At 40.7% G+C, this 72089-nt stretch overlaps 1 protein-coding gene across 1 annotated transcript; it reads right to left on the bottom strand.

The window, feature by feature from the left end:
* Window positions 1–17443: 17443 nt before the first annotated feature.
* Window positions 17444–54171, bottom strand: LOC120539537. The gene is made up of 5 exons (XM_039769691.1): window positions 54079–54171; window positions 46856–46906; window positions 42818–43249; window positions 22799–23236; window positions 17444–21947 (listed from the first exon to the last, which is right to left on the bottom strand). Exons 2-5 carry the CDS (start codon window positions 46872–46874, stop codon window positions 21505–21507), a joined length of 1332 nt encoding a protein of 443 aa, XP_039625625.1. The 5' UTR covers window positions 46875–46906; window positions 54079–54171; the 3' UTR covers window positions 17444–21504.
* Window positions 54172–72089: the final 17918 nt, after the last annotated feature.

Genomic DNA, 72089 nt, shown 5'->3' on the forward strand with positions numbered 1-72089 from the left:
TGATTGGTTTGTTGTTTTACACCCAAATGACTTATTGAAATAAAAGTCTATTTTATCATACTTTTGTTCTTCTTATATCTTTTAGGGTTAGCTAGTATCCTTGAAATTACCGTGTATGTGACAACTGTCCAGTCTTGTTGTTTACAGGGCATGTAATGATTTCTTAGTTACTGTATCTCCTAGTACATTTTGGGTATTACAGCAACCTACTTCTGGAATATCCTTGTCCTTTGTTGTTCACTTGACCTTTATCTGGTTTTCTGATATCCTTGAATGGGTTCCTGACATTTATTAACCCTTTATACTTCTAAGATAAATGCTATATTTTGATATGGAAAGCATAACAGAACACTTTATGAGCAGTAAGTATATAAGACCCCTAAATCACTATGTGACCCCTAAGTCCAATTTTTCTTCTGCAGGTGCCATTTATCTAAAGCAAAACTTGAATGCAAGTCTTCTTCATTTAGATAATGAGACATGTCTTAATGAGAATGTTCTGGGTCAACTAGAAAGCATTAGGCATAGAGGCCTTATTTGCAATTGTGTTATAGATCCCCCAATTCAGATGGTTGGGCTAGCTTAATAAGGAGTGTAGCGCAAGAAAAGGAGTTTATGAAAGTAATCAGTAAGTGTTTCCTCAATAGTGTGGTGAAGGGGCCTTTCTATATTTAGTACTACCTGCATACAATTCTGTGCTCAGGTTTCCTCCAACAGTCCAAAGACATGCAGGTTAGGTGCATTGGCAACTCTTAATTGCCCCTAGTGTGTGCTCGGTGTGTGTGTGTGTGTGTGTGTGTGTGTGTGTGTGTGTGTGTGTGTGTGCGCCCTGCCCAGGGTTTGTTTCCTGCCTTGCGCCCAGTGTTGGCTGGGATTGGCTCCAGCAGACCCCCGTGACCCTGTAGTTAGGATATCGCGGGTTGGATAATGGATGGATGGATGGATGCATGCAATTCTTAAGACAACGGGCTTCTATTATTGCGCCATTGGTTAATCCAATGTATCAGAAGTACTATGTAACTAAGTAAGTACTTTTATCTGTAGTTTTTGTTTTTTTTTTAACCAAGGGCTAATATTATTAGGTCAGTGGACCTACTTACTCTTGAAAATGCTGCATGCAATTGCCCATGAGTGAAATATTCCTTGCTTTTCTTAGTGACCAACCTTGGCTTTTGTTCACGGTAGTTGCAAAACACCATTTTACAGAAAAATGAATTGTCTTGAATTGAAATGGGTAATCAGGATTCAGGAATAGTGGTAATTTGGGTATAAATATGATTTCTCTGGTAGCACAACTTGTAAAAATGGTAGCTTCAATCAGATTTTAATGCATCCATTTGTATTTACAAAATGTATTTTGGGATTGGGTTCATTGGTGCAACTGGCAGAGTGGAGGTGTTGAGCGTTGGACACAGAATTGCAAATGGGTTCAAGTTAGCTGGTCATTTAATAACAGTCTTTATGTTTCATTGTTTTTTGTATGCGGGATAATTCATGTTTCTGAATCTTTAAAGAGAGTCACTTAAATTGAACAAAAAAGCTGTTGGTTCTATTAGCAGCATTACTGGGGTACTAATTCAGAAAGTGGCAGCAAAAAAAATATGCAGCTGCTATGGCCCATCAGGATCTGATTTTGGCTGTAGCAGATATTCTGGTGTGAATATTGTAGTCCTCAAGGACTGTTTGAAACAACATAGTTAACTGATCATATGTTGGCTTTGTTTGCATGTCTTTGGTATTTGTCTGCCAGGAGTGCGGAAGGAAAACTGAAGCACACAGACACAGGGGGAATGTGCAGAGTTCATAAAGACAATGAATATGCACAGGATTTGAACCCAGGAAGGGGAGGTTTTAACTAAAATTTATGCCATCATGTTACACTCCCATTGTTTTTATGCATGACAATGTATTATACATTAGGTATTATTGTGTGTCGTGGGGTGTCCAGGTGTTTTTAATTTTTTTGTATGTTTATCACTTTGCGTTATTGAAAAATGTGTACATAATTATTTTAAAAAAGATTTTGATTTTAAAAATTGGTGGAACAGCATAATTTTTGCTGAACATATTAAATACTAGCTAACCCCGTGACTCCTTCTGCGTAGTAGTGAAACAGGACAAACTTTAAAAATCAAAAAAATCAAAAAAAAGTAATAATTTGTATTGACAAGAATTTATATTGATAGCTTTTATATCCGAGAGTCTCTTGACGTACAATATTTTTGGTTTTGCTATCATGGGCGAGAAGGTAGCTGTGATTTCTTTGCCAAAAATGTAAAAAGTTGGTAAGGTATCTCTAGCCAAGTGAAAGGTAGGTATGCTCCAACATCAGACATTGCCATTGTACAGTATCTGATCATGTTCAGCTGTGATGGGAGAGCTTCCCCCGCATGAGGACAAGAGCATGTGGCCGTGATATCTCTGCCAATGAGCAGGTACTGTCTAAAAGACACGTAGCTGTGATCTTTCTTTCAAAAACGTCATATGTTACTCTTTAACAATCTCTAGATGATAATGCCTGCTAAGCAAGCAGGTATTGCTAGCTAAGCGGAGTTAAGGTATGCTCCAACATGTGGTGAGAGGTAGAATGACTTGAACAGAGGCTGGCGTGTGAGTGAGGATGGCCCCGCCCTGCTCCCTACTCCTGAGAGCCTGCCTCCCCGTTCCCTTGGCCCACAGTCTGTCTCTGGGATTTGCACAAATAAATCTGTGCCAAAACCAAACTTTAATACTTGGTGCAATGACAGAAGTTGCAAAATCAACTGGAATGTTCAAGCAAATTATAGAAATAAATCTGATCTAAATCCGTCAAGTACTTCCCTGGTGAAAAGCAGATACATATACAGACCGACAGACAGACGGATTTTATATATTGTGGTGGATGCCTGGTGCAACGACCTGGCCGAGACACCTTGAAGGACTGGAAGAAGGCGTACACACACCACAGACTACGTGGGGGTGACCACTATGGTTGCTATGGGGACCATGGGTACAGAGCTTTGAAGCTCAACCCTGTAGGGGCCCTTGGTCACCGCCAGAGGTTGCCCCAGTGCCTTGAAGACCCTAGACCTCAGCACTTCCGCCACAAAGGGGAGTGTCGCTGGAATAGTGTCGGGAAGCTATAAGATATAAGGGGCTGCTTCCCTCCATTTGATGGCTGGAGTCGGGTGGAAGAAGGATGAAGTCTTGGAGGAGAGGAGAGGAGTGGAAGCGGACCAGAGAGAAAGGCATTGGACTGTGAGGCCTGGACTAAAGGGGTGATTATTGCTGCGGCACTGGGTTTTGTGCACTCTATTGTATATGAATAGTGAAAATAAACATGTGTGTGGTGAATCCAGCATGTCTACCTGTCTGTGTCCGGGCTGTACCCCACAATATATATAGAGATATATTCAGAATGAGTAACTCATCAGCAATTCATCAGATATGCAATGTATTGCACGGAGGATCATGGAGTCTTTTAAAGTGAAGTATTAAAGTAGTAATCAGTGTGTAATCATGGCTGAGGAAGCTGACCTCTGCATGGCAGTAGTCACTAATTTATGACATAGAGATATGCAGTATATTTTAGACAAGTTCAGGTTTGCTAAAAAACTTCCATTCCCATCCTAAAGTCATACATTTACTTATTGTGTCAGAATTAAAAACTTGTTACCAGGGGCGCTTTACAGTAGCTGACACTGTGCTCTGACCCCCAATGATCATGCGAAAAGATATGTAATTGATAAAATATATCAAAATCAAAATCTGTATAGAGACAGGTATTACTTCAACCCAGTCACAGGAGATGCACAAACCAGTGTGTTTCATTGTGCCAGTCCCAAGCCCAGAAAAATGGGGAGGGTTACACCAGGAAGGGCATCCGGTGTAAAATTTTGCAGACAACAGATTTCCTTACCGGATCTGTTGAGACCTGGGTTAACAATGGCTGCCACCAGTACTGTTTGCCAACAGGGTGCTGGTGGAAATTGGGCTACTGTGTGTGTGGAAGATGTGCCTGGGGGCAGGAGGAGAGGAGGAAGGTAAAGAGAGTGGAACTCAGGGTAAGAACTTTGAATGCTGGCAGTATGACTGGTAAGGAGACAAAGTTAGCTGATGTGATGGAAAGATGGAGGGTTGATGTATTGTGTGTGCAAGAGACTAAATTGAGGGGGGGTAAGGCCAGGTGTATTGGAGGTTAGATTCAAATTGTGCTATCATGGTGTGGATTGGAGGAGAAATGGGGCAGGGATTATTCTGAAGGAACACTATGTCAAGAGTGATTTAGAGGTTAAAAGAGTGTCAGACAGAAGATGTGATGATGAATGTTTTTAGTGCATATGTCCCGCAAATTGGGTGTTTGATGAATGAGGAAGAAGATTTCTGAAGTGAGCTGGATGAAGTGATGGACAGTGTACCTAAGGAACAGAGAGTGATGATTGGAGTGGATTTCAATGGACATGTTGGTGAAGGGAACAGTAGAAATGAGGAGGTGATGGGTACGTATGGAGAGATGTCAGTGGAGTTATAAACTAGATTGCTCAATGAATCTTGGAAAGTGAGGGGATGCCTGAGGTGTGGAGAAGTGTACTTGTACCGATTTTTAAGAATAAGGGAAATGTGCAGAGCAGTAGTAACTACAGGGGGATAAAATTGATGAGTCACAGCATGAAGTTATGGGAAAGGTTAGTGGAGGCTAGGTTAAGAAGAAAGGTGATGATTAGTGAGCAGCATGCCAGGAAAGAGCATCACAGATGTGATGTTTGCTCTGAGGGTGTTGATGGAGAAGTATAGAGAAGACCAGAAGGAGTTGCATTGCGTCTTTGTGAGAACAGCTGGAGAAAGCATATGACTCCAAGAGGAGTTGTGGTATTGTATGAGCAAGTGCGGAGGAGCAGAGAACTATGTCAGAGTTGTACAAGTTTGACTGTGGTGAGGTCTGTGGTAGGAGTGGCAGATGCATTCAACATAAAGGTGGGATTAAATCAAGGATCTGCTTTGATCCTTGATTTGCAATGGTAATGGACAGGTTGACAGACGAGATTAAACAGGAGTCCCCGTGGACTATGATGCTTGCTGATGTCATTGTGATCTGTAGCAAAAGTAGGGAGGAGGTGGAGATATGCTCTAGAGAGGAGAGGAATGAAGGTCAGTAGGAACAAGACAGAATACATGTGTGTAAATGATGGGGAGGTCAGTGGAATGGTGAGGATGCAGGGAGTAGAGTTTGAAAAGGTGGGTAAATTTAAATACTTGGGATCAACAGTATAGAGTAACGGGAACTGTGGAAGAGAGGTGAAAAAGAGAGTGCAGGCAGGGTGGAATGGGTAGAGAAGAGTGTCAGGAATAATTTTGTGACAGATGGGTATCAGCAAGTGAAAGGAAAAAGGTCTACAGGACGGTAGTGAGCCCAGCTATGCCATACAGGTTGGAGATGGTAGCACTAACCAAAAAACAGGAGACAGAGCTGGAGGTGGCAGAGTTAAAGATGCTAAGATTTGCATTGGGTGTGACAAGGATGGATAGGATTAGAAATGAGTGCATTAGAGGATCAGCTCAAGTTGGACAGTTGGGAGACAAAGTCAGAGAGGCGAGATTGTGTTGGTTTCGATATGTGCAGAGAAGAGATACTGAGTATATTGAGAGGGGGGTGTTAAGGATGGAGCTGCATTGCAACAGGAAAAGAGGAAGTCCTAAAAGGTTTATGAATGTGGTGGGAGAGGACATACAGTATAGGTGATGGGTGTAATGGAGCAAGATGTAGAGTACAGGAAGACGTGGAAAAAGATGGTCCGCTGTGGTGACCCATAACGGGAGCAGCTGAAAGGAGAATCAGTCATGAAATGTATGCATAAATAAATAAATATGTGAATAAATGTGAGCATAAATAAATGCATCACAAAATATGCTTTTCTTGCTTATTTATTTAATTTTGTATGCCAAATTCCACCAAATGCATTATGAAATACAGTGTCACACACGTGTGACTAGGAGCGAGCTGAATGGACCAAGTGGAGGTGATTACCCACCAGGCCAGGGAGTGCCTGACCAGACGTCACTTGCTATTCCGGCACCCAGACTGACGTCACTTCCTGTTCCGGCACCCAGACTGATGTCACTTCCAGTTCTGGCACCCATACTGATGTCACTTCCGGGTTACAGACTATAAAATCCTCCATCTTGCCTAACTAAATCAGTTCATTCTGGGAACTCAAACAAGCAACATCGTTGTGTTGAATTTAATCTTTTGCAGCTAGGAACAATATATGGATGGCTGCCCCAAACCTTTTTCAGTGTGTTGAGACTCGTTCTTTTACAGTGGCGTAGTCGGCAGGATGGCCTCCTGGTGGAATTGGAAGCTAAACCAACATTTTGTCTCAACACACCATCATGAAGGATCACTAAAGACCTATCAGGTAGGAGAGTACTGTTCTTGTGTTGCCGAGCTGGGGTCTGATGGTGTGTGTCGGGGGGATCTGGAGTATGTTCCGATTAAGTTCTCCTTAAAGAGAACTTGGGAGTGTAGGCAGAAGACCTACAGACGAGGGCCAGGTTCTGAAAGGAACACAGTGGAGACCTATTATGGGCTCCCAAGGATGGGGACCGACCCAGAGAAGCCCACAAAGAAAATCTTCTTTGAGAAAGGTGGGGGTGCCCTGGGTCGGCAGGTGAGGGAGATAATGAATTGGAAATATAACCCAGAGGAATCCCTCCGAGAACAGGCAATGAAACTATGGCAAAAAGTCAGGTGTTGGCTACGGCCATATAATAAAAATGCCCAAAACATTGTAGAAAAGGTGGCCTGAGCAATAATAATAAATGGCCTACCAACTAAACTCGCCCAGCTGACCTGGGGACATTCATATAATGACTTGATTACCCTCGTGGAGATCATTAACACCTTGTGGGAGGAAACCTACTTGGGAGAACCAGAACAGAATCCCTGTGAATCCAGAGGAAGTTTTGCCACTAATTTAGAGTCTTACTTTTACATTGCGGAACATGCTTTGGAAAACTCTGATGCGCGGCAGAGAGGGTCTGCGGAAAGACGCAGAACTGGGGGCAGAGTGCTCCTACTTATCCTCTGGCCTTTTGTCATACGGGAGAAGCGCTGGTCAATGGCTTTAAAGTATAATCTTTATTTGACTCTGGCAGTAACATTACCATTGTTGTTCGCCATTTACTGTTGCCGCGACAAAGGTTAAAAATAAAGACCCGTCTAACCTGTATTCACGGGGACGTCCGATCGTATGAGTCTGCCCACTGCTACATCTGCCAAAACAGCGTTTTGAAGAAAATAATAGTGGCGGTGCACAATCCTCCATTCCCCTTGATACTGGGTAGTGATTGGTCAGAGAAAAACTGCAGCATACCACTCGCTATCCCTACAAAAAACACTAGGTCTTGTTATGGACGCTGATTCTACGTCATCAGCTACCTCCACGCCGTGTACGCAGCCGGCTGGGGAGCAGAATGCGGCCTTAGAGAATGGCGTGTAAACAGCCGGACCGTCGCAGAGCGATACTTCATCTCCAAGTGCTGCGCCGGCCAGGCCTGAAACCATGCCCCTTGAGGTCGAATCTGATCCCCTCAGTCGTCTGCAGTTTCAGTTTAGACAGACACTGGCTTCATTTAAAAGGAAGCAATGGAATGATGACTCCCTTAAATTTGCGAAAAATTCAGTAGTCTTAGTAGATGGCCAACGCACCACACATCCCATGCCACAAGGTCCCCACTTTGTATTAAATAATGACCTTTTATATCAGGTGGCAGATCATGAAGGAGGGGTGAGGTCACTGCTCTTAGTTCCAAGGACTTACCTGCGAAAAGTCTGTGAACTAGCTCTTATCCAACTCCTGGGAGCCCATCTGGGTCCCGAGAAAACTTTAGAATGAATCAAGCTCAAAATTTTTTTGGCCTGGGATTAATGAGGAGGTCCACCGTTTTTGCATGCCCTGTCCAGAATGTCAATTACAGCAGATTCCCGTGCTCCTCTAATCCCTTTACCCCTAATTGATGTCCCTTTTGAACGTATTGGGGTTGACCTGGTAGGACCCCTAGAGCCTTCAGCCAGAGGACTTAAATATATAATGGTCATGGTGGATTATGTCACCCAATATCCAGAAAGCTGTTCCATTACGCTCAGCCACTTCCAAAAATATTGCACGGGAGTTGGTAGGAGTATTTGCGCGAGTTGGAATCACTAAAGAAATCCTGATGGATTAAGGGACTCCATTTACCTCGGAGACGTTCAGGGAGACAGCTAAGTTACTGAAAATAAAACATTTAAAGACCTCTGTATATCATCCTCAAACAGATGGTCTAGAGAGGTTTAACCAAACTAGTAGTCAATCAGGACAGATGGAACTGGGATCAGCTCCTCCCTCTCGTCCTTTTTGCATACCGGGATGTCCCACAACCCTCCATGGGGTTCTCACCCTTTGAATTATTGTATGGACGACAACCTCGGGGTTTACTGGATATATTAAAAGAAGGCTGGGAAGAGGAGGTCCTTCCCTCTGTAAATATACTTGAATATATCGCACAATTACACGATAGATTTGCAAAAATTAGACCTATGCTACATTCTCACATGGAGAAGGCGCAAGCAGCCCAGGCTTGTTGTTATAACCGTCTCTTCGGGAGTTCCGCCCGGGGGATCAAGTCATGGTATTGGTTCCTACCTCACACCCCAAATTACTGGCTCATTGGCAAGGCCCATATGAAGTTAAGGAGAGGAAGGGTCTGGTCGATTATTTAATTATCCAACCTAATTGTCGACCTAAAGAGCGGATTTATCATGTCAATTTGCTGAAACCGTGGAAGGAAAGGGATCCCGATCCCTCCTCTGGACAGCCCTGCTCACTCTTTGCTCATAAATTCGCCAACAGCGACAGAAGCTTGAAGCAGTTATCTTGTCTGTCCCAGAGGTAGTGCGCGAAAATCCTGGACGAACCTCCCTGGTTGCGCATGATTTGCGCGAAGAAAAAAAGGCAGAAGTGGAGTTGGAGATCAAACGAATGCTGGATCTAGGTGTGATAGAGGAAAGTTTTAGCCCCTGGTCCAGTCCCATCGTGTTGGTCAAAAAGCCAGACGAAAGTTGGAGGTTTTGCAATGACTTCCGTCGGCTTAACCAAGTCTCCCAATTCGATGCCTATCCGATGCCGCAAGTGGATGACCTTCTCGAGTGGCTAGGACATGTCAAATTTTTGACTACTCTTGACATGACAAAGGGGTACTGGCGGGTTCCCTTAACGGACTCCGCAAAGGAAAAGACTGCGTTTAGAACTCTTAGCGGACATTGGCAGTTATCGTGTACTTCCATTTAGATTACATGGGGCACCTGCTACCTTCCAACGTCTGGTGGACAAAGTACTCCGACCCCATAATTCATAAGTGCTGCCTACCTGGATGACACTATCATCTATTCCAGCACCTGGAAGGAACATCTACTGCAGGTTGATGCTGTATTACGGACACTAGCGAATGCCGGACTTCATATTAATCCAAAGAAATGCTATTTTGGATTGGTCAAAGCTAAATATTTAGGTTACCTAGTGGGCTGGGGTATGGTCAAACCACAATGCTCCAAAATAGATGCCATTGTGAGTTGGCCCCGTCCGATAGCCAAGCGGCAGGTACAAGCATTTCTCGGCTTAGCGGGTTACTATTGCCGGTTTGTACCCCGGTTTTCTGAGACAGCAATGCCCTTCACAAACCTGACAAAGAAGAGGAACCTAACCACGTGGTTTGGGATGATGATATACACGCTGCATTTTGTGACCTTAAGCAGGCCCTTACATCAGCTCCTATTTTGAAAGCACCTGATTTTACTTTGCCTTTCATTCTCCAGACGGATGCTTCGGACACAGGTCTTGGTGCCATGCTGAGCCAAAGTATCGATGGAGTGGTACAGCCTGTTATGTACCTGAGTCGGAAACTGTTGGACCGAGAGACCAGGGGCCTCATGTATAACGCCGTGCGTAGAACTCGCACTATAACATGGCGTAAGCACAAAAGCCGAAATGTGCTTACGCACAGAAAAATCCAGATGCAGGAATCTGTGCGTACTCCAACTTTCACGTTCTTCCGCTACATAAATCCCGATCAGCGTGAAAACTAACGCTCGTGCACGCGCATTTTGTAATGCCCCAAATCCTCCCAGAATTACGCCTATTTGAATATGCAAATCAATATAAATTGCCCTTAAGCGCAGCCTTCTGTGAAAAGACAATGGGAAAAGCACAGATAAAATATAAGAATTTCAGCGAATACCAAGTGGAGGCAAAGGAAAAACATACTATTTGTTCAAATAAGCCGTGGTATAATCAACAAAATGAAGTTGATCGAGTGACATAGCGTGTTGGAGAAACTTGAAAGCTCACATTCACAAAATCGCACAGTGCCGGAAATAAAAAAGAAGTCACATATCAAAGTTGCCGTGAAAAGAAGCCCACTGTCTGAGTGTCATATGAAAGCTTATTAGGGTACAGAGAAAAAAGGCACACGGTGGGGAAAAAGCACGAAATGTCAACTTTAATCTCGAATTTTCCACTTTAATCACATAGTTTATTTTGTCATTTAGTAGAACATTATAAACTTCATCTTAAAATCGTTTCATTAACCAGTTTCTCAAAATTACATCGTAATTAAAGTAGCACGTTAAATGCTTTGTTTTGTATTTGATCTTCTACTCGTATGTGATCTATGTGTGTGAATCACTACTTGCTTCTTAAACTGGCTCTCTTCCTCCAACTGGACACAGAGTCCATTACATTTGTGATATTAAAGCTCTCTGAATAACTAAAATACTGAGATGTATACGTGATGTAATTTTCATGATGATAGGAGCTAAAGCACATTATTAAACATGTGTTTCATGAGCCTCGTGCTCATGACAAGCATTTACCTTTTGTCAAAATTTGTCGCTGCTTTTTAGCTGTGTTGTTATTTTCTCTTTCTGTTTTATATTCAATATATATTGGCGTGGCCGCCCCAAGAGTCCTTGCTTTTCTTTCCCCAAGTAACCGATCGCCACACAATCAGCTCTGTAATAGAAGTTAAGCCATCTGTAAGCTTAGCGCCGATTCTTCAAAACGTTTAAAGAATATTGAAATATCTTCGTAGTACATGTTTAATTATTCTATCCTTCACGACACTCCCAGTGAAGAATATAGATTATTTAAATGAAGTTAAAGTTTTATGTGTATAATTTAACAAACATATTTTGCTGCATTTCACCTTAAAAATGATATCGTCATCATATGTAAATACGCGCTTTATAAAGTGGCCCAGGTTGTGAGATATTATAACTATAGTGCAAGTTTACAGTGGGGTGATTGTACTTATAAGTACAAACCGTTCTACAAGAAGCAATTGATTGAGTGCATTTAAAGTTCTTGGGATTAAACTGTTTCTGAACCGCGAGGTCTGTACAGGAAAGGCTTTAAAACATTTTGCAGTGGCTGAGACAGCGTGTCCTTAAAGCTGTAGCTGCTGTGATTCACACTCAGATACAGTGATATAAATACTCGAGTCGTGCAGTGAGAGCAATATGGAAAAAGATGATCCGCTGTGGCAACTCCTAACGGGAGGAGCTGAAAGAAGAAGAAGAAGAAGAAGAAGAAGAAGAAGAAGAAGAAGAAGAAGAAGAAGAAGTGAGAGTAACAACTCTAAAGCAGTTATGGTATTTGGAATACTATGGCTGTTCCCTGGACCATTATATTGTTACAAGTTAATTACAATCAGATGCATTACACTAATAAACAATATGCGGTTAGTTTCTGTGTATTTATAAAGCCGCGTCATGAAAATAATGAGTAATCACACAAGAACAGTACCATTGCTTTGACGCTGGGTGCCGCCAGTTTGCAAAGCCGAGCGGAGAACTTGCGTACGACAAGGCATGAGGTACCGTGGAAAAGTGCGTGGCTTTACGCCAAGTGTAGGTTTTATACATCGCGATTTGAACGTGGAAAAGTTCTTACGCAACATTTCTGTGCGTACGCACCGTTTATACATGAGGCCCCAGGTATGCAGCAGTGGAGCGGAAGGCTTTAGGGATTAAATGGGCGATTATACAGCTGAGGTACTACCTCCTGGGTTGGGAATTCACCCTGGTGACTGACCATGCACCATTGCAGTGGATGGCGTTACACAGGGATTCGATTCCACAAGTCACGAGGTGGTTTTTGGACCTACAGCCTTATAAGTTTTCAGTCATTTATCGTCGAGGTCTGCTGCAAGCCAATGCTGATGCCCTTTCCCGGTGCCACAACCTCACGAGCAGGTGTGCCCGACCTGATGGGTCTGGGCTTCGTGTCACACACGTGCGACTAGTAGCGAGCTGAATGGACCAAGTGGAGGTGATGAGAAAATCATGTATTGTTGCCTTGCTTTTCCATTCCAGGAATTTTTATATATATAGAGAGATATTTTTAAAGCGTGTTATAGTAATCATTTGTGCTGCCACTTCACTGGTCTAGATTCCTGGGATCAATCTCAGCCTTGCCTTTTTATGAGCAGTTTATGCATTCTTTCTACAATATGTCCACTTGAGTTTTTCTCCATGTACTGACTGTTCTTTATGAGCAAATGCCAAAGATATGTGGACTAGGCTCATTTACATCACCCAACAATGACTGCTGCTTTGCACTCCATGCTGCTGGGAAAACCTATTGCAATCCTATACATGGATTAACTGAGTTCTATGTGGTTAATATCAAATAAATATAAGTCTGCGAACCTGAAGAGCACATTAAATATTTATATACTATAAGTTCATAAATTTATGTCGAACATGTCAAGAGGTTTACTTACCTCGTCATGTCTCTGGTGAGTTTTTCTATGAAGTCAGTAGACGTATTCAAAAAGCATGGGGGGCCATGAGGTCACTGGAAAAGGGGTCACTGTGGCGCTCCCGATATCCATGCAAAAGGACGAAGGTCCAAGTCTTTAGAGTCCTGGGGCCTCATGTATAACGCCGTGCGTAGAACTCGCACTATAACATGGCGTAAGCACAAAAGCCGAAATGTGCTTACGCACAGAAAAATTCAGGTGCAGGAATCTGTGCGTACTCCAACTTCCACGTTCTTCCGCTACATAAATCCCGATCAGCGTGAAAACTAACGCTCGTGCACGCGCTTTATGTAACGCCCCTACTCCTCCCAGAATTAGGCCTCTTTGAATATGCAAATCAATATAAATCGTCCTTAAGCGCAGCCTTCTGTGAAAAGACAATAGGAAAAGCACGGGGGAAAATATAAGAATTTCAGCGAATACCAAGTGGAGGCAAAGGAAAAGCATACTATTTGTTCAAATAAACCGTGGTATAATCAACAAAAGGAAGTTGATCGAGTGACTTAGCGTGTTGGAGAAAGTTGAAAGCTCACATTCACAAAATCGCACAGTGCCGGAAATAAAAAAGAAGTCACATATCAAAGTCACCGTGAAAAGCCGAGTTGTAGCCCACTGTCTGAGTGTCATATGAAAGTTTATTAGGGTACAGATAAAAAAGGCACACAGTGAGGAAAAACCACGAAATGTCAACTTCAATCTCGACATTTCCACTTTAATCACGTAGTTTATTTTGTCATTAAAGTAGAACATCATAAACTTCATCTTAAAATCGTTTAATTAACCAGTTTCTCAAATCACATCGTAATTAAAGTAGCACGTTAAATGCTTTGTTTTGTATTTGATCTTCTATGTGCTCTATGTGTGTGAATAACTACTTGCTTCTTAAACCGGCTCTCTTCCTCCAACTGGACACAGAATCAATTACATTCGTAATATTACAGCTCTCTGAATAACTCAAACACTGAGATGTATACGTGATATCATTTTCATGATGATAGGAGTTAAAGCACGTTATTAAACATGTGTTTCACTTCGATGAAATAATTTATTGCAGCAGTACTCAGGGGCGGCTCTAGGCTTGTGGAGGCACTGGGCAGAGGACGAATCGGTGGCTCCTTCGCCCGCCCGTCAGTAAGGTAGCTTATGCACGGTGGATGGCCATGTCCGTTGCAGACACTGCTTAGCCGCCTCGTGCTCATGACACAAGCATTTAACTTTTGCCGAAATTTGTTGCTGCGTTTTTAGCTCTGTAATAGACGTTAAGCCATCTGTAAGCTTAGCGCCGATTCTTCAAAACGTGTGAAGAACATTGAAATATCTTTGTAGTACATGTTTAATTATTCTATCCTTAACAACACTCCCAGTGAAGAATATAGATTATTTAAATGAAGTTAAAGTTTTATCTGTATAATTTAATAAACATATTTTGCTGCATTTCATCTTAAAAATGATATCGTCATCATATGTAAATACGCGCTTTATAAAGTGGCTCAGGTTGTGCGATATTATAATTAGTGCAAGTTAACAGTGGGGTGATTGTATTTATAAGTACAAACAGTTCCACAAGGTGCAATTGATTGAGTGCATTTAAAGTTCTTGGGATGAGACTGTTTCTGAACCGCGAGGTCCGTACAGGAATTGCTTTAAAACGTTCTGCAGTGGCTGAGACAGCGTGTCCATGAAGCTGTATACCGATAATTCTCTTTCCGATCAGCTGCTGCTGTGATTCACACTCAGATACAGTGATATAAATACTCCGAGTCGTGCAGTGAGAGTAATATGGAAAAAGATGATCAGCTGTGGCAACTCCTAACGGGAGGAGCTGAAAGAAGAAGAAGAAAAATAAGAAGAGGAAGGTGCAGTGAGAGTAACAACGCTAAATCAGTTATGGTATTTGGAATACTATGGCTGTTCCCTGGACCATTATATTGTTAGAAGTTAATTACAATCAGATGCGTTACACTAATAAACAATATGCAGTTAGTTTCGGTGTATTTATAAAGCCGCGTCATGAAAATAAGGAGTAATCACACAGGAACAGTAGCACTGCTTTGACGCTGGGTGCCGCCAGTCTGCAAAACCGAGCGGAGAACTTGCGTACGACAAGGCATGAGGTACCGTGGAAAAGTGCGTGGCTTTACGCCAAGTGTAGGTTTTATACATCGCGATTTGAACGTGGAAAAGTTCTTACGCAACATTTCTGTGCGTACGCACCGTTTATATATGAGGCCCCTGGTGCTTCCTGTCTTGCTATATGGTTGCGAGACATGGACACTAGTGACCTGAGATGAAGGCTGGACTCCTTCGGTACTGTGTCTCTCCAGAGAATCTTTGAGTAGCACTGGTTTGAATTTGTGTTGAATGAGCGGTTGCTCATGGAGTCCCGAATGAGGCACATTACTTACATTGTGGGGCAGCGTCAGTTACGACATTAAGGCCATGTGGCACAATTCCCCGAGGGTGGTCCGGCTTGCAGGATCCTCACTGTTGAGAAACCGAGTGGCTGGACCAGGCCAAGGGGACGCCCACATAACACCTGGCTACGGCAGACAGAGGGTCATTTCTGTAGGGTGGGACTGGACTGCATATCTGCCTGGGGGGTTGCAAACCAGGATCCCGAGCTTTTTTGTCTTGTGATGGGTGCGGCAACACACTGTATCAGTACATGCTCCCCAACCTGACCTGACTTGATAAATTCATAAATATACATAAAAATCATATCTGAAAGCAAATTTTAAAACTACATTTACAAAAAAAGGGTAGAATGATGGTGCAATGTATAGCACTGCAACTAAACTAGACTCTGATTTGGATCAAGCAGTATGAGGATATGATGTTACATGTCCCCAAGGAAAATCTTACTTTTTACAGAAGTTCATTAAATAAAAAAATAAACACATCAGAATGACTGAAAAGACAGAAACCTCTGACAGTTATAGTCACAGTGAGGTATTATGCCGACATATTGCTGATGGCGTAAAGCAGTCCCAGTAGTATTTCTGGAAACATTTCTGCTGGATAATTTGTTGGCTGAAGGTACTCGGTGTTTGTGTGTCAAAGAGAGGATGTGCAACATTGTTCATAATGGCATTCTGTTTTGTTTTAATTCTCTCCTCCATGGTACTACCTCCAGTGGGCCAAGATCACATCCCATAACTTAGCACGTATTTTTAATTAGTTTACATGAACTGTTGGGCCCCTGCTGAAGTGATGTTACCAGCCCAGCACACCACAGTTTATAAAATCTCACTGGTCACCACAGAGTTACAGATGTGAAGATGTGTGTAATTAGACTAGCCCAACCTGTCCCCCAAGTATTTGTAGGAGTGCACCACCTCTACATGTACTCCCTGAATAATGACTGGGTGTAGAAGATCTTAGGTGTGGTGAAAGTCAATAACCAGTTCCTTGGTTTTGCTGTATGTTAAGGTGCAGACCATTCTATTTGCACCAAGAAACAACGTTCTCCACCTGACTCCTATGCTTGATCTTATTCTACTTATCAATATACCTCATTAAGTGCAGAATGATCTGAGAATTTCTGTAAGTGACGTGACCTGGCGTTATATTTATAGTCAAAGGTGTACAGAGTGAAGAGAAAAGATTGTTCCTTATGGGGCTCCAGTATTGCCCTCGTCCATATCAGAAACACAGTCCTTTAGCCTCACAAACCGTGGTCTGCCTGACAGACAGTCCAATATTCAGGACACCATAAGCTCATCTGCCTGCACATCACCCAAGTTTACCCCTTAACAAAGGTTTGCTTGATGGTATTGAAGGCACTGGATAAATTAAAAAACATAATCCTACCAGTGCTACCAGCTTTGTCCAGGTTAAAATGATCTTTGTAGAGCAGAATGATAATTGCATCCTTCCCTCCAATCTTTGTTTGATAGGCAAACTGCAGTGAGTCCAGGTGGTCTACCACAAGAGGACTCATGTAGTCCAGGAATTCTCAAAGGTCTTCATGATGCAAGATGTGCGTGCCACTGGTCTGTAGTCATTTGGTGAAGGATGTGTCAACCTTCTTTCAAACAGGAAAAATGGTGGATGTTTTCCACAGCAGCGACACTTTTTACAGCCTTAATGACAGACTGAACAGTTGACAGATTATACCAAAAAGCAGATCTGCACAGAACTCAAAGACTGACTGCATCTGGGCCAGCAGTTTTCCCGGTGTTTAGCTTCCACATTTGTCTTCTCACTTCTCACATGACGATGGACAGCCCATACTGATGGTCCGAGATGGACTCAGCACTGACGATTCCTGCTGAAGTGGAAGTAGTTGTTAATGGAGCAGAGGTGGTGTGGGGGGGAGACTGGTCACTGGAAGAAGGTGGACGTGGGAGGGAAGATCTATCAAAACATTAGTTTAGAACATTAGCTTTGTCTACCTTCCCTTCTAACACCTGGGCCCTGGATTGCTCAAGTCCAGTAATTATGGCCAGTCGATGTAAATTCTGTATCAGGCATTTAGCACCCACTCTTGAAAAGCTTTTGTCAATGATAATAAAGGATTTTTATTAATCAGAACTAATTAGCATCCTCACTCAGACAACAGAACTCCATTTCACAGCACTCAGTGAAAAAACAGAAGCTTTAACAGTGAAGATTTTAGGCTTTTATTGATGTACAGTATATACTGCATTTCTGGTTACATCTCCTATTTCACAAATAATTTTAGCTGACATTAAACAGTAAACTTAGTTATACTAAATTATATTATGTTATTATACTTTTATTGTAACGTATAGTTTGTACAATATTTATTGAACAGTAATATCACATACTATTTACACATTGTATATGTTATTAAATGATGTTGTTAAATATTAAATTAAAAAACCTTTGCATATCTCAATTGTTGTAAGTTGACTAAGATAAAGGCATCAGCCAGATATTAAGTAATAATAAATGCTACTAACATAAAGTCATGCATTAATCCATTTCCACACTGACACTGTCAGTAGACTCGATGAGGCACCAATTACAGCAGGGGTCATTAAACAGATTTCACCCACAGCCAAATTCTTTCAGAACAAAGTCTTTGAGGTGGACTGAGGACCAGGGTAGAGATCACTAGATGGGGTTGCAGCGGTGCCTCAGATTCCCACAGGGCACACTGGGACTTGGAATTTGCAGTCTTGGCCCTGTTAGGTTCCGTGGGTGCTGCCAGGGGTTGCTGTGTGTACTGAAGAGCCCTATTTTGTTTGGCTTCTGCCTCACCTGGAAGTGCTTCCTAACCATGCTAACAAACCACCGGAAGTACTCCCAGGTGAAAAACAAAAGAAGCCCGTTGCCTTCATTTAGGGAGTGAGAGTTGGAAGGTGGAGGACAATGCTTGCTGTGAGGAGTGGAGGATGCAGAGACAAGAAAAACAGAGCGGGGAAGAGACAAAGAGTTGCTGTGCGCTGGCTGTATCGTGCTTGTGCTACACTGGTGGGAAACATAGAGGAAGCGTTTCCCACAAATAAAAACTCTTTGGTGCTTTCATACCGATGTCTGAGCCTATCTGTGTTGTGCTTGGGGAGCTGGAGCACCCCCTACTGGCCACAATGTATACATATAATATCCATAACTGCTGTGAAATGAAGCTGAATTCTCTTACTAAACATATAATACAGACTCAAAATGAAAATAAAAATCACCAGCAAGCACTGATACAGGAACACTGAGAATCTGCTGAAAATAGTTTAAAATGGCAAAAGCTGGAGTTTTTCATTCTTTCCTGCAGAACTGACATATGGACCAGCGTCAGTGTGAATTGGGAGGCTATGGTCTTATGCTATACTGAATTAATGCAGCGCAAGTGAAATAAGTGAAGGTTTTCAAAAATCTATTTGTTTAAATCTGCCACAGTTCAGCAGAGAGGATGACACTGATATCTGCTCCCATAGGACACTGGGCCTATCAAATCAACCTAATATGCTTGGGATGTGGGGATACAACCACGAGAAAACTACTCAGTTTGTCATTTTATGGACCTGGAATAACAGCATTGGTCTTGTCCAGGCCCTTGCCATTAAAGTGGTATCAGTGCTCCAACTTGTCCAACTAGGTTATCACACTCTACTATATATCTGCCTAAATCCATTTTTAAAAGAAAATTCAAAGAGTATTTGTTATTCACATTAAAAGACAAACATTAAAATTAAACAACTACTTTTTTTTTAAAGTTTAGCATTAAAAGGAGTGTTTGGTTGGTTAATTAAATAAAATAAAATAGTTGTCCAAGTACATACATATGACCACAAGTTTAAGTAAACCAGGGTTAAAGTGTGTCACACACGCATGATTAGGCGGCAGCCAAAAGGATCAATGGTGCGCGAAAACTCACTGGACAGGGATATAAGACAGAATACTAACGCTTCTCTCCTTTTTTAATCACAAAGATCGAAGAACAGATGAATCCAGATATGTGAAGTCTCCACTAAAAAACAAGCACAAGCAAGGAAGACCTTCTGCATTCCAGATGTCCCCATGTGACGACTTCAACCCAGTCGCACTCTGATGACATCATCTCCGTCCCATCCCGTCTATGCCATCTCACCTCTACACCAATTTCCGGTCCATCCACCATAAAAACCAGCTGCCTTTCCAGTATGATTGCCGAATGTATATGCTAATTCTTACACTCTGTACATGAAGAAGCAAATATTCTGGTTCACCTACAGTATATGGGGACAGTTCCCCCAACCCTTAATCTGTCTCTTTGGTCTCTTTTTCACAAGTGTTAGACTGTGTGTGATTCAGAAAGTATATAGCCTTGATTATTAGTAAAGGCAAAAAGCTGCTCTAAAAGAATATTGCATTTAATTAACCCTTGCGACCGGCAGACAGACCATACCAAGGCAGCACAAAATTGGTTGGATACCAACCTAGTAGTCATGTTTAATAAGCAAACTGAGCAAAGAAGGAAAAAAGACTATACTGTGGCACAACAGAAAATTAGCCCATCAAAGTTATCTCTTTCTCAGATCACGTACGGGAACATGCAAGAGCCAAGAGTGAACAAGACACCACCTTTCTGGGCTGCCTGGTTTTGTGCCGCCCTGACTGAAAGGGGCCGGGCCTACTCTGGGTGTCACGGCTGGGCTTGGTTGACCTCACTGGGCATCTTCTAGGGGCTGTGGGTGAAACAGAAGATACTGTTAGCAACAGTGCCCCCTCTTGTCCTAGAGTGGTATCGCTTATGTCAGTCAAACCAGGACGATGACCCCCACCCACCCACTACCCCGGTCACACATCTGTGACACTCTTTAAGGCTATTTTAATAGTCATAGCCATACTCATTCTCAGCATGGTTTAATCCAAGTAATGGTGAACCAATCCTGGCAGGAGCATCAGAGAGCCCAATCAAATTGGGTCAAATTTACAATTACCAGTCAACCTAATGTACACATCATTCAGGATATGGAAGGAAAACCCACATAAAAACAATGAGAAACTGAGTTATTTCAGCAGCAAAACACATGGCTAAAGAGTAGGTGGATGGTTAACACCCAGTGTAATTAAAATAACACAATGTACTTATTTTTCATTATTTTAAAACTGAAAAGGTCAGTAACTTGTCACTACTGACATGGAATATTTTAATCATATTAAACTTCTTCAACTTCATCTTTTCCCACTTCTATGTGGTGTCAATGTAGCTGATCAACCTCCATACAGCTTGATCCTCCACCTCCACAATTAAATCCTTTTTCTTCCAATCTTCTTTTACTTTATTCATCCATCTCTGCTTTGGCCTCCCTCATTTTGTCTTCCGCTGTTCCACTCTTTTTAGAAGCTCTCTCTGCAGGCTAACTTCTGAATCCTGATCATTAAACCTCAAATACTGTCTTCTTCCTATTTACAATATCTTCAAACCTCTATCTTTCAAAGCCCTTATTATATTCGATTAAATCAATTATTATAATCTTATTCAACAATTTAAAGATTCTATATATTGATTTGCTGCAAAAATTGAGAGACTAAGAACAAATAAATCATTTGAGTCAAAAACATTAACCTAGTTTCAAGAAAGGAATTATTTCATATACAGACCTTATGTTTCTCATTTTCACTGGTCATTACAAACCAGATAAATGCCAAAGATCAGACAGCATACTGACCCTGATCATTTTGTACTGTAAAAAAGTAGGTGGTGCCAATTACAGGCAAGATTATTCAACTTGTAATGTAAAGTAACAAAAATTCTGTTTATCAGTAAAAATAATTAAACTACAAAAAGCTGTTTTTCAGGACATACTGTATTTAACCGGAACGACTATAATAAACATTGCCCTAAAATACTGAAGATTGTTCATGTACACAAGTACTTTTATTTAAAATTTAATTTAACACTCAAACAGTTTCATTTTAATGGAAATTTCAAGTTTTTTTGGTATATATTTTTTTACTTTTACTTGTCATAAGAAACATTTGGTATTGATACTCATCAAGCACCTTGTTATGGTGTGCTCCCCTAAAGTGACTATTGAAAGAGCAACTTCTAAAAATGCGAATTATTTGTAGTGATTATAATGGGTTTAGGAATGAATGAGTATTTGATATCTTTTTCACACTTCCTGTGAAATTAATTAAACAATATAGCTCTAATCTTTCTAACATGAGCATTGAAGTAGTTTTATTTTTTCAGGTTTATAAAGAAGCAACAGACTTTTATCATTCTGCATTTAGATATGTACCTTCATTGACGGTGACCTGGCAGAAGATATCTGGAGTATCTTTTGCTGCTTCAATAATTTGTTGTCCATAACGACAAACTCTGCTTAACATTCTTCCATTCTCAGCTCTAAATAAGAGCTTTTCATTCTCAGAGGAGACACTGAATTCACAAAATACATCTGGTTCAGGTTTAGCGGCTTCAATAAAGTCAATATCACCTCTTCGAATTCTGCTGAGGTAAATTCCACGTTTATCTTGCAGAAAGATTGCACCATTTACTCTTGTGACTTTAAACTTGCACCACTCTTCATCGAAGATGTCGACTGCCTGAATCTGACCATCAGGTTTGCTGCACCAGAATAAGCCATTGTCTGTTGTAAAAATGACCCATTTATCTGTGTTGATGTATTCTTCCAAATTAGCAATGGTAGCACGTGGGGCTATAATTTAAACATAGAATTATATTCAGAATATTTTTTTCTGTGCATTACTTTTACAAAATTTTCTTTAATCTGTAACTAAATGCACCTAAGATGACAATTGCATTCTATTGAAATATGATTATTTAATTACTGTAATTACCAAATGAAAATTTCCAAGACTCAGGAAATTGCAAAATATTATTTGGGGGGTAGTGAATACATTAACTAAACACACTATACCTTGTCTGGCCACTAAACCAGCTCAGAGAGTCCAGCTTAAACCATTTATTGAGGTAATTAATCTCATTACTATTACTGTATACAAACCTAAACAAAACATTAAGTAATGCTACCACAAACAGCCTCATTATCTATGATAAGCAAAACTGACCCACTGTTTAAACTGTAGTTGTAAATTTTCCTTTAAAATATTAAACGTTTGTTACATTTGTTATCACTTGCTAGTGGGAAGATCAAGAGGCAGGACAACTCTTTAATCATAAAATTGATATGCATTGCAAACAAGTTTTGTCTGAGAGGTCAGGTCATTGCTATGCTAAATTAAAATTTGATAAACTGTGAACAACAGCTACACACTGAGGATTATTTATATTACCTGTTAATGTTTACACATTCTGATTTAAAAAATAACAAACCCAGGTTTACCTGTCAAAGTAACTGTGATCACTTGCTACAGAAGAGGGAAACCACTGAACCAGTGAGAGTGTATACTTCTACAGTAAAACCAAATAGGATTATTTTCTTAAAAATATAACTGAAATTAGGATCAATTTTGTTCTGAAAATAAGTGAAATTAGCAAAATGTGCATTGGACATTTTTTTAAAATTAGATGTTTTTATTGTTTTACCTTCACTGTTGACTGTTAACTTGCAGAAGATATCTGAAACATCTTTATCCGCTTTTATTGGGTGGCCGCCACAATGGTAAAACAAGCTCAGCATCCTGCTATTTTCAGCTTTGAAGAGTACCCTTTTGCCTTCGTATGAGACTTGAAATTCACAGGATGTGTCAGGTTCACGTTTAGTCGCTTGAATTCTTCCAATGCCATCACTTTGATTGAGGCTAAGGTATACACCCCTTTTGTCCTGAAGTAGTATCTTGCCATTGTCGGCCTTTGAAACCTTGAACTTGCACAATTCTTCATCGTGAGTGTCTACAGCCTGGAGCTTGTAAATGCCACCACTATGAGCCTTGCTGCACCAGAATGTACCTTCAATTGTTCTGAAAGTTACCCACTGGTCACTGTCAATGTATCTTTCCAGAGAAGTTTGACTGTTTGTGGAGTCTGAAAAAGAAGCAAATGCAGAAATTTATACTAAATATTTTAGCAATTTTAGTGGTATGTTTAGCAATTTTTAAAGGCACTGTTGTTCACTAGAACTAGTTATATTACTTATGAATAAGAATTAGCCTTGTGCGCACAAACATTTCAAAATGGTAAAAAGGTTAATTTCTGCCTTTTACCTGATGATACCTGGATAACATCTGGCATCTCACATCCCTGAACTGAACTTAACACATTTGAGAATGTTATGTCAGACTGTATTGGTTTACAAAAGCTTAATATGCCATCTTATTATATCACCTTTACAAACAATGCTGTTTGAGAACTTAACCCTCAGGTGTTCTTAATATTTCTGGACCCACTCACCATAAGCAGACTAAGGGACCACAATAATCTTCAGAGGCTACAATCATTCTTATTATCTTATTATAATCATTCTTATTCTCATTGTCATAATGACCAACTTAGTTTTTGCAAAGAAGTTATTTACGACACAATTCATGAAATTAACATACAAAGCTAGGGTAAATGTAATAAGTTATAAAACCTACTACAATATATTTGTGAAAGAAAAAGAGAGCTACAATAGATAATTATCAAATAGGAGGTCTTGTATTATAATATATTGATGGATTCAGGCCTTATCAGTGACATGTCTTGAATAAATCTTGTAAGTTTCGAGGTGTCAATATAAAGTGTTTATGTCCCTTCTCCCATATCTGTTCCCCTTATGTCATACATGGCTTACTTGCTTGTTGAAGAATATTTGAAACAATACACAAAAGCATGATACATTTGAGTCCTTTAATGTTTGACACGCAATATTCCCCAATTAGAGAAATGATTAAATTGTCTTTTTCTATCTCCTTTTTCCACACCTACAAGTATATCATATAGTATGAGATAATGAGACAATAGATGATCTATGATACCCGCTTAATTACTTTCATGAATTCCTTACCTGTACATTTAATTAAAACGCTATTCTGTTACTTCAAAATATATATTGTTTTAACCTCTAGCAAAGGCTTAGTCAGATCAGCAGATTTTTGCCTCTCTTATCCCAAACAATGGCGTGCGTCATTGCAAACTTTGAGAGAAAGCTAACATTTCCTATTTGACAAATAACATGTTTGAAAACTTGGAAAGAATCAGCTGTATTCAGATAAAACACTGAACTAAAGTCATATAAACAGAGTTAAAATTAATAAAGTAAAATTCATGGAAGATAAATGTTCATGAGCATAATAAAATTCACATATTGCTCAAGACTGTCAAAGATCCCTGACATTATCTTATACTGTATATGCGCTGTTACCTTAATAATGTATATGCAGCTCATTTGCCTTTGGCAGACTTAAGTCATATCAGCTATGGTCAACAGAAATTGTCGGATCTGGGGCACTGTTGTCATCTTGAAAGGAAGTGGAGGAGAGTTATCCTACTTGCATAAATAAGACACTTCAACTATGTGTCCCCGGGTTGGGAAGTATGAAATCTAAGAGAATGTGGAACTTCTGGATATAATTTATCATGGACATCCTTTCAATTACATAACCCTTCCCTTAAAACTATATAGACAGAAAGGAATCAGTCAGCCTTTACATCAAGGCTGTTAATTAAGTACTGTACTTTTATTGTATATTTTATTTATGTTGTATGATGATTTTTTTAAGACTGTATGTTTAACTTTTTCTCTTTTTTATGTATGGTATACTTTTCCTTTTAAATTATATATACAGAAATTAGTAGCCTTACATCTACAGCCTCATTTTAAACATAACAATCAAAATAAAATGTTTCAGTATAGCTTTTGCACGTCACAGTACAGAAACAGTCATAACTGGAAATGCAAAAATTTTGAGGTTTTAAGATTTAAGTACTGATTGTTACAATAACTCCCACATAAGTCTACTATAAAAATTTGACAAATATTTAAAAAAATAGAAAATTTAATGAGGGCACTCCATTCTTATATTCTTAAGTTTTATATGGTGTCCTTCACAGAACACAACTGCTTTATCTCTACAATGAGTGAGATACAGATACAGAGAATATATTATCTTAAATTATATGCAGATAACACTAAGTTGCATGTATTATTCAAACTTAATGACATTTCCCCAAATAAGTCTTAATTGCTCCAAAATGTTAAAAACCTGGATGACTAAAAACTACTTTTAACATTTATCCATCCATTATCCAACCCGCTATATCCTAACTACAGGGTCACGGGGGTCTGCTGGAGCCAATCCCAGCCAACACAAGGCGCAAGGCAGGAAACAAACCCCGGGCAGGGAGCCAGCCCACCGCAGGCCATTTAACATAGAATAACAAAATTAGCAAATGGAAAAAAAATCATTGACAGCAACACTAAACACAGCAATGCATGCTCTTTCTGTGAGGGCCTGAGTATTAGTTTTGGATGATTAAAATGAAAAGGTATCATTTTTGACATTTTTTTGTCCACATGCAGCACACACACACACATATAGCCGTGTTACTCAAAACCTTTTTTTTTTTTACAAAAAATGAAATACAGAAAAACTAAAGTATTGAAACTACTCCTCCCTTCAGGACCATTGCCACTCATGCCAATAGCTGCAGGGGCAGTTTCTGCCTAACAAATTCTTACTTGCATGCCAAGTAGCTGAGAGAGTGACAAGAAAAGAATCAGGGATCAACTAAAAGTTACAAAATTGCAATTTAGTTTCATACCTAATTTTTGATGTCAGGAAATAGCATCTAGCAACTATAAAGAAGATAAAGGCATTCTGAGGTCTGTCATGATAGTGACTAAAGTGACAAGATCGCGTGAATGATTGCTATAAGAGCTGTTGTATGCTGGTAATCTCATATTGATGGGAAAAGTCAAGCAACATTGAAGGGGATGAAACAATAACAGAAAGTGCTCTGTTGTAAGTTGCTTTGGATAAAAGTGTCTGCCAAGCAAATAAATGCAAATGTAAGGTGGTATAAAAGCAAAAGGTCTCAAGGTACAGTACATGCAGAAAAAACCAAGGTGATGGTTGGAGGCAAAGAATAAAAGGGGGTATGGAAGAGTCTGATGACTGAATGATGTGTAGTAAAGGTGTTCGGAGAAACTCCAATGCCTGTTTTGTTGGAAGTCATGGAGTAAAATATATAGTGGTGTGACGAATGATCTACAGGCATCAAGTGTGACCTTTTTTTTGTACATAGGCAATACATGGGGTGTATAATGAAGATGTGTACAGGACTTGTCCTGAATAGGGTGTGCATGTTGAGTAGCAATGGTGCTGCAGGCACAGGAATGACAGAGAGGGTGAGAGGTGTGAGGAAGAAATTTCTGCACCTGTCCCTCATTCTGACTTTTAAAGGAGTCTTACTGGCATTGAAGAGTAAACATTATGAAAAATGTGTGATGAGAATGATCTGATGAATGTGTCAAGAATCATAGAGTGACAGTAAGACAAACGTTAAGTTAAAAAAAACTTGTTTTGAATGGTGAATGGGATTGGTGTTGTGCTGAGGAGAAACAAATAAAGGTGGATTAGAACAAAAGGAAGAATGTGATAGGAGAAGAGGTGCACCAAAATAAAGGTAGAAGGGGATGACATCAAAAAAAGGATGCGGTCAGAGTTGGGTGTCAGATGATATAAAAAGAATGTGTCTCACACCAAACGATTTCCATGACCATAGACAGTGGAGGAAAAAGATTTGAGGCAGAACCAGCTTACCTAGGTAACCCCATAAAATGACTGTTAAACCAATGATGATGATGGTCAGACTTATCATGTAGGTTACTAGAATCTATCATTGGCAAAAGCATGTTAGTAATCTCAACTTCACTGGCATTTTCAGTGAAATGAGCAGAATAAAGACTTTGCAGTTTCGGAAATCATACTCTATCTAAAGACTAGCTGACCTGACGCGCTTCGCTGCACGCTTAACCGGCTAGTTTCGGCAGCGGATCGTGATTTTTCCAATTTAGATGTCCTGTCTTTTTCAGATTCTTTTAACTGCCTGGTTTCGGCAGCCATTCGTCCTTTTCCCAATCTAGAAATCCTGTCTTCTTTAGATTCGTTTAACCGCCTGATTTTGGCAGCGAATCGTTTTTTTTCTAACATAGAAGTCGTTTCTTGTTGAGATTCGTTTAATTGCCTGGTTTTGGCAACCAAGCTCTTTTTTTCCAACCTAGAAGACCTCTCTCGAGATCCGTTTAATGGCCTCATTGATTGCATGTCTTCCAAGGTAGTTTCAATACACATTTCTTGCATGGATTCCTCTCCCCTTTTATGAGTGACTGCGTAAGTACCGCGTGTACAAAACAGTAAATTAGTAAAGGAGAAAGAACTAAACACTAAGGAAAAAGAACGGCAAGATCGCGTCAGCTGCGCCACTCAGCTCGGAGCGAAATGAAGTGAATGAAATGACGTGAATGGGAGGGGAGATGATCACATGACTCCCCCACCCGCCTTAACTCTCAATTCCTCCACAAACACAGTCTCTTGGATCCCAACTCTCCTTTATATATATATATATATATATATATATATATATATATATATATATATATATATATATATAGATTACATTTTCATTAGTGTAACAAAATTCAATTTCAATTTTTCCAACTGACAGCTTAAGCAAAAAGTGACAGCTATTATAACTTTCATTAACCAATGCTGTTCACATATAGCAAGTACCTTTACTTCTGGATTTTTTGTATTTTTATTTAATTTGTTATAATATATATATATAATATATATTTTATAATTATTGTTATTGCAGCAACGCCACTTTCTGTTTGGCTGACACCACTTTGGTGACTATCTTTGCATGGCTATGGCCATATTATTTACAGGATTTTTGTTTACGTAAACCCTACATTAAAAAGTGTGGTCTTGATGCTGACATTCTCAACAGTTTTCAGCCCATCTCTCATATACCTTTTCTCTCTAAAGATTTTGAGCATGTTGGAGCCTCCTAACTCACCAGTTACTTAACTTGTAGTAAACTGATGGAACCCTTTCAGTCTGGTTTCACAGCACATCACAGCTGTGAAACCGCTCTACTTTGAGTAACTAATTATTTGCTTAAGGCAGCAGACTAGGGGCAAACCAGCATTTTAATTCAATTACACCTTAATGCAGAATTTGATACTGTCAAGCATAATATTCTACTGTTCAGACTGGAGGACACTTAGCACTACCCTACAGTGGTTTAAGTCCTATCTAAATGATAGACAAGAATTTGTTAGTTTTGGCAACAGCATGTCCAGGTCAGCACCAAACACACAAAGAGTCTCTCAAGGCAGTGTCCTTGGCCTTTTACTCTTCTGTATCTAAATGCTTTCCCTTGACCATATTATTTGTAGCTTTGGACTGGTTTATCATTTATAGGTGGAAGATACTCAGATTTATTTAGTGTTTAAAGTTAAAGTTCATCAGAGTTTGTTCAGCTCACAACCTGCCTCAGTGAAATGTAATGTAACTCTTTAAAATTAAACTGTAACAATACTGAAATCATGCTAATAAGTTGTTTAAGAAGAGGGTCTTCTTCTCAATCACCCTTGGTGATGATGTCATCAGGCCTTCTTCTTCTGCTAAGAATCTTTTTGCTTCCTTTCTTTCTTATGTTACCGAAAACCATCACACTAAAAACTTTCTTACATCCATCTTCATAACAAATCCTGTGTTAGTTCATTCCTCTTCTTTTTCAATTGTGAGAAAGTTGTTCATGCTCTTATTACATCCTGCATCAACTACTGTACCTCCCAACTGGCAGGTGCCCCTTCTAATCTGTTATTACAGCTCAAGTTGGTTCAGAGATCAAGATCTAAGAGTCTTTATGCAGATCCACAACAGCGAGCACACAGCACCCATCCTGCTCCAAATTAACTGGTTCACTGTGTCTTACAGGAGTATAAATTTCTGTCAATAACCTAAAAAGCTTTACATGGCCTTGCACCAGGCTACATCCACAATCTCCTCCATCATTAAGCTCCTGTCTGTCCACTAAGATCCACTGATTCTGGAAATCTCACTGTGTCCTAAACCAACCCGTATTCTACAGATGACAAAGTCTTCAGCTCCCAGATCTTGGAATAACCTCCCTTATTAATAAAATCAGCTGACTCAATGTATTCTTTTTAAAAACAGCTTCAGTCATTTGTTCAGGAAGGCATTTCACATACACTGACTTTCTGGCCCTTCCTTCAGTTTAACCTCTCTGACCAGACATCCAGGGAGATTTGTGTTTGTACCACAAATAATGTTATTTGTTCAGGTTTTTCTAGTATTACTAGGGGGCTTAGCTTGCCAACCCCTGGGCCTGCACTATGTGGTAGCCTCTTTGCGGTTCTACCGCTCACATATGGGGATGCGGATGTACAATTTAAACATATTGTTATTTTCATGGGAATTGTTACATATGCATAATAGATCTAACTATTGTACATTACAGCAAGTAATTAACCATATTAAAAAATAATAAAATGTAATAATTTGAAACTAAATTATGTTTCATGTTGCATTAAGAGTTATTTGTTGCGTAATACGATTTTGTTCTGTTTGGCTTTGAAATTAACACGTAAATACTTTTTAAACTTACATTTTTACTGTAAAACTTCAGTAAAAACAATTTTTTGAATAAAATTTTCGTCAATATCGCATTGAATTTTGATTCTGTGTTTGGACTTTCATCGTGACAATGTAATGTATTGTATTAACTGTGATTTCATTTCGTTTCTTTCTCTCTATTAAATAAAACTACTTTTTCGAATGTTTGGCTCTGAAATTTGTTAGTTGTCTTTGCAAAAACTATTCTAACAGGAAAATGTTCATGTTTTAATACAAATGGAATATCAAGATCTCCTTTTTTATCTAATGTTATCCCCTGAAGATGTACATCATTACCTTTCTTGGATACATCCTTCTTTCTACAGTAATTTGTGCGGAGGAAGACCGGACGGTGTTAACAGTTGTAGATATTCCTCGGGATATTGTAAGCTGATGTTTATATCTTCCGTACGATCACCACCAACTGTTTCAGCATAGTTTATTGATATAGAATTTGCCTTGTAACCGATCAACATTTTTGATGTTAATCTGTTTGACTTTATCGTTTCTCGGTGCTAGGATTGCCCGTGTACTCATTTTTATTGTTGACTAGCAGAATACCCGTGCTTCGCAGCGGAGAAGTAGTGTGTTAAAGAAGTTATGAAAAAGAAAAGGAAACATTTTAAAAATAATGTAAGATGATTGTTAATGTAATTGTTTTGTCATTGATATGAGTGTTGTCATATCTACAGTATATCTATCTATTATATATATATATCTCAAAATACCTGCGCTTGGCAGCAGAGAAGTAAATAGAAAAGGAAACATTTTAATAATAACGTAACATGATTGACAATGTAATTGTTTTGTTATTGTCATGAGTGTTGCTGGCATATGTATGTGTGTATATATATATATACACACAGACACACACACACATATATATAAACATATATATAAACATATATATAAACATCATATATATATATATATATATATATATATATATATATATATATATATATATATATATATATATATACATACATATACAAATATAGACATATCTATACTAATAAAAGGCAAAACCCTCACTGACTGACTGACTGACTGATCACTAATTCTCCAACTTCCCATGTAGAAGGCTGAAATTTGGCAGGCTCATTCCTTACAGCTTATTTACAAAAGTTGGGCAGGTTTCATTTCGAAATTCTACGTGTAATGGTCATAAATGGAAGCTATTTTTAAGCAACGATTACGTAGAAAACCAGGAAGAGCTCCAAAAGCGCTGAAGAAAACATGCATTATACAATTGAGAAGGCAGCGCAAAAATAAGAAGCGAGCGAGTGACACATACTGTACAAGCATATTCATGCCTGCACCTACTTCAGAAACAAAGCACGGTGTAAAACTAAAGTTTAAATTAAGTTCATAGACAGGCTGCGCTGGCGTTTGTCATGCCCCCGGCTAATCGGGATACAAGTTTAATGAGAGGATGCAGGGTATAAGCGACAGTTTTGATCACTTTCTAAATAAGTTCAAATTGCTGGTCAAAGGCTGTGCTTATGCAAATTCGAGACTGTGTTTGTGGGGATTGACAGTTAAAGGCGGGTGGAGGAGTGACGTCATCCTCTCCCTCCCATTCACCTCATTTCGCTCTGAGCTGAGCTCCGCGGCTAACACCATCTTCCGAAGTAACTTCGTTACACTGCCACCAAATACTCACAGAAAAATCCACAAGTTAATACACACGCTGTCTCTAGAGTTTCTCCACACTCTGAATCCTCCAGGCTCTACTTACAAAAGGTTACATTGACAATCGTGTTACGTTATTTTTAAAATGTTTCCTTATCTTCTCGATTCATTTTACCCTCGCACCCCCTTGGTTTGAGAAGAAGTATGAAAAAATATGAGATTAACACAGAAAAACAGATCACCAATTCAAGCTTTATGAATAATCGATTCGCCATCAATAATTGTTTTGGTAAAGCCATACTCAGTGTAATCCTCCTTCCATTTTATAATTTTTCCGCCACTAGCCATGATTAAATGAACGGTAAAAAAGTAAGAGCGAAGCGAGGGTGACTTATTCAGGCAGGCATATATATGACAGCAACACTCATGACAATGTCAATCATGTTACGTTATTATTAAAATGTTTCCTTTTCTTTTCATTACTTCTTTAACACACTACTTCTCCGCTGCGTAGGCGCGGGTATTTTGCTATCTATATATATCTCTATATATCTATATATATCTCTATATATATATCTATATCTATATATATATATATATGAATGACCTCTAAAGAGCTGAGACTTTTGATCATGGGAGCGAGTCTGCAAAATGGGGTCTCCTGCCCAGCGAAAGTCGAGCAGCCGGGCGCTACAAGATAGCTGTGCCGGCCTTTGAGACGCTGACTGCGCTTCTGCCTTAAGTCAAAGTGAGCACTTTTAATTTTTTCATCCTCCCCTGAGCTATAGCCCAGACAAGTGCAAACACGGGACCCCTTTTCTACACTGCTGCAAACTATTATAATATTAAGGCGATTCGCACTTTCTTTTGCACGTATACGATTATGAGGTCGTCAGCTCGGATTATGAAGGCACGCACAGGAGTGCAGGACTGACAGTGCCATCACAGCCGATTAATGGCGGGGGCGTCTCACCAGTCTACACAAGACCCACCGCGACTGTCCCCAAAAGGCGCTCATATCGTCAGCGAACACACCTCTCTAAACTATATAAAAGAAAAAGGCAAGTTTTCTTTTCTTTATACCTTTTTCTTTTATCCCAAACCAAAGCCTTTCTCTCTTAACACAGCAGAGGACACAAAACTAATTTTCTTTAAATGCTGGTAAGGCACATTACCAGAGGCAGAAATTTGGGCGTTCACATAGAAAATGTAATTTCTATACCACAGCTGTCGTGTAGCGCCTTTCAAAAGGGATCAACTACCGAGAGATGATCGATATGCATTTTAGCTGCTGTTAGTACTACTTACCTGTTCTGTTACACCGTCTTTAAAATGTAGTTTTCCCGCAACCACACAAGTGGTGCTCAATGTACCTGTACTTCTTAAAACGCGTTAATGTTTTACTGTTTAATAACTACATTTTATTATTTTTCCCTTGCACTCAGTGACCAAAGCTATACACACACATATAGACACATACATATATATACACATATATATACCTGTGTGTATGTTTGTATGTATGTGTATATATATATATAGGCATGTCAGACGTCATGGTACATTTTCTTATGCAGCTAGACGAAAACAACTTCGTGACGCTGCCGCCAAATACTTTGACAATCATGTTACGTTATTTTTAAAATGTTTCCTTTTTTTTTCATAACTTCTTTAACACACGACATTGCTGCAAAGCGCGGGTATTTTGCTATATATACACAGTTATATATATTTATACATTTATATACATATACACTGTAAAGGACCGAGAGAGACAGTAGCAAGGGTTGGGGTTTTCCGCCCCGTGATATTGTACAGACAAACAAAACAGGTCAAAATCATAAACTAAACAGTTCATATCGCGACGACTCCTGGCGTCGCGCCATTTTATTGGGGAGGAGCGGAAGTGGAGGAATGTCGGGAAGGACCGCAAGGGAGGATGGGAAGGATGACGCCAGGGCAAGATGGCGGAGGAAGGGCGGAAGTATCGCGACTGCGGTCATCCATGCCTATGGTGCAGGAGGTCTTTTTCCTATGAGGAAGCAGAGGGAGAAAGTTAATACCCCACCATTCCCTGGCGGCGAGTGGTTTCCCAGGTGCTGTCGAATCAATCCGCTGCCTCCTACTGCGTGCGTGACACGATCCCCCTTAGCCCAGGACCGCCAGGTCGGGCGGACCTAACCGAGAGGTCGTGAATACGAGAGAGGCATCGGCATTGGCCTGAAGGGTGCCCGCCGATAAGTGACAGTGAACTTATACGGCTGTAAGTCCAGGAACCACCTGGTGACCCGCGGATTCGACTCTTTGTGCAGGGACATCCACTGAAGTGCAGCGTGATCAGTCACCAGAGCGAACTTCGCACCCAGCAGGTAGTACGGAGGTGGGTCACTGCCCACTTAATGGCCAAGGCCTCCCTCTCCACTGCCGCGCACGGGTCTCCCGGTCCATCAGTTTCCGCTAAGGTACATCACAGGGTGCTCGACACCATCGACGCTTTGGCTCAGCACGGCACCCAGGCCTGTGTCCGGCGTCGGTCTGGAGAATAAACGGAGCCCAAAATCGGGCGTCCGTAACACAGGTGCCGACGTTAGGGCCTTCTTTAGGTCACTGAACGCGTGTTCTGCTTTGTCGGTCCACACCACGTATAGGGGCGCCCTTTTTGTCAGGTCAGTCAAGGGTGCTGCTCTTCGAGAAACGGGAACAAACCGGCGGTAGTAACCCGCAAGCCCCAAGAAAGCCTGCACCTGTTTCTTGGTACTGGACGGGCCATTCTAAGATGTCTTTCACTTTGGAGCTCTGTGGCGCACCTGTCCTTGTCCCACGAGGTAGCCTAAATATTTGGCCTCCTTTAATCCAAAAACACTTCCGGGGTTTATGCGGAGGCCGGCTTTAGCCAGTGTTCGGAGGACAGCTGCGACCTGCAGTAGATGCTCCTCCCAGGTGCCGGAATAGATGACAACGTCATCCAGGTAGGCGGCACTATAGGACTGGTGAGGCGTCAGCACTCTATCTACCAGACGTTGGAAGGTCGCCGGGGCCCCGTGCAGCCCAAATGGGAGGACCTTGTACTGCCAGTGCCCGCTAGGGGTGCTAAAGGCCGTTTTCTCCTTTGCGGATGCCGTTAAAGGAATTTGCCAATACCCTTTTGTCATGTCAAGGGTAGTCAGATATCGAGCCGCACCCAGCCGCCAAGGAGGTCGCCAATGCGGGGCATGGGGTAGGCATCGAACTTGGAGATCTGATTCAGACGTCTAAAGTCATTACAGAACCTCCAGGAGCCGTCTGGCTTGGAGACGAGGACAATAGGGCTGGACCAGGGACTATGGCTCTCTTCAATTATGTCCATGTCCAACATACGTTTCACCTCCAGTTCGACCTCTGCGCTGCTTTGCCTCCGGAGTCGGTAGGGCCTCTCCCGGACGATTACCCCGGCTCCGTGACTATATCGCGGCTCAATCAGCGCGTCCGCCGGGTGACTCGCCACTACCTCGGGATGGCTCGGAGTGTTTGGGCTAACTCCTGCCGCTGCTTGGGGTCAGCTCTTCACGAGGTTAAGGGCAGTTGTGCTTGCGAAAAGGGAGAGTGACCTACGGGAGCTGGGAAGCTCCTCTCTATCTTTCCAGGGCTTTAACAGGTTGACATGATAGATCCTCTCACTCGGTCGACGGTTGGGCTGTTTTACCAAATAGTCGACGAGTCCTTTTCTCTCCTTAACCTCGTAAGGCCCTTGCCAGTGAGCGAGCAGCTTCGAGTGGGAGGTCGGGACGAGCACCATAACTCGGTCCCCCGGGCGGAACTCCCTGAGGACGGAGTTGCGGTTGTAACACCGGGCCTGCGCTGCTTGCGCACGAGTCACGTGCTCTTTTAGGAGGGGCCTGATCTTTGTGAGTCGGTCGCGCAGTTGCTCACGCACTCAAAATATTAGAGGAGGGAAGAGCCTCGCCTCCCAGCCTTCTTTTAGGATGTCGAGGATTCCCGGGGTTGTCGCCCGTATAGTAATTCAAAAGGGGAGAAGCCCGTAGAGGCCTGGGGTACCTCCCGGTAGGCAAAAAGCACGAGCGGGAGGAGCTGGTCCCAGTTCCTGCCGTCCGCGCTGACTACCTTGCGGAGCATCTGCTTAAGCGTCTGATTAAATCGCTCGACCAACCCGTCAGTTTGCGGGTGATAGACTGACGCTTTCAGGTGCTTTATCTGCAGTAATTTGGCCACCTCCTTGAACGTATCCGAAGTGAAGGGCGCACCCTGGTCCGTGAGGACCTCCTTGGGTATGCCCGCGTGAAACAAGTTAACCAGTTCCCGTCGATGCTTTTGGTATTGGCGGGCGCAGGGGACCCGCCTCTGGGTACCGGGTGGCATAGTCCACCATGACTAGGATATACTTGTGGCCACGGGTTGAGGGCTCCAGGGGTCCCACCAAATCGACCCCTATCCTTTCAAAGGGGATGTCCACGAGGGGAATAGGGACTAGAGGAGCACGGTCCCTCCTAGGAATCTGGCGGGTCTGGCACTCGGACAGGATTGACAGAACCGCCGGACCTCCTCATTGATCCCAGGCCAGTAAAAGCGAGCTAATCCTCTCCAGTGTTTTTCGCCCCGAGGTGGGCCTAGGAGGTGAGCATGTGCCAACTCGCATATCTCCCGCCGGAAGGTACGCTGAATTAGCAACAACTTCCGCACCTCGCCTCATGGGTAGCCACTCGGTACAACAGATCATTTCAAGGACAAAGAAGGGTTCCCGCGGTGTGGATCCGTCCGCTGTCGAGCTGTTAGGCAGAACAATCGCGTTCCGGGCAAAGCGCAGGGAGTCATCATTCCACTGCTCCCTCTTAAAGGAGGCGGCGTGGACCGAAATTGATGGTCCAGGCCGCCGAGAGGTCTTGGGGCCTGGGCCCGGGAGAGTTCCTGGCTAGTCCCTTCTCCGCGGAATCTTCGGGTCAAGGTCCGTAGCCACGGAAAGGTCCCCGAGACACCAGCCCATAGGGCCTGCCCTTGTGCACGGCGTGGAGGCCGCGGGAGGGTGCCTTTTCCCCTCATGACAAGATCCAACGAGGCCCCGGAGCGCGAATGGCTTACCGCTGATTCTTTAGACCAGTCTTGTCCCAGGATCACTGGGAAGGGGGTCAGGTAACACAGCGACCGCCATTTGATTGGTTCCCCTTCCAGGTAAGATAGCAGTGAGCGGAACGATATGACCTAGTCCCCCCATGTACACAGGTAACCAACAAATGTTGCTTTAACCACTGTTGCGGTAAGACGAAACGGCGAGCAACAATGGTAATGTTGCTGCCGGAATCAAACAAAGCCACCACGGCGTGCCCATTTAGCAACACCACTCCCGATTCGACTCGCCAAGGGATGCGGCGGGTACAATACCTCTCCGTTGATGTCCAGCTGCAGTCCATAGGCTCCGGGCGATGTGATGGGGGCAGTTTGGCAGCAGGTGGCGGTCTCGCCACACTTGAAACAGCGCGGCGGACCCGCCTCTCTTGGCTCTGGCTGGCGCTTCTGCAGCGCGTCGAGGGGCTCGGGGTGGCCGCCCCCCTGCCGGTTCCCGCGAGCAGGCTTTTCTGACCCCAAGTCGGAGGACCGCCAACTGACGCTCCAGGACGCCGAGGAGGCCCGACATGTTTGATAGGCGTGCCCCGGACCTGCTGGGCGAGGGAACTGGGCATTGCATTGACCAGGCCTTCACAGGCCACCCGCCGACGACTTTCCGCCCGCCGGGGCTCTCTGGCCGTAGCCAGCGCCCATCTTGCCCCAGAACTCAACGCCTGGGCGCGAGCGGGCTTTTCGGGGTCAAAGACCCAGTTCCGCCATTCGGCCGCCTGCTGGCCCGGGCTAATGCCGTAGCGGGCCAATATTTCGGGCTTGAGGAGGTCGTAATTAGCGGCCTCCTCCTCAGGGAGGTCATAATAGGCCGCAGCTGGTCCTTTAGGTATGGCGCCAAGATGGACGCCCACTGACCGCTGCCACTCGCTCCGGGTGGCCGCCCTCTCAAACATGCCCAGGTAGGCATCGACGTCCTCGAAGGGCCATCGGTACCATAGGAGGAGGCGGCTGCCTGGGCGGGTCTGGTCTCGCCCGTTGGGCTTCCACTAACCTGGCCTCGTGGCCTCCAGCTCCCGGTTGGTAGCGGCTTGCGCTTGCTGCAGGGCCTGGAGCTGGGCGTTCATTCCCTGCAGCACGGTGTTCAGGTCCTGTCCCTCCGTCATTCCGGGATCTTTATCCTGCCGACTACGCCAGTTGTAAAGGACCGAGAGACAGTAGCAAGGGTTGGGGTTTTCCGCCCCGTATATTGTACAGACAAACAAAAACAGGTCAAAATCATAAACTAAACAGTTCATATCGCGACGCCGACTCCTGGCGTCGCGCCATTTTATTGGGGAGGAGCCGGAAGTGGAGGAATGTCGGGAAGGACCGCAAGGGAGGATGGGAAGGATGACGCCAGGGCAAGATGGCGGAGGAAGGGCGGAAGTATCGCACTGCGGTCATCCATGCCTATGGTGCAGGACGGTCTTTTTCCTATGAGGAAGCAGAGGGAGAAAGTTAATACCCCACCATTCCCTGGCGAGTGGTTTCCCAGGTGCTGTCGAATCAATCCGCTCCTCCTACTGCGTGCGTGACAACACATATATATATATACACACACACACACACACACATATATATATATATACATATATATACACATATACATATCTACATATATACTGTATATACACATATATATACAAATCTACATATATATAACTACATATATATATTAGGGGTGGGACTCGATTAAAAAAATTAATCCAATTAATTAGAGGCTGTGTAAGAATTAATCTTGATTAATCGTATGTAATCGCACACGTAAATTTGCCCCAAATCGCAAAATGATTTTTAAATTTAAAAGGGTTTCAGTGGGCGACAGAATCAAATAATAGACATGGACACGAATATTGTAAACTCAAGCTGTTTTAATTTCTGAAAAAAAATGCTTTTAAACTGTATTTGAATTCAAAACAGAAACAAAAATATCATCCCTGGTTAAAATTGGGCAGACTTAAAAATAAAGTGGTAGTTTAAGTACTTTAAGTACATTTTCAGAATGGTATTGTCTTTAAATAATAATAACCAAAATTTCAACATAAAGTGCAGTTTTTCTTCTAAAAAAAATAATTCAGAAACATAAAAGGTAATTTGACCAACTTAATCTTTAAACTCTGAGTAACCTTAGCCAAAATTATTTTGTACATTAGGCTAAAACAGTGTGATCATTGAACATTTTGTAATTAGATGTAATTAGAATTACTAACGGTCACGGAAGTCCAATGATCCTCAGTAAGAGCCACAAAGTCCGATTTCTGTAATGCATCTAATTTTTTGCTTGCTTTTCAGTGTGCACAAAACCATGCTTTTATCAAGGCTTCGCTCGGGTAGTCTTTTGAAATGAAATTTTCCTCCGATCAGTCGTAGGAACGCGCTTTATTCCGACTCTAACATTGTTCTAGCTGTGATGTGTGCATCAGTGTAATCGATGTACCAGGAAATCATGCATTGACAAAAGTTTCCCTTTGTTTGGAATTGAAAGTGTGATTAAATGCGTTTTTTAACGCATTATGGAGTACATGCTTCGAAGCTTCTCAGCTGTGATTGTGTTAAGAAAAGGAAACATTTTAAAAATAACGTAACATGATTCTGCGTTAACCGCATATTTTTTTATACATCCCAAACCAAGGAGATGCGAGGGTAAAATGAATCGGGAAGCGCGCGTACATACTCAGTGCATCCCTTTCGGGAATCGAACCTCGGATGTCGGCGTTAGAGGCTTAAACCTCTACAATTAGCCACGGCGTGTGGCTTGTCTATTTGAGAGTATGTAGATCGGGGTATATATACAGTGATCCCTCGCTATATCACGCTTTGACTTTCGCGGCTTCGCTCTATCGCGATTTTTTTCTCATACATGCTTACATCACTACGCATGCACTTTCTGAGAACTTTTATCCAAGCCCCACGATGGCTCCTAAACGTGCTGCTTTTTCTAAGCCTTTTGACAATAAAAAGTGCCGGAGGAAGATGCTTACTATCCAGGAGAAGGTGAAACTCTTGGATGTGATCAAAGATTGACCCTACAAAAGCCTCCTCACGCATATGAAAAGACAGTGCCAGCAACTGCCTATCAAGATGTTCTTCAGCCGCGCACCCAGATACCCACTGCCTACTCTTAGTTCTCCTTCAGCGGAAGAAGACAACAATGCATCTGCTGAAGATACTGCACCACCTGAAGACTCTCCTACTGAGGTTGTGCCTTCATAGGTTAGTGGTTGTGTGTAAGAACTGTGTGTGTGTTGAATTAAATGTACAGTATAATAATCTAATAAAAGCAGTTGGGATTGTCCTTCCGTCCCGTGAGTGCAAAGCGTAGCAGTATTCCGCTTATCACAGACTTACTACTTGCGGCACGAAGCGACGTGATGTGAGCAGAGTTCTGGTGCTCCCATCGTTCCCTTGCTTTTGTGTGCGATGCGCTGGAAAAATAGTTCAAAATTATGTCTCTGGAAATAATTAATGTTGATGGAGTACAAATGCCTCACCGCGTAGTAAATATCAGGAGAGATGGTGCTTGCTTATTCTCATCTATAGCTTATTTAGTGCATGAAACTCCGTCTTTAGCGGTACAGATTCGGGCTGACATTGTACGACTTTGGACAGGCACTCAAGGGAATAAAAACTTAGGTTTTCGGGAGATGTTATGAATGGGCACTTTAATGTTCTCATTCCCTACACTTACATGCCTGATGTACACATGGCGCGCACACAAATTGAGGATAAAAGTTGGTCGCCTTAAAAGGCGGGCGAGCCTAGTAATATGATATTTGTAACGTCTAATATGTCTTATTTTCTCTTATTTTGTCTAATATATTGAGTAATACGAGTGTAATGGTGACTAAAGTGTGTTATTTCATGTCTAGAGGGCTCTAATAATGTTAAAAAATGTATTTAGAAGGTTGTAAACAGGTTTTCTATACTCTAACTGCAAAAATATTTGATTTATAAATAAAGAATCCTACTTCGCGAAAATTAATTTATCACGGTAGAGTCTGGAACGGATTAGCCGTGATAAGCGAGGGTTCGCTGTATATATATTTGCAGCGGAGAAGTAGTGTGTTAAAGAAGTTATGAAAAAGGGAACATTTTAAAAATAACGTAACATGATTGTCAATATACAGTAATTGTTTTGTGAGTGTTATTGAGTGTTGCTGTCATCAAGGATTTGGTTATCATTATTTCTTTTAATCAGGGTTGTATTCGTACGATGTGTTGTGTTCAAGTTACATTCCGTGTTAGTCAATTGTTGTAAAGATAAGAGGTTTCATTCATTGATTCGTTTCTTACTGCATCAATAAACAGCTCGTCTTCCTGTTTATCTGAGATGTGACACACTGCATGCACGGGTTTTTTTTTTTTACACTGTCTTCCTTTAGTGGGACATTGACTTTTTCCACCGTGTGCTTTGTTTCCACAGTAGCTGCACTTATGAATATGCTTGTATGTATCAGACGCTTCATATTTTTTTGCTGCCTTCTCAATTGTGTAATTCGGTTTTTGTTCGGCACTCTTTGGAACTGTTGCTTTTTGTCTGTGCACTGCGTCAGTTCACGTGAGCCGCTTGTTGTTCTTGCATTGAAGGTTCCCAGCTGTGCTGGTGCCATCTCGTGTGATGTCCACGGCTGTATGTAATGTTAGCTAAGACCCGGCACTTAAAAGTTTCTCTTGCAGTTTCGCTGAGTTTGTGCCAAACACCACCCTGAACATCTCATCTTCCACTGCATAAGCACAGTCCTTCACCCGTGAATATTTAGCGGCAGTGTTTCTATTGGATTGCCACTGACGGACGGCCTTATATGGGCAGGCACTAAATTACAAACGCCAGCGGCAGCCTGTCTATGAACTTAATTTAAACTGTAGGTTTACACCGTGCTTTGTTTCCGAAGTAGCAGCACTCATGAATATGGTTGTATATCTCACTCGCTCGCTTCTTATTGTTTCGCTGCCTTCTCAATTATATAATGCATGTTTTCTTCAGCGCTTTTTTGAGCTCTTCCTGGTTTTCTACGTACTGTGTTGATAGTCAGTTCACATGATTACGTGGGAGGCGTGATGATGTCACATGAAACTCCGTCCCCCACAGCCATCCAGCTCAACTCCATTACAGTATATGGAGAAAAATAGCTTCCAGTTATGACCATTATGCGTAGAATTTCGAAATGAAACCTGCCCAACTTTTGTAAGTAAGCTGTAAGGAATGAGCCTGCCCAATTTCAGCCTTCTACCTACACGGGAAGTTGGAGAATTAGTGATGAGTCAGTCAGTGAGTCAGTCAGTCAGTCAGTGAGTGAGTGAGGGCTTTGCCTTTTATTAGTATAGATAACCCTCGTGATGAAATTCTTCAATAAGGTTTGGACATAATACATCTTATTTAATTGGGAACTTAAAGTCAGGAAAACAGTAAAATGTATAAGAACTGCGAAAGCAAGAACTGTGTGTGTCAAAAGCATTTACATAAATGAGAGGTGAAAGTATTGTGTGCGTAGTTGAATATGGTTGAGAGGAGGGTGTGACTTGAAAAAAATCTCATGGCCAAAGTCTCATCTCGCAGGACTTGAAAAAAATCTCTTGAAAAAAGTCTTGTCTCATTCCAGGACTTTTTTATATAATAGAGAGATTTGTATTTTTTTTTGTCACTTATTCGATTTCAATGGTTTGTGGAACCTGTATTTATTGTTATTTAGTATTTTTTGCAGATATTATTTCTGTCCAATATGTATATGCCCTGTTGTTCTTTCTGAATTTTTGTGAAGTACTTTGAGGATGAGAAAGGCACTAAATAAATGAAATGTATTATTATTATTTTTGATTGGTATGCCTGTTATGCACTCTACTGTGTCTTCTTATTCTGCCTATAAAAGATTAAGTACCTTGCCCCATCCAAGTGTTTTATCAAAGGCAAACTACTGTTGGTTAGGTGCAAATAGTAAAGACAGAATTAAGACTTTACTAGGAGTCTTCAGACAATAACTTTGGTTTGGAGAAATTGGTTCAGAAGCTTCGTATTTTTTAACTTATTTAAATAAGGATTCTATTTTGCCCTTTAAGGTCCTTCCATGTCCTTGTCAATATTTCAACTGCTCACAATCATTTCTGATATCCTGTTTTCTCTCTGCTGACCGTAATAGTAACAAACTATACTTTTGCATGCAAAAACATTAAACTATTATTTAAAAATGACATGCAATAAGTTTAATTAATACATTCTCAAAAATCCTTAGCTTGTGCATACTTTTAAAAAGTACAGTACCTCCAGGGCTTACAGTGAATCTGCAGCAGACATTAGGTTGCTCATAAGCTGCTTCGATATGGTGCTCTGTATAATTGAAATATCTGCTGACAAGCTTTCCATTGTCGGCTCTGAAGATCACTTTCCCATCCTCATAGGATACTTGAAATTCACATAATGCATCTGATTCAGATTTTGCAGCCTCAATAAAATTTTCATTGACTCTGTGGACTCTGCTGAGGTATACTCCTCGCCAATCCTGTAGCAGTATCTTGCCATTCTTCCCTCTCAATACCTTGAACTTACAAGATTCTTCATTAAAACTTCTGACACCTTGAATGCTGTTGAATTCTCCCCCAACGTCAACACTGCACCAGAATAAGCCATTGTCTGTTCTGAAAGTTACACTTTTTTCTGTATCAATGAAGCTTTCCAAAGGGCCGAGACTATCCACTAGAACAAAAAATATATATATATATATATATATATTTATTTAAATAAAGTCTAGAGCATTTGATAAATCAGTCTTTTTAGACCACCTCCAGTACAAGGCCCCGTTTTTGTTTCTAGTACAAATACAAACTGTATATAAGGAGAACATTTTAATTAATTAGATTAATTAGATTCATAGTAAAAACATCTGGAGATCCTGCTTTTGCTTGGGCATTTTCATAAAGGCTATACTGCAGAAAACACTAGCTAGTACAAGTCAACAACCATTTTCTGTGACACTGACTGTTACTGACCTTTGTGTTCTGAGCACCACTCAGAAAACATTATAAGTTAAATAGATGGAACTGTGTATACAGTGGCGCTGCTGCCTTGCAGGGCAGGGTTCACGTCTTTGATCCTTCCTGCATGGTTAACATGTTAGGTGGATTGGCTAAACTGGCCTTAGAGTGTGTGTGTGGTTTGTGTTGACCCTGTGATGGACTATTGCCCTGTCCAGGAATTGTTCCTGCCTTGTATCCTATGCTTGCTATGATAGACTCCAGCTTTCCTGCAACCCTGATCAGGATAAAATGAGTTTAGAAGGTGGTTGTATAAGGGTATTAAAACAGCCCAGAAAAATGTGTCAAAACCTACACCAAAAGAGCACTTTATAAGATATAGCTAATTCTCTCCAGGAACTGCCTGACTTCATTAGGCTATTGATTTAACAAGGTGTCAAAGGCACAGCATAGGATTGTTGGTCTGACTTCATTTATTACACATTATTTGGTAGTAAATCTCTTGCACATTCATCTGGTCATTCCACCTAATCCTGGAGATGTCCAAATGGACTGAAATGTAATTAACTGGAGAGACAAAAATATTATGTAGAATTCCTCTTTATATGCCTTAGGAAGGTTCAGTTTTCTATCTTTGTAGAATACAGAATCATTATGTATAAAAGGTATAGTTTCAGAAAAGTGCACTGCACTGCATTAGAAATAATGTTTAATTATCCATTGATAAAAAAAATAGATCTCCATATGTCAACAGATCCATTGTCATGGACACCATTATATTTGACTCACAGGATTTTTGCCATATCCTGGTCCTTGCTTTAGCATGAACTAGCATTGATTAGCCTGAGTCAGGTCGTGTTTTTCAGTGTCTTTTGTTGCTTTGCGTTTTTTTGTTCATTAGCACACTGTAACCACATCTTCTTGTACTCCACTGATAGAAAAAAGGGAAATTGTTTGGGTGAATGTACACTAGCTATAATTCAAGAAAATCTTGTGCTTTTTTCCATCAGTATATTATAATGCTTGTCCAAGTGAGACAGTCATTTCATAAAGCAAAGATAAATAATTTGTGCCCTATGTGTTTATTTTCAAATCTAGGAATTATATATTCAAAAAATAGCAGGTATAACCAGAAATGTACTGCTTCTGCAAACTTCTAAATAAGGTTTTACTAAACTGTAGGACATTTTTTCAGCCTGTTTTGAACAGAAGGAAGAAATCAACAATTCTGACAAATAAAAAGTGTTTCCCACAGAAAAATTCCATCCAGCCTTTAGAAAGTCAGAAATAATAAATTACTTTTGATTATTGACTATTTTTGCTGCAAGATATGATCCATCTTCCTGTGACTTTGTAATGGAAAAAAACAGGTTCAGTCCTGATTGCATAGCTCATGAGTTTCTATAACTGCATCTCTTATGTCTGAGGTACGAAAGTGTCATCTTCAACCAGCTAAAAGCATGGCAATTAAATTAAATATGTAGTATGATGGATCTCAGCCTCAGTGACTATTTTGTCAGAATTGGTAGTATTATGCACTGGTTGGACTTAACAAATAAACATCTACCTTACATCATAAAACATTATATCCCTAAAATACACTTTATACAATCCAACCTATGGGTTACAGGGGCCCCACAGCAACATTAGGCATAGTAGGACCAGTTCTGGACAGGGTACCAGTCAATCACAAAGCCATTTCACACACATAGCCACACTCTCACAGGGCCAATCTAGAGTCCCCAGTTAGCCTAACTTTTTAATCTTCGTGGATGTTGAAGGAAAACCAGATCATCAAGATGAAAAAGCATGAGGACATGATGAATGTGTAAACTCCAAAAAAGTAATGTCCAGGCAATGGATTTCAACTGAGAAAGCTGTATGCTTGAGGCAAACCATTAAGAATTTGTTTTGAAAGTGTAAAAGGTTGTTAAACTAGACTTTTATTTATTTTACTTTTTAAAAATTTTATGTTGTATGATTTTACAATCCTATTATCCACTTGCGATCCTATTATCCACTAGAGGGCAGTATAATTGTAATCTAGTAAAGGAAAAATGAAAAGACTGCTGTGGCCATCAAAAAGAAACTTCTTCTATAACATACATAAAAATGAGATCAAAATGTAAATTTTGCTGAATAAAGCTGGCATTCCATAGGTCAGCTACAATCAAGCATAGTCATTTGAATGTGAAACACCACACAGAAGTTCCTTCACATTTATCAGATGAGTATTTAATGGATAACATCATCATTAGACAATGCTGAAACTTTATTGAAGGAGAAGGGTTTGGAAGTTTAAGTACCTGTAGCTGGGACAACTGGCAGGAATATACTTATAAATCACTGCTATACCTGCCCCACCACAGCAGGACTCATTTTAAACCAGTTGTGCTCTCACCTTCACCCAGACCACATTGATATGCTAATTCTTCTACATAGAAATATGGGGTCATAGGCTAGAATAGGGCTTTTTTTTAAGTCCTTAGCAGTGGCTCATAATTTAAAATTTAGGCCAGTGTAGAAAGACTATTAAAATATTACTAGCATAAATAACAAAGATTCATTCAGTGAGTTCAAGTATTGCTGTTAAATATATTACTTTCTTGTTTTAATAGTTTTTCCAATGTGTCAAAAACTAACTAAATAAAATATCACAGATACAAGGCAAGAATGGGACAGTACTACTTTGAAAATTCAAATATCAGTTTTGCCTTACATGCTCATCCCTAATAACTGCCACTATGCTGCTCAATATCTATGTTTTTTCAATAAAAAAAAATTAGTAACAATCTGTCCATTAGTGGAAAAGTCCCTCATGGTTCTTTTTTTCAAACGCATATTGATCAGATGAGTGTCCAAATTTATCTGGCTACAGAAATCATCCATCCAATATCAAACAAGCTAAATCCAATTCAAAGTCATTTAGGCTACGGCATGTCTAGAAACATCATATGCAAGCCAGGAATCTGCCTTGCCAGTTAATCATAAAACATACTTATACAAGCTAGTTTTGAGCTGGTATTTAGTATGGTATGTTTTGGGGATGTATAATACTAGAAAAACTTAAATGCCCAAAGAAAACATATGTAGACACAGGGATAATGATCTAACTCGACACAAATATGCCCTGAGAATAAGTTTTAAACCAAAATTCTTGAGCTGCGAGGCAACAGTGCTAACCATTATACCGTTATGTTGTCCCCAATTTGTCTACTCCATAGTTAGTATTAATTTTAACATTTAAAAGTATGACCAAGCTAGCTTTAACAAGAATTGCAAGAGGCTATATATTTTGTGATCATTTAAACTTAATCTTTTTCCTTACCTTCTTTATCCTGCAACATCTCTTCTTTTTGCTATCACTAAAAAATGAAATCTGCAAGAATTAAACATGAGAGAAAAATAAACATGGGAGTAGAAACAGGGAAGTATTGCGTGACTTGAATAATATATTATGATTCTGACCATTTAGCATTTTATGAAGGACCCACTCAATTATGAATTCTGGCTTTCATTATCATTTTATTATCTGATACAATGGCAACAGCTTTGAAAGGCCATTACCATTACATAAGAAGCACTATTTGTAGATACTCCAAAAATATTTTAAACATATTCCTCAAAAATGAAACTGTCATCATTTTATCATAAATTGAACACACAAAACATCATTTAAAGCATGCAGCATATACAGTCAAATGAAGACAATGTACTGCGATAGAGACCCCAAGGAGGAACCATGATCTGAAAGCAAACTGTGAAAAAATGTGTCTCCGTATGTTGGTAGAAAGCCAATAGGATTCAATGTGTTTTTTTATGTCAATGTCAATTAAAAAAAAAGGATTTAACTATTGTTTCTATATAAAAGTTACCAGCTTTGAGTTCACAGGCAGATCAACGCTTTAAAGTAATGCTGCATAGAGAAATGCCTTTATAAGTGGGACAAAAGTTCATCTGTAACAGTGGTGCATGACTAGTGTTGATCAGTGAATTTCATTAAAGCATTATTTGCAGCAAGTTTGTTGTATTCGCCCTTGTTCACAGAAATATTTACTGATAATTATGCCAATTTAAGAGAACTTTTTTTCCCAGTGCCCAATAATGCTTCGCGAGGCCACAGCAACAACCCCAAGAGCTGTAACAGCCGGCACTGGATGGGACCACCCCCAGGGTATATAATGCTGATCATTTGCATTACAGACTTTGTGGAAGTGAAAAGCCAAGCAAAATGACACCTTTTATTGGATAACTAAAAGGATTACAATATGCAAGCTTTCAAGGCAATTCAGGCCACTTCTTCAGGCAAGATGTAATGAACTTAGTGGTAGAGATAAGAAGGACAGAGAGAGAGAGAAATTAAATGACTTGTTGCTGTTGGGATTTCATTTTTCCTTGGCATTCAGTGCTGTTGTCCGAGTTTTTTTTAACTTACTTGCTAGTTTGTCGTTAATTGTATTTTGTTCATGGTTATCTTTCCATTCACATCTTTTGTTGTGAAAGGCGCACACACGTGTTTGGGGGCGGCTTTCTGTGAAGCACTGTGGGGTTAGAACAAAACCCTAGTACAGTGGTACCTCAGGTCACGACCGTAATTCGTTCCAAAACTCTGGTCGCAACCCGATTTGGTCATGACTAGAACTAATTTCCCCCATTGGATTGTATGTAAATACAATTAATCGGTTCCAGACCATACAAACTGTATGTAAATATAGATTTTTTAAAGATTTTTAAGCACAAAAATAGTTAATTATACCATAGAATGCATAGTGTAATAGTAAACTAAATGTAAAAATATTGAATAACACTGAGAAAACCTTGAACAGAGAAAACTAACATTGCAAGAGTACACACTACAGCCTTACACACCGCTTGCTGTAAACACTTGTTTAAATGAGTTTTAAGCACAGGGAAAAAAATTTAAATTTGAAAAATCCTTAATTTTACAAAAACTAACCATAAACAACAAAAAAAACTAACCTTGCATAAGTCGAGTTATGGTATGAAGGAAGTGAGGAGGAAGCTGAGTGGATAGGAGGTTACAGTTTTGAAGGAGATTCCCTCTGCGCGTTGCATGTCTGACCGAGAACAATGTACAGGGTGAGACTGAACATGCGCGGAAATCATTGGCACATACAAACCGGAAGGGAAACGAAATACAGCACAAAGAGTTCACAGCGAATGCACAGGGAGAAACTGAACACGTGTGGAAATCATCGGCACATACGAACCGAAGGGAAAGAGACTTGTTTGTCACCCAAGTGTGTGGTCTTGAACAGATGTAAAAGTTTGCCGATTTGTACGTGTTCTGAGACGTTCGTGACCCGAGGTTCCACTGTATTTGTCCTCTGGTTGTTTTGTGTATTTGGCTATTTTATATTTTTCCCACAAAAAAATTATTCAGTTCCCATGAAGAAAGGGGGAAGGAGAGCTGGTCGTGGCTATGGCCATGGAGTTGATAGGTGACACAGTACCACCAACCCATCCACATCCTCTCAGCCACCTGTGGCTTTACCTGTCAGTCTTGTGGAGACAACCAGCAGCAGCAGCTATGCAGCCAAAGCAACTCAGTGCTGCCAACGAGCTGTTGCCAAGGCTCCTGATCCTTAACAGGTCCCCCTGAAGAGGTATCCCCTAGCTGTTTGATCACACCTTGGGGGATCTCTAGGAAGAAGTCCAAAAGGAGGCAAGAATAGACATGGAAAAGTGATGGACAGGAGCTGCTGATTTAGGTGCTAGGCACATTTAGGAAGGAAGACAGAGAGGCCTCGGAGCTTCCACTAGCTAAAGCGACACAGTGGGGCAGGGGCAATGCATCACCTGCTGAGGACCACACTCTGGCAGCAAGGGAAGAGCAGCTGCATGTTCCTCTTATAGCTGCCTCTGCTGACCTAGGATCTGACTTGGTAGAAGAGGAGGGGGGTGAAAATGACAGACCTGGTGCAACCTACCTAGTCGCACAGCAGCAGCTCCAGCAGTAAAGTGGAGAGGCACCAGTGTCAGAGGCAGCAAGGGGGTGCAGGGTCACCACACAGCCCAATGCTAGGCACTCTCCTGTCTTGGTAGGCAGTACCACTGGCAGACAGCAGCAGACATCCAGATCCACCATGTGCCATGTTTTACCGCTACCAAGGCAGCCAGAGTGGTGCCACACACTTTTCCCATCTGGGCCTATTTTACCATATTGACATAGGACCAGGCCACAGTGGTCTGCAACCTCTGCCAGCAGAAGGTATGCAGGGGTAGCCTTGCTCCTACTCCCCTCATCAACCATAAGAAGAACCACCACAAGCTGCTGTGGAATTGCCCGGTCCCACTCCCCGGAACCCCTTGTATCAGAGTTTGCCAGTGGAAGCCAGTCCTCAGAAGCTTTGAGGTGGCCAGTGTGTAGCTCTTCCTCTTACATGCCACCCTCTACCCCTCCTATTAGCACACAGTAATAGTCCACCATCACCCAGGTGCTGGAACATAACAGACCCCTCCCACCCCAAATACAGTGTCTAAATGGGCACCTGGCAAAATTGTTGGTGTTGCATCTCCTGCCCTATCAGCTGTTGGAAATGGCCCCATTCTCCCAGCTGATGAGTTGTGACATCCCCACCTGACATATGCCCAGCCGCCATTATTTTGCCAGGAAAGCTCTCCATCAGCACATGGCATGAAATGTAGGTCTATCACTTGACCATGCTGTGGGCAGAAAGGCCCATTTTACCACCAACATGTGGACAAACAGGCACGGCCAGGGGTGGTACATATCATTTACTGCCGATTGGGTCACCCTTCTAGGAGTGGGGAGGGTGCTGTTAGAGTTGGTGGTGCCACACTGAGCAATCAGGGGGAGAACAGACCCACTCCTCTCCTCTGCTATTTCCACCCCCTTTACTGCATAGCTACCTCCAGCCCAGACAAAAGCTACATTCAGTCATCCAGCAAATGCCCCCACGGCTATGCTATTGTGCTAAACAGCTAGTGCCAGGCTGTGCTGGAGCTGGTGTCTCTAGGTGAGAGGAGCCATACTAGGCCTGCGATCCTGGCTGCCTTCCAGGGTGAGGTCTTGAGGTGCATGACCCCCTGGCAGCTCCAGACAGACAGTGTAGTGTCAGACAATGGCATTAACCTCATGGCTGCCCTGTGACTTGGCAAATTGACCCACATGACATGTTTTGCTCAAATGCTCAACCTTGGGGTTGAGCGAGCTTCTGAACAAGACATGGAGTAAAGCATTTTCATTGCTTCCCTACTAACAGTGTGTTGCTTGCAAGAATGCAGCAGGAGCACCTGTGATGGTACAAGTCTGCTCCTTGCTCCCACTCTTGTCTGGGAGCCTCTTGAACCTGACACCATTGATAACGTGACAAGATGGTTCTCTTTTATAGACTGTACCTGCATGGGATTTTGGTGGCTTTTATATTTAAAGAGCAGCTGTCCAAGTATTGCTATTTTATCTGCTGGCTTTTCTTGTTGATATCTGCCACCATTAATATAACAAAACATACAAAAAAGTGCATACAAATAAGTAACATCTAGAATCGTTAGATTAGGTTTAAATATATGCAAATATTAATTTATTTTAATTTGAAAATTCACATCTTATTTTTTCTGGCTAATTTGACAGCCCTTGTTAGTATGGAACTCAACTTGAGCCATACCAGTCTGAAAAGGTAAAGTTATCAAAAGTTTTGATAGGATTTTGGCTTTGGGCTTACTGTGGTGATGCAGCAATTGTACAGGGCTGGGGGTGGGTTTAGGGGAAGGGCAAAAAATTCTAGCAGTGCCCCTGACACCTGTGATGGCGAGTGAGGCATTGGAATTGTATTTAAGAAAGAAAATTAATGTTTAAAAGGTATGCCTTTTGATTTAGAATACATAAGTAAATATTAGGACTGTGTATTGGCAATAATTTTGTGATACGATATGTATCATAATACAGGGGTTATGATTCAATATATTGTGATATATTGCAATACTGTAAGCAAGATGATTTTTTATAAATGTAATTTTAGGAAAACTATCATAGTATGAAGAACACACCACTATATGCATAAAATCTGAGTTAAAAAAAAGTTTACTTTTTTATGCAATCAGAACAGTGGGATCTGCAATTGCATTTATCATAGTCCCTATAACTTCAGACATCATAGCAATACCTTTTGTGCAATCTGAGGAAAGGAATTAACATGTTCCTATATTACTAAAAAAAAATCACTGTACTTATTGATCCTGCTTCACAGTATGCCACACTACGTTTCAAGCAGTTTATAAGAAAATGCACAACATCATAGCACTGTAATCTGAACAAATGAATAAACATTTGTTTGCAATATATCAGTAAAAAATAGAAGAGCTCGTAGTATTCTATAGGTAAACAAATGAAGAAAATTGAAAAAAAAACAGTATTACATATAAATTCAGACAGTATATACAGTATATTAAATTCTGCTTTAAAGGTTCACATTCTAATGTAGTATGTGGGCCATTTTTTTTTTTTAATTTTTCAATCTCAAGTGGTTAATAAATGAAAATGCATTGTCCCTGTAACATCCAACATCGTAACACTATATTTTCTGCAATCTTAAAAAAATAACTACTGTACATCTGCCTATATCAGTGAAAATTAAAAGTGCTTGCAGGATTCCTGCAAAATATTAAACAAATGTAAGAAAATACGTATATATTGACAATGAACATGTTCAGATCTTACACTTCGATTGCACGTGTTATTACAGTCTGTGCGTATGTCAGTGCTTATTTTTTAACGTGAAGGTCTTTGTGGAGGAAGATGAGCTGGTCAACATACCCAGCTTTCAGAACAGTTCTCTGTGGTAACAATCTCTTGCGGTGGAGCTGAGAGATTCCAGTACCTTCATTTTTACTTCCTCATACAACTTTGGCGCAGCGATGTGTTTGTCGGGAGGGTATGGTGTAACGAGGCTCCATATTCCGGATGGCTTCATTCTTTACAACACTCAGAGGGCGCATATCTTTGCAAATGAAATAGAGTACAGTGTACCATTAGACGGACACACTTTTTTTTAAACACTTGCAGTTTGCTGCTCCTTTATCTGTACGTCAGAATGGTGTCTTGCTAAGTGTGCTCTCAGATTCGTTGTGTTCCCCAAATATTTGATTTTGGCATGGCTCTTGACAATCTCCTTAATGCCTTCTTTATTTTGAAAGCCAAAATGACCCCACACTTCCGCTCTGTACGCCGCAGAAGCCTGTCTAACCCCTCTGGATTCAGCCATCGGTTGTCGTGTTATTAGTCGGCTCGGTTTGTCACTGCACGATCCACGTGGTCTGCCAGATCCGCCAGCCTGAGTACTGAAAGCCTAAATGCGTCTACCCTTATTATGCTATTTCCTCAATTTACGGTGTTACGTTAGATGCTATCTTGCGAACGGGGATTTAAACGCAAAATGAACTGTGTGCCTTGAATCTTTGAATGTAAACTAGTAATTAAAAATCGATACTATGTTTTTGAGAATCGATGCACTATCAAAAAACATAATATTGCAACACTGAAGTGTATCGATATTTTTTACATCCCTAGTAAATATTTAGTTACTTTTTGACCTAATAAATAAATCTATCCAACATTCATAATGTGGTGCTCTTTTTGTAGGATTAGACAGCCAGAACCTATCCCAGAAGCATGAGTGTACAAAGCAGCACTTGGGATGCATGAACAAAAGAATTCATATTATCATTATTTTTTAAAAATGAAAATCACATTTTTGTCAGAATTCATTCTAAAAACAACTTTCAATTGTATGGATATCCCATTTCACACTTGTAATAAAGTTTACTGTTTAGTGACTGCTACTAGAAGTAGTTCCGGTCTGACTGTCTGAAACGGATTTAATGATATTAATCAGGGAAAGACTGATGGAAGGTTATTTTCTTAGCTATTCGTATTTCCTAAAATCAGCAGTAAGGGGAAAACGTAGCTGGGTACCGTTAACTAAAAGGCAGACTGGTTTGCACTCTTTAACTTGCAAATCCCCCACAAATATAAAATGTTCACTCGATAACTAATCTAACTTTTCTAGTTGTGGTCATGTGCTGTCAAACAATACTTTAGTCCTCCACACGTCGCCAAACTCATGGACTCGGCTCTACGATCTCACACACCTCAGCCCACCTACCAAGCACTGATATGAAGTAATCCACCTCTCATTCACTCCGTCACTCAATTATCATAAATGTTATTTAGTTTGTTAAAATGTCAAGCAATCTACCATACGACTTTTTCCGGTTACGGTGAAGACGTCACTGCGCTGCATTGCCGTAAATGTGTATAGACAGGGTTATTACAATATCCACCCATCGTTTAACATGCAATCTCAGCGGACTCTCCCAGGTTTCTATCAGATGTGATGACAACTTTTTTTCCAGGCGAATGTCAACAGTCTCACAACAAAACGAGGCCATACCAATCATTTCGAATAGTGCCACGTCAACTCGCGAATTTCTGCTGTTACTACTAAGTCTTACTCTAATTTATAACACGTAGTGAATGAAATTATTATTAAGGCGCAGTATGTCACTCACCTTACTGCGCACTGACTGTAGCGGAAAGAAACGAAACTGCGTCAGCAGCGCCAGGAACTAAAACGCGCATTACTCGAGTCATCTCCACTCCCGCCCGATCGACCCCGCCCACGTGCTTCTAAGGAAATTGATTGGACAGGTGCGCGAGGTGCGCTGGGAAAACGGAGCGAACAGGGAAAGCACGGCTTAAGCCAGTCCATCGTGGTTTCTTTCCGAAGTGCTAATACTTTTACTTTTTGTGCATGGGAGTTTATGCTTATCAAACAGAATTATAAGTAAGGTAGGACATTCCTCTGAGTAAGTAATACACTTACTGGCAGTAACGTGCACAGAGAACGGTCACAATAAGAGTCAGGATTTGTTACTTTATCCTCGACTCATCTAGTGAAACACTTTTATTTCTGTGATATTTTTATATAAATGGGAAACTTGGATGTAACATAAGAGACATTATAATGCAAAACAGCAAAAACATGAATCGGATTGCTGATTGTTAGATTATAATTTAACAGTTATACAGTATATCAGAAAGATATATCAGAAAGCACACCACTCCCCACATAACTGCATATATCTTTTCCTAATATAGCGAATTTTAACAAGATTTAAGAGCAAATAAAAGAATTTCCATCTATCTCATTAAATAGCACATCATATCATTTTTTTCCTCCAAAAAAGTGTGGTATAGATATTCAGGAAGTCATTAGAACCAATAATCTGATGCCATAAATCAGCACTATTTTTTGTGCATTACGTTTTATCAAAGAAGGGTATAATTAATATGATCTATGACCCTAAAGTAAATTGTAAAATGCTTTTGTGTACAGTGGATTCAGAAAGTATTCTGATCCTTTTATTTTCAGCACACTTTAATATGTTGTAGATTTATTTTTAAATTGATACATTTGCCATTGCTGCCCATTAACCTACATTCAATAAACCAAATGACAATTTGAAAACATGGTTTCAAAAGGATTAGTAAATTTATTAAAAATCAAAACCTGGAATCTCTCATTCATACAAGTATTCAGACCCTTAATTCTGCACTTTGTAGAAGCACCTTTGGCAACACTTACACCTTCGAGTCCTCTTGGTTAAGTCCCTACAAGCTTTGCAAACCTGGATTTGGGTAGTTTATCTGATTCTTCTTGGCAGATACTCTTGAACTCTCTTAGACTGGATGGGAAAAATCTGTAAACTGACATCCTCAGGTCTCTCCACAGATGTTCTATGGAGTTTAAGTCTAGGCTTTGGCTGGACTACTCAAGGACAGTCAGAGACTTGTCCCAAATCCGTTCCAGTATTAGTTTGGCTGTATACTTTAGGATTAATGTGCTGAAAGATGAACTGTCATGCCAGTCTGAGGTCACATGCAATCTGCAGGAGGGTTTCTTCAAGAACTTGTTACCAGTCTTTTTGTCCCTGCTGCTGAGAAACATCCCCATGGTATGATTCAGCCCCAGAATGCTTCACTTTAGAGATGGTATTAGGCAGTTGATGAGCAATGGTTGGTCTTTGCAAGACATAGTCTTTGGAGTTCTGCCTAAAGATTTAAATTTTTGTCTCATCAGACCAGTAAATGTTTTTCCTTATGCTCTCAGAGTCCTTTAAACTGTCATATGCCTTTTACTCAAGAGTAGCTTCCATCTAGCCACTCCATCATAGATGCTTGATTGATTTAGTGCTGCTGAAATGTTCACATATCTCAGCAGTGGACCTCTGAAGCTCTCTTATGGGGACTATTTGGTTCTTGGTCACCTTCCTTGCCAAGACCCTTCTTGCCTGGTTGCTCAGTTGGGCAGGATGGCCAACACCAGGAATAGTCCTGGTGGTTCTGAACTCCCTCCATTTTTCAATTTTTTCAATTATTGAGGCAGCTGTGGTCCTGGGAACACACAAAGCTTTAGAAATGTTTTTATACCCTTGCCCTGATCTATACCTCACCACAACTTAATTGTGGAGGTCTAAAGAGAATTCCTTGAACTTCATAGCTTGGTTTTTAGTCCTGATGTGCAGAGTGAATTGTGGGACCTTTTATACTAAATGATGTTCAAGCAATTCAGTTTGCCAATAGCTAAACATCAATAAAAGTCTAAACACATCTCAAGGAGAAATAAAGCAAACACAATATGGAGTGCCACAGCAAAGGTTCTGAATACTTATATAAATGAGAGATTTCAATTTTTGACTTTCAATAAGTTTGCAAACATTTCTGAAAACATGTTATCACTTTGTCATTATGGGTCAAAATGTGCAGATTGGTGGCCAAAAAGGCAAATGTGTCTTGTCAGGGATGCCAGGGGCAACGACCCGGCCGGGACGCCGTGAGGGACCGGAAGAAGGTCAAGGCCCACCCTGGATCACGTGGGGGCCGCCTTCCTGGTTGCTCTGGGGGCCACGAGTTGAGGGCATGGAAGCCCCACCCTGTAGGGGCCCGTGGTCACCGCCAGGAGACGCCCCAATGCCTTGGGGACCTGTCGCATCAGCACTTCCGCCACACCAGGAAGTGCTGGGGGGAAGACTTAGAAGGTTACCCGGAGAGCTGCCGGGAGGACAGCCGGCACTTCCGCCACGCTGGGGCGTGGCCAAAAGGGGAATGCCGGGAACCACCTGGAGCTCATCTGGGAGAGTATAAAAGGGGCCGTCTCCCTCCATTCAAGGTTGGAGTCGGGTGGAAGAAGGACGAGGCAGAAGAGAGAGTGGAGGCGGCGGCCCGAGAAGAAGGCATTTTGTGGCCAGGACTGTGTGTTGGGGTTTGTGCACTATTTTGGACTGGGTCTTAGTGACCATTTATTGTAAATATTTGTAAATATTTGTAAATAAAATATGTGTGGTGGTGACAAACAACATGTCCGCCTGTCTGTGTCTGGGTCGGCTCCACAGTCTATTTTAAAATTAAATACACAATAAAATTAGTAGAATCCATCCATCCATCCATTATCCAACCCGCTATATCCTAACTACAGGGTCACGGGGGTCTGCTGGAGCCAAAAATTTGCAGAATACTTTCTGAATCCACTATGTACCATATGTATTAAACTACCTCAGTAACTAGGAGAAGACCAAGGGACAGATGCAGTAAACCCTGGAGAGATTATGTATCTCCAACAGTACCTAAGATTATCATTGATCACACGGCCCATTGTTAGTTAATGGTGCTAGTTCGGTCATTAGGCCAAGGTACTGTTTATAAGGTTGGGGAAACCTGCAGTTAACTGAGACTGAGGAAGTCACTTGGATGAGTGATGAAACGTATCGGAAAAAAACTATGTCCAGATGAACAGAATCAACTTTCTAAAATTTCCTTACCTGGATTATTGAGCATGCATCGAGACAATAAAAAGAAAGTTCAAAGAAACATAATTGAAGGAAGTATAAAGTATGTGACCAGAACGGGCCTGATACAAATGCATACTGTATGTCTGCTGCATAAGACACCTTTAAGGTTAAAAGTTTAAAAGACTGAAAGTTTGCCTTTGTGTACTGTAACACTGCAAGGATCATAAAAGTGTATCAAATAATCATGTCAGTACCATGGAAATTGTGAGAGCTGTGTCATTCACATGCTTATGGTTTGATAAACAACTTCAAATCACTTACTTTATAATACACTGTGACAGCGTTTCTCAGCCTTTAAGTATTTGCGACCAAAGTTTTCATAACAGTTTTAATCGCACCCCCCCAACATTTTTTTGAAATGTAGATGCATATTTTATTATACCTACTTAACTTTTATCAACATTTATCTAACTCTATATTTATTGTTCTAGTATCAGAATGTACAGTAGTTTAAGTTAATTTTTTTAGGTTTCAACAGATGTTTTTTCATATTTTTGATTCTTGTTTTCTTTTTTTCACATCTTCGCACCCCCCTTTTTGTTACTTCGTGCCCCCTTAGGGGGGCCCACCCCACAGCTTGAGAACCACTGCCCTGTGATGTTCTTTAAGTATTAGAAATAAGTGCCTTTTTTTCCCAGCATCCAAAAATATTCAGCAAAGGTGATGTGAATTCATGGTTTAAAGTTTATATTTATTTAACTGTATAATGTCTGTGCATTGATGGCAGAAATTGTAAAATAAATTCACTATTGTACAAAGTTCCCCCATTAGCTGGAAGTTTGGTGAATAGCACAAAAAGATGGCACTGCATTTACAATAACCTTTATTACAGTCATAAAATACATACTGAGTCAAGTGAACGATTCATAAAGAAAAAGTGTCATGTATGTAATTTAAAGGACAGGAATTCACTGTATGAGCTGTCAGCTGTATGCTATGTGTGAAGGAAACACAAGATGCTTTAATTTCCAGCCCCTGCACACAAACTTGTACTTGTACTTCAGCAGTTTCATCGTTTACACAACAACAACTGCTGATATACAGTGCAACTGCAATTAGACTTTTCACTAATGACATAGAGTGTTTTTAAGACACTGCTAATAGCCTAGACTTACTTTGCCTTAATTTTAACTGAGCTGGTTTTTATTTGCCTGGTAAAAGTAGGAGATTTTCCTGTTTGATCTTCTAAAATGTTTATAAACCTTCAGGGGGATTTTTTTTTATTTCATTTTTTTTTAGCCCCGGCATTTCCTGTTAACATACTGATAATCAGATTTCAGTTGAGGTCTAACTACAGGAAAGTATGTAGGAGCTACTCATAGAATGGGGAATACAGGGTAAATGACTGAATCACGCGAGGAGAAAGTAGAAGCACAACATTGCTGATGTGTGCATCTAAACAAAAATGATTTTCAATAAAATCAGCTTTAAAGAACATTTTTGCATGTGTAAACAAAATGCTGTGGACATAATTACACCCCCAGAGACCAGACTGGCATCACTGCCACAAAGAGATAGATAGATAGATAGATAGATAGATAGATAGATAGATAGATAGATAGATAGATAGATAGATAGATAGATAGATAGATAGATAGATACTTTATTAATGAGGAAAGCTTATATCCCTTTATCTACAAGTGGTGATAACTTTAAGATTTTTTTGCATCTGCTACCTTTCACCATGAAACTGGAGATTCATGTGTGCAAAGTACTCCAAAAATTCTAAATGGTTATCTGTGAAATGAAAGGTCATTACATCAGGTTCGCTGATGCTGCAGGCCAAGCTCTCTAAAAACTGAAGATTGATGTCAAAGCATTTTTGTCTTTGATACAACTGCAGGTGTTTGTTTTTATCTTGTTAACTGGAGATCTTGACACTGTTTGCTTCAATTGTGTCTTTTCATGCTTACTAATTTTTTTGATAGTGTTCTTTCATCTTCTTCCATTGTTTTTACTTCTTTCTTTGTACCAAATGATGGTCATCTTGTTATCTGCTCCAGCTTTAATGAGTACCCTCAGGCCTGTACCAGATGTCTGCACCCTCACTAATGATTATTAGCACAGGTAGTGTTTTATAGTGTTTTTCCCTTTGTACTCTTTATTGCATAGAATTTAATAGAATGCCCCAAATCCCATACTTGCACCATATTGTCAGAGTTGACTGCTACTGTAGGTCAGCACTTCCCTCTTTTAGATCTGTAAACTCATTAGATAGAATAGTAGAATAGGCAGAAGAGAAAGTTGCACAATCATTTGTGTATTACTGATAATATGCACAAAATACTCATAGCAGAGTGCAATGAATGTTGGTTAAAATAATTCAACCTCATAATAGGTTACCAGGTGGCTCTCTGTCTTGTTAATGTTGATTGATTTCTGGTCCGATATGGTCCTTGCTCCCACATGGCCTTTGAATAGAATGTCAGAAACCGGTAGCATGGCCTGTCTAAATATGATTTGCAAGAGAGTGATGGAGGGAAAATAACAGAAAGTCCCTGTATTAGCCTTAATTTAAGGGAATCCTGTGGGTTCTTGACACATCCCTCAAATCAGTAGTTGCGTGAAAGTGATCAATTCAACCTATTAAGTCCAGCTCATGCTTTATTACAGTAGACATCTTCACGGGTTTCAAAACATCCCCAAATGTAGTTTCTGATAAACAAGAATGAAAGAATAAAGCAGTAATTAGTTCATAAACTGCCTTATTAAACACTCCAGGATTTTTTCCTGGTGGGGATGGCTCATAGAATATAAAGCGTCCTTGTCATTGATATTTGAAGCTCATACAAACTAAATCTATGCTTCTGATTCAGTAGGTTACTTGTTAACTACATCAGAAATGCTGTACGTTGTAACAATTCCTTGAATACTTCTGCATTCCACTATATTGGACATTCTGATTCAGCACTTAACAGAATTTCCTAAAGATAAAGAGAGAAGAGGAGGAATTAAACATTTGCAACATCACAAAGCACAGCTGTTCTTATAAGCAAAACATAACTTTTTGGGAAAAGTGAGTCTTTTTGGACATTTTTACACTCAGAATATGCAGTATACTGTACTGACTTATCAGAAAGCAGTTTCTTTCTTTTAAATATTGTAAATGGAATATATCCAAACATTAAATATTAATCTACACTCACAAGTGATTACTTTTTAATCTTATTTCCTTTAGTCAAGGACTCCATAATCAAAAAATAACTTAATACTGTGACTAAAGACACTACATGAAACATACATAGGACAAAAAGAGCCACACAACTAGTAAGTCCGATCTAGACTAGTGTTTAATGCACAATAAAATTAGGCTGCTAGACTATATATGACAGTGTAGCTATAGGCTTAGTGCTACTGCCTCATAGCTCCAGGACACTAAATCCCCATCCTGATCATTTTCTGTGTAGTGTTTGTGTTTTCTCTCTGCTCTCTCAGGGAACTCCATCTTCCTTCTATATCCTAAACACATGCATGTTAATTTGTGACTCTAAATTATCTCCCAGTTTCAGATTATGAGAGCATGTGAAAGGTGCTACATAAATATGTATTACATAATGATGATAATTAAAGTTAGTGACTAAAAATTGTGGGAAGTACAGTGGCACAGTGGGGTACAGCTTCTGTCTCATAGGTTCAGCATCCCATGCTTGAATCCTAGTACTTGTCAGTGTCTGCCCTTATGGAGTCTGTGTGTCCTTCTATTGTGTTTTCAGTTTTACTCCTATATCCCTAAAAGTCAAAATAGTTACATAGAGTGACAATTCTAAATTGTTTCTCTGTGTTTATACAATACAATAAAATGTATTTTTGTATAGCCCAAAATAACACAAGAAGTGCCACAATGGGCTTTTACAGGCCCTACCTCCTGACAGTCCCCCTGCCTTGACTCTCTAAGAAGACATGGAAAAACTCCCAAAAAACCTTAGCAGGGAAAAAATGGAAGAAACCTTGGGAACGGCAGTCCAAAGAGAGACCCCTTTTCAGGTAGGTTGGGCATGCAATGGGTATCAAAAATCAGGGGGTAAATACAACACAATACACAGAAGAGGACACAAGTAATCCAAAATGCAATATAATAGTAAAATGAAAATATTACAAGTACAAAGCAGAATTTAACAGCAGTTGATTTCACATAATAGGATTAGAATTTGTTTTGGGTCCTGGAGACCTTAGCCATCAAGCTCCCTGCCCCTAATGGCCATTCCACAGCTGAGACAACACTGGGCCAGCCAATCCGATGAAAGAACCCCTCTAACCAATGATTCCTGCAATCCTCCATCAGAGATGACTTTACCTTGGGCAAGCAACAACTTGGCGGGTGGGCCGTGGCACTAAGTGCCACATTTGAGTAACAAGTAGAGAAACAGAATAATTGAGGGTTAGTAACAAATTATAACTATCATGATACTTATGTTATAGTGCTAATGACTAACAACAGAGATGCAGTCTGTACAGTTAATCAGCAGCTCTAGTCAGGATATGCCAAACTGAAATATTGAGTCTTCAGCCGGGATTTGAAAGCTGAGACTGAAGGGGCATCTCTTATAGCAGCAGACTTACAGTATATATCTGTATGGGCCATGTGATGGACTGGTGGTCTGTTCAAGACTATTTCCTGCACTGTAACCAGTGCTGCCAGAAAAGGTTCTGGGACCTTGGAGTTGATTAAACAGTTTTGAGAATATTGACTTAAAATCACATGTCACAGTATGTTGACTAGATTTGTGGACCTTCTCACTCATTGGTTTTTGCTGAATAAAATACCTGGTCGTTTTGTAAGCTTTGCTGACATACAGAGTGTAAACTGTGTGCACTGAGAGTTAGGTGCTATGTATTGCGTGTGCATGAAATTTGATTTCTTTGTTTTTAGTTGCCAGTAAGGCAGTAATTTTTACAGTTTGTTTCTCCTTTTTGTGAGCTGCAAAGAAATAGGTTGTGAGTGAAGGGTGTGTATGTGAGGTGAGGCGACGTGAGAGTTAAGAGCACATTTTTAAAGGGGGGCATATAAGCAGTTATCATATTGATAGTTGCTCTTGTATCAGTAGAAGTGTGTCCTCAGAGGTTAACCAAACAGAGAACCCATTAGAGCAATACTGAGGATGGTGGGAGTTATATAAGTATTTCTTTTTTTTTTTTGTTGTTTGTGTAAGAGCCATTTGCTAGTTATTTAAGTTATATTAAATGTTTGCCTATATATTAGTGCCAGAGGTGGGTAGTAATGAGTTACATTTACTTCATTACATTTGCTTGAGTAACTTTTTAAAAAAATTGTATTTCTAAGAGTAGTTTTACTGCACCATACTTTTTACTTTTACTTGAGTACATTTGTGAAGAAGAAACAGTACTCTTACTCTGCTAAATTGGGCAACACTTGAATCGTTACTTTTTTTCCATTAGATACGCTATATTTTTGCCAGAGAGAAACTGCCAGTGGATCTACTGCATGACTGTTTCATCAATCAGACATAGCAGCCACAATCACAAGACTCCGTTTCACCAATCAGACGTAACAACAATAATCACATGGAAATATATGAAAAATGAGAGCCAACTCCTGCTGAAACTTAACCATCACTTCACTGAGTGAAGAACAAGCACGTTTTAACCAAACATGCACAGATACAGACAGTCAAATTTAAAGTGAGACTTCTTGTCAATTCACAAGCTGCCTTGTTCTAATGTTATTTTCTATCAACTGTGCTATTTGGAGGGCAAGTGCATATGCAGTATTATGCTGTCAGTGTACAGTGTATCTTGTCACTGTAAGTAGTTTGCACTGTTCAAACATACATGTTACCTACTCTAGGTATTGGCTTCAAAAACTTTGTTGTGAAAAACTGAGATTTGGAACTTTGTGTTATTTGTGCATCTTTATTTTGTAAAGATGTTATTTATCTTTAATCATTTTTTATTTTATTAATTGGAAACAACAGAATTTGCACATTATTTTATATTTTTGTCTGTCTTATTACAACATTTCTAAAAAATAAATAATTTATTATGATCAGTTACTCAGTACTTGAGTAGTCTTTTCACCAAATACTTTTTTACTCTTATTTGAGTAATTTTTTGGATGACTACTTTTTACTTCTACTTGAGTAATATTATTTTGAAGTAACGCTACTCTTACTTGAGTACAATTTTTGGCTACTCTACCCCTCTCTGATTAATGCCTAGTCCGTGGGAGGTTCTTATAAACTCCACAAGCTGAATTACATTGGTATATTCTAACTATTTAATGTCTCTCTGACTATAGATTCATTTCAGTTAGTGACCTGCCTTGCTATGAGTAAGGCATGGAGGGCACACAGTTTTAAACCATGCCTTAGCGTGTGGGATAAAATGTAACACAGTGTGCTGTATTGAACATGCAGTGCTATACGATTAGCATCTTTAAGTATAAAAACGACTGAAGTTTGACAAGAAGAGCTAAGTTTAGAGAAGATATATTTTTTCCAATTTATTTTGCCTTTTATTCTATGTGTGTAACAACCCTTTTTTTATTCTTGTGTGGATTGTTTGCTTTGAATTTTCAGTAAACCTTTTAAATCGAACTTTTGGACTGAGAGATTTCTTTCAGCATGCGTTTGACCTGTGCTTGATCCTGCCTTTCTTACCAGCAACTACAGTTTGGATTTTCTGGGTTTTTTTTGGATAGAGAATAATTTAGGAGTTTTCTGTTCAGATTGCATTTTAGGCATATTTTGTTTGGTTTTGTTGTATTTTTTCTCCTTTATAAAGTTTATAAAGATTGCGGTTTGACTTGTCTTTATAAGGCAGAGTTTTCAGTTTCTCTCCTTTTTTATGTTTGAGGCTTTAATACACATTTTCACCTTTCACAGTCTGTTTGCTATTTTTGGCCTTGTTCAGGATAAAGCCTGCAGGAGGTAATTGGAGACTAGCTGGTTTGGGCTGCCCATTGAATAATAATAATAATAATAATTCTTTGCATTTATATAGCGCTTTTCTCACTACTCAAAGCACTTAGCAATTGCAGGTTAAGGGCCTAGCTCAAGGGCCCAACAGAGCAGAATCCCTTTTGGCATTTAAATCGGCAACCTTCCGATTGCCAGTGAAGATCCCTAGCCTCAGAGCCACTGAAGGTCCTAGCCTGCTTTTGTGGCTTATTTTGGAGGTCTCACACCCCATTTCACCATGTTTAAGACTCACAAGAATCACAACATAATTGAGTGTGTGCTTGGTGAACTGAATCAGTGTTTCAGTGCTTGCAGAAAGGCATCTGTTCACACTGTCTGGGCTCTTTATTTAAATAATGGCAAAATTACTAATCATATCATAGTCTTAACAAATTAGACCATAGCTGAGAAAGAGCTTATTTAGACATGCCTTTTTTACTTCAATAAACTAATGGATAGCAAAAAAGAGAGTAAGAGGACAATTAAACAACTCCTCCTAACACATTACTTAATTCCATACCAAGTGTTCTAAACATGCTTTAACATTAGGTGCTTCCACAGCCAAGTGCAAGAATTCATTTTTGCTGATTAATTTTTGATGCTATGATCTAAAACAGGGATTGTTTAAAAACCAAGTGGATCTTAAGGCACAGAACCAGTCAACAAAACATTTAGTTCTGTCATACAGAGATTGCACAGTTAATAATAAAGTGAATCCATATCCATGTATAACTATACCCTGGGTCATAGGGGGAGTTTCACATTCAGGCTAGTGGGTGGGCAGACGAACCAAAAAAAAAATCACAAATGTACTGTTACATACTTACATCATATGCCAAGTTAAACATCACAAAGTTACAAAACAAAGTGATCTCACTTATATTAACATGTTTAAATTATGTAAAAAGTACCACTAAGGATATTTAAATGACAGTAAACTAATCCATAATTGAAGTCATACAGAATGCTTCTCTTTTTTGATTTAATGACAGGCAACATATAAGAGATTTTTCTTAAGAAAGGATTTATTTAATTGTCACAATTGTAAATTATTAACATATTTACATTATTGTAGCTGTGGACTTATAAAACACCTTTATTTATTTTAGCAACATAGATAGATAGATAACCTGTCTATCTATCTATCTATCTATCTATCTATCTATCTATCTATCTATCTATCTATCTATTTCATGGGGACAGGCTACCCTTTAAACTCTGTCGATGTCCTGGACCTTTACTGTGTTGCCTCAATTCAGTCCTTGCTTTGGTCACAAAGAATCAATGTCCTAACTGAAGGGTTCTTGAACATTTTAATCTGCTGACTCAAATGATAAAATCTGTACATTACTGGGACCCAAGAAAGCCAGAATTACCATAATAAGAGCAGAGTCATACATAGATAAATATAATATGGTCATAATATAAAAACATTAAAAGTTTTTGGTCTCATATCAATGTCAGGTTTCAGGTCAGGTTGGGGAACATGCACTGGTATAGCATGTCGCAGCACACCACACAATGAAACAGCTCTGGATTCTGGTTGGCAACCTTCCAGGCAAACACACAGTCCAGTCTCACTCCCCAGAAATGACCATCTATCTGCTGCAGCCAGGTGTTACATGGGTGTCCGTTTGGCCTGGTCCAGCTGCTTGGGTCCTTAACAATTAGGATCCTGTGACCCGGATCACCCTAGGGGAATCGTACCACATAGCCATGGTGCTGTAACTGATGCTTCCTCACAATGCAGGTAATGTGCATCATTCGGGACTTGGTGAGTAACCACTTGTTCGACACAAAGTCAAAACACTGGTGCACAAGGATGTTTTGAAGAAACACAGAACTGAAGGAGTTCACTCTTTGCATCAGGTAACTGGATAGCATCCATGTCTCAAAACCATATAGCAAAACAGGAAGCACCAGGACTCTAAAGACTTGGACCTTCATCTATTTCCAGAGATATGTGCCACACGCCCCTTTCCAGCGACCTTATGACCGCCGATGCTCTTCAAATCTGTCTACTGACTTCATAGGAAGAGCCAACAGAAAAATGTCAGTGCTGTGGTAAATAAACCTTTCGACGAGGTCGACATTCTCCCTGCAAACAGACACACTGCTGATGGCTGTGCCTAAGAGGTCTTAAAGGCCTGGATCTTGATTTTTATCCAGGACACTCTCAAGCCCAGACACTCTGACTCCTCGCTCAGTCTTTTGAGCGCCCTGATCAGAGCCTCAATTGACCCCATGAAGATTACAGCATCATTGGCAAAGTCAAGATCAGTGAATCCTTCTTCGCCAACAGATGCCCCACAGCCACTGGACCACATGACCCTGCCAATTCAGGCTTTGAACACAATAGGAGCAAGAACACATCAATAACAAACCATAGAATGTACTCAGAAGAACGAAGTGGTTCTGCCTCCACTCTGCACAGTACTCACAGTACCAGTGTACAGGCTGGCCATGATATCCAGTAAGTTTGGGGGGATCCCAAAAAGTCTCAGGAAGTCTCACAAGACCACTCGATCAACTGAGCTGAACGCTGAATTGAACTGAGTTGAAAACTGACAAAGACTGCAAAGAAACTCTGCCGATATTCTTGTTTGCACTCGATGAGAACAGTGCCAGGATGCAGCCGGTGGTAGACCTTTTAGGCATAAAACCAGACTGCTCCGTTCACTGTTAAGTCAGCAAGTGAGCATGGATTCTATTTAGGATGACCCTAGCAAGGACCTTACATGGCACAGAGAGCAGTGTTATCCCTGTAGTTGCCACAATCCAGGCTCACCCTTCCCATTCCAGATAGGGATGATAAGTCCTGTTTTCCAATTAGTTAGTATGATGGCCGTCTCCCAGATGGAGGCAAGGATTTCTTGCAATGCCAGGAGGACAGCCTTACCACCAAACTGGAGAAGTTCACACCAGATGGTTTCTGCGACCTTCCCTACCCTCAGCTGGTTCACCACCTTTGCAATCTCAGTGAGATTGAATGATTCACAGCTAATTGGAGAATCAGCCTCAAGAACCATGGACCCAAAGATGTCCAGGATCCTAGCTTTAAATAGCTGATCAAAGTAGCCAGCCCAGCAAGTCACAACTGCAGAGTCATCCATAAGGACTGTTCCATGACCCACCCTGACTGCGACTCGCAGAGGAACAGATTTGAATATGTGTCAAATGCTTTGATTCCTCTGTAAGCGGGATGTGGGCCACTAGACCACAGATGGTATGTCAGTTGCTCACAGATTCCTCTAACAAACCTCTCGTAATCTGCCCTCAGAGGCCTTGCAACCATCTTTCTCAGTTCCTGATACAGAGCAGAGTTGCCATCAAGTCATGGGCTGTGACTCCTCTGGATGATATCCTGGGTGCCCTACAAGATAAAATGCCTCCTTCTGGGAACACCAGTAACACCAACACAGAAGATGTTTTCATATCAGTGTCACTAAAACCGAAAAGTGGAAAGCAAACATATTGTTAATAAATCAATAACTATCATTCAAAATAGGGAAGGAATTATTGAGGTATATCACTGCCAGTGTAAATGTTTAATATAGCTTTAGTAAATCTAAGAGAAAATAATTCTTCTTTATAATAGGTGTGACATCAGGATCTGATAATTTTTTTAAAGGATGAATTGTCACTTGACTCATGGAGCCAGAGTATGGAATATCATTTGAGCCAAAATGAAAGTGTTATATTAAAGTATTCAATAAATTATGCAAAATTGCATAATTATGAATTACTGGTAATTGTTTATAATATATAAATAAAACATGCAGTAATCACATCACAATGCATTGTATTACATAATAATTAGATGACATTTCTTAATTAGGCTTTTTTTTTTTACAGTTTAATGACCCTATACTGTATATACCATTACTTTAATGTGATTGTTTAATTTCATAATTGTCATTTTATTTATTTTAGTTTGGCCCAGATAGTGTTACATACAGGAGAGAGGTAATGCGTTGCATGTTTCTCCTCAACACCACTTGTATTAAGTCATTGTATTAAGTTATATAAAATAGTCAAAATTAATTAACTGATGCAGTTTATTTACTTTGCCTTAAATAATATTATTTTTTAAAAATAACATTTTTCAAATTAGTTTCACTATTAACAATATATTATTTTTAAAAAGTCTGCAAATTGTTCAGCATATATATCTTTCATTTAACTATTCAATAAACTGAATAAAAAAAGTTGAGCTATGTAACTAAATTATTGTTTAAAATGTGTTATTGTGTACAAATCATAGGATAAGGCAAACAGTCCAGTCTGAAATGTTTAATGCTACTGACTGACACTGTGCTAAATTCCAAAGACTCCATCCACTCTACGGCTTGCCTCACCCTTTCAACATTTCATGGTGCTCTTATAGTTCTTAATGGTCCACCAAACACTTTTTCACAATACTTTTGAAGTGAAATTTACTGAACTACTTTAAAATACTGTTAGGCAATAGAATACTTCCTTGACAAGACACATTAAACTTAACACAAGATCTTCTATTCACCTCTATTACAGATTTAGATTCAGTGTATGTCATAACAGTGGTGAGGCACTGACTAATTGTTGATGGCAACTAAAACAGCATTTATCATATAAAACAGCCACAACTTATATATATATATATATATATATATATATATATATATATATATATATATATATATATATATATATATATATATACAGTATATATACTATATATATACACAGTATATATATATATATATATATATATATAGTCACACATGTGCGCATGGGAGGCAGCTAAAGGGCTTGAGTAAGGACAATTCCGATGTGAGCAACCCAGCCACTTGCCGAGGGAATGTCGCATATCCCCAGCTCAATAGGTGGAAATTGGATTGGCGGAGGTTTGTTCCTCCCGAATTTCTTTTTCTTCAGAAAAAATGATGGCTTATTGGTCTCGGTGAAGTTGTGGGGCCGCGAGATCTCTGCATTATTAGACTCATGAAGTGACCAGACATATATGTTGTCAGACGGAACTGTCTTGACGACGGATACCTCAGTAACACTGAGACTGTAAGAGCCCGGGATTCCCGGACATTTGAAACTGCTGTAATTCCTGGGAAAACGGGAACGGCCAAGTTCGCATATATAGCGTGTAAAAGTGTAAAAATCGATCAAGAAATAACAGAGTTATAGTTCAAAACTAAAGACTTCAATGACGTCTGTCAGACTACAGCTTTGAACAGCAACTTGAAATTGCAATGCGTCAGTCTGTTGCTTCCGCATTATCTGTGCCAAGAAACTTGCCATCACAGAATGATGACAAGAAACTGGATTCATCAGTAACAGGTGAAATGGCGGTGTTTCACAGCAACGGCAAGCGCGGGCGTTGTTTAGAACAAGTGTATCTAATGACTGTGTTGCCTACTTCAGTGGAGGCAACGCGTGGTTTCTCAGCAGCTGGCGTACTCTGCACGACGTACTCTCTCACCTGGACGACCGCACACTGGACAAGTTATGCTTTCTACGCTCATTACCGCAACAAACTAGATCAGGGTTGCCCACAGTTTTACGCCTGATGAGACCAGAATTAGGGCGAAACACGTGTCGCGTACTCTTTGCATTATTTGACAGTAAAATTATTTCAACCATATATATATATATATATATATATATATATATATATATATATATATATATGTAGCGACCGTGGAGGAGTCTTTTAAGATTTCGAGCGAACTCTGCCGTGCACCTCTCGAAGCTGTCGGCTAGCGGCTTGCCAGCGTCATGCACGCAACTGCACCCAGCTCTTTAAGAAAGAGAACACTCGTGCCCCATACACCGCACGACTCCGAGTGTCTCGGTAGTTTGCTTAGATAACATCTTAGCAAATAAACAGCTCTGTCCTGTTGTATCTTTTTATTACAGAAGATAGTCAGAAACAAAAGCTCAACATTATTGCGCGGCCATTGCCAAGGTCAAGCACGAAGACACATTTCAATAAATTGGTACTTTTTACAAAATAAATAACCCCCGGACGGCGATAACCCAAACCCACCCAACCAATTAAATACAAACACACCATTATTTACAACACAAATGACAATACGTAAATTCCGACATACAATAAGCTTTTTATAAATTACCCATAATTTCCCAGCAAACTATTTACATAAATTACCCATGAGGCGTCACTCCAGCGCTTGCTGCCGGGTTGTTACACAGCCCCCTCCTAAGAGGGTTAGTGTCCCCACAACCCTACTCATCACAGATAAAATCACGTAAATGTCCTGGCCGTCGACGGACACGCTTTGTCCTGCCGGAGGTGCCATCACTGGTGTCGGGCTCAGTCCTGTCACTGTCTGACTCGGTGCCGGGGGTGGAGGTTGGAGAACCGCTTATATTTTCGAGTTGTTGTTGCTCTGGGGCCAGTGGGTGGTATGGTGCTAAACGGTCCTTGTGCAGCACCACCCGTCTGCCTCGTCCAGGCATTCGACTCGGAAAACTACCTCCGATATTTTGTCCAATATTTCTCCCGGTCCTTGCCAATGGTGGGCTAGTTTTGGGGACAATCCCCGTTTCCGTTGCGGGCAAAATACCCACACTTTGTCCCTGGCTTCAGCGTCGGGCCATGAGCCCGCGAGTCATAAGCCCGTTTTGGCGTGCTCCAGCTCCCTCCAGGGCCTCCCTGGCCAGTCGATGAACGGTGTCCAGCCGCTCTTTTAGCCGTCTAAAATAATCCATTTCGGGCCCACCAATAATCTCAGGCTCAGGGGGTGAGCCAAACACTAAATCCACCGGCGTGCAAGTTCCCTTCCAAACATCAGCCCGCTGGCGTGCATTGGCTCGACTCCTGCACTGCTGTCCGATATGCCCATAGGACCAAAGGCAGATGTTGGTCCCAGTCCCGCTGGTGTTGACTGGTCAGAATTGCCAGTTGAGTGGCCAGGGTGCGATTAAATCGCCGACCAATCCATCACTTTGTGGGTGAAGGGGTGGTCCGGTCTTTTCACCCCAGTCGCTGACACACCTCTCTGAACAAACGGCTCTCAAAGTTCCGCCCTGATCGCTGTGGAGCTCGTCCGAACTCCAAATCGAGTGAACATTTCATCCACGAGTTTTGGGCAGCTGTGGGGCACTCTGATCCGAACTGCATACGCCTCTGGCCATTTGGTAAAGTAGTCCATTGCTACCAAAACGTAGCGATTTCCGCTTCCGTTACAGGAAAAGGACCCAGTATGTCCACGCCAATTCTCTCCATGGGTGCCCGACCAGGTATCGTTGCAATGGCGCGCGAGAACGCTTGACCAGGTCCTTTTGTGCAGTGCAGACGTCACAGCAGTGGACGTGTAGCTCTGCGTCTTGCCGACACCGGGCCAATAAAACCGCTGCCGTAGTCGACGCACTGTCTTAGCGTTCCGTAATGTCCGGATCCAGCCGCTCCGTGGACCCATCGGAGGACCTCGGCGCAAAGCCTGGGGAACCAGTAGTTGTAGCCGGTCAATTCCTCCCCCGGGTGCGTGCCACCGCCTGTAGATTACGCCATCGTGCAACTCCAAGTTGCCCAACTGAGAGTGGAGTATTTTGAGTTCAGGCCCCTGTGACGACACGGTTTGCCAGTCGGGACGTTCTTGTGTCTCCAACCAGCCCTTTACCTTTTCTAGTGCTTGATCGTTCGCCTGTAACTGCCTCAATTGGTCAATAGTGTACGGCTCCCCTACTCCAACAGTGTCATCTATCCTTGCGGATGCGGACGATGGCCCCAGCCCCCTT

Source organism: Polypterus senegalus, chromosome 11 (genome assembly GCF_016835505.1).
Source record: "Polypterus senegalus isolate Bchr_013 chromosome 11, ASM1683550v1, whole genome shotgun sequence".
NCBI lineage: Eukaryota > Metazoa > Chordata > Cladistia > Polypteriformes > Polypteridae > Polypterus > Polypterus senegalus.

Coding starts and splice junctions, on each gene's coding strand:
- LOC120539537 (XM_039769691.1), bottom strand. Junction 23,237..42,817: donor ATTCACTGTAAGCCCTGGAG/GTACTGTACTTT, acceptor CTTCTTTTTCAG/ACTCCACAAACAGTCAAACT. Junction 21,948..22,798: donor GTTAACAGTCAACAGTGAAG/GTAAAACAATAA, acceptor TTTAAATTATAG/CCCCACGTGCTACCATTGCT.